At 46.3% G+C, this 70601-nt stretch overlaps 5 protein-coding genes across 11 annotated transcripts; 2 read left to right on the forward strand and 3 right to left on the reverse strand.

Moving 5' to 3' along the window:
- Window positions 1-13318: 13318 nt before the first annotated feature.
- Window positions 13319-15655, forward strand: LOC120685992 (UPF0481 protein At3g47200-like). The gene is made up of 2 exons (XM_039968143.1): window positions 13319-14178; window positions 14683-15655. Exons 1-2 carry the CDS (start codon window positions 13573-13575, stop codon window positions 15442-15444), a joined length of 1368 nt encoding a protein of 455 aa, XP_039824077.1. The 5' UTR covers window positions 13319-13572; the 3' UTR covers window positions 15445-15655.
- A 148-nt stretch (window positions 15656-15803) lies between these two features.
- On the reverse strand, window positions 15804-22464 carry LOC120685991 (heparan-alpha-glucosaminide N-acetyltransferase-like). Of its 2 annotated transcripts, XM_039968142.1 has the most exons (13): window positions 22196-22464; window positions 19259-19396; window positions 19059-19140; window positions 18857-18933; window positions 18584-18696; window positions 18348-18459; window positions 18059-18202; window positions 17826-17917; window positions 17673-17739; window positions 17199-17277; window positions 16666-16757; window positions 16201-16344; window positions 15804-16094 (listed from the first exon to the last, which is right to left on the reverse strand). In XM_039968142.1, the coding sequence occupies exons 1-13, from the start codon at window positions 22403-22405 to the stop codon at window positions 16068-16070; spliced, it is 1377 nt and encodes a 458-aa protein (XP_039824076.1). In that variant the 5' UTR covers window positions 22406-22464; the 3' UTR covers window positions 15804-16067. The 2 variants fall into 2 exon arrangements, with proteins under 2 accessions (XP_039824076.1, XP_039824075.1); XM_039968141.1 differs by having other exon boundaries at window positions 16077-16344; window positions 18086-18202.
- Window positions 22465-30260: 7796 nt separating this feature from the next.
- Window positions 30261-45228, reverse strand: LOC120686927 (importin-13-like). Of its 6 annotated transcripts, none has more exons than XM_039969130.1 (21): window positions 44475-45228; window positions 44310-44393; window positions 44131-44190; window positions 42615-42743; window positions 42203-42264; window positions 42014-42070; window positions 39024-39144; window positions 38342-38473; window positions 37738-37818; window positions 37104-37217; window positions 36912-36991; window positions 36692-36827; window positions 35016-35165; window positions 34833-34918; window positions 34307-34494; window positions 34128-34220; window positions 33547-33734; window positions 33315-33426; window positions 32202-32306; window positions 31484-31632; window positions 30261-31006 (listed from the first exon to the last, which is right to left on the reverse strand). In XM_039969130.1, the coding sequence occupies exons 1-21, from the start codon at window positions 45132-45134 to the stop codon at window positions 30779-30781; spliced, it is 3015 nt and encodes a 1004-aa protein (XP_039825064.1). In that variant the 5' UTR covers window positions 45135-45228; the 3' UTR covers window positions 30261-30778. The 6 variants fall into 6 exon arrangements, with proteins under 6 accessions (XP_039825064.1, XP_039825062.1, XP_039825063.1 ...); XM_039969128.1 differs by having other exon boundaries at window positions 31484-31600; window positions 32149-32306; XM_039969129.1 differs by having other exon boundaries at window positions 32202-32321.
- Window positions 45229-51099: 5871 nt separating this feature from the next.
- On the forward strand, window positions 51100-53858 carry LOC120685677 (uncharacterized protein At3g49140-like). Its single transcript, XM_039967731.1, has 11 exons — window positions 51100-51394; window positions 51460-51610; window positions 51691-51793; window positions 51894-51961; window positions 52134-52295; window positions 52387-52521; window positions 52598-52715; window positions 52817-52911; window positions 53040-53192; window positions 53307-53402; window positions 53598-53858. Exons 1-11 carry the CDS (start codon window positions 51159-51161, stop codon window positions 53697-53699), a joined length of 1419 nt encoding a protein of 472 aa, XP_039823665.1. The 5' UTR covers window positions 51100-51158; the 3' UTR covers window positions 53700-53858.
- A 168-nt stretch (window positions 53859-54026) lies between these two features.
- Window positions 54027-56343, reverse strand: LOC120685678 (protein AUXIN RESPONSE 4-like). Its single transcript, XM_039967732.1, has 2 exons — window positions 55120-56343; window positions 54027-54591 (listed from the first exon to the last, which is right to left on the reverse strand). Exons 1-2 carry the CDS (start codon window positions 56266-56268, stop codon window positions 54523-54525), a joined length of 1218 nt encoding a protein of 405 aa, XP_039823666.1. The 5' UTR covers window positions 56269-56343; the 3' UTR covers window positions 54027-54522.
- Between the last annotated feature and the right edge of the window lie 14258 nt (window positions 56344-70601).

The following is a 70601-nucleotide window of genomic DNA, read 5'->3' on the forward strand; positions in this document are numbered from 1 at the left end:
GAGCCACCAACACTGGCAGTGAGGTGAGGTGTTGCTTCAGTTCCTAGAAGGCTTGTTCAGCCTCTTCAGTCCAAGAGAATGGACCGGACCTCCTCAATAGCTTGAAGAAGGGGAGGGCCCTCTCAGCCAGCCTCGAAATGAAGCGGCTAAGAGCGGCCAGAGATCCAGTAAGCTTCTGGACATCCTTGATGCGGCCAAGAGGCCTCATCGCCTCGATCGCCTTGATCTTGGCTGGGTTTGCCTCGATGACTCGATGTGAGACCAGGAAACCCAGCAGCTTCCCTGCCGAGATGCCGAAAACACACTTCTCGGGATTCAGCTTCGTGCGCGTGGCGCGCAGTCGGTCGAAGACGAGGGACAGGTCCTCAACTAGTGTTGACCCTACCTTAGTCTTGACTACAATGTCATAGACATATACCTCAACTATATCTCTAATTAAATTACAGAAAGTTTTGTTCATAGCTCGCACAAACGTGGGTAAGGCATTCCGCAGACCATATGGCATGACAATATAGCAATAAAGTCCATCCACTGTTACAAAAGCAGTATGTTTCCTATCCTCTCTAGACATTTGAATCTGGTGGAAACCAGAGTATACATCTAGGAAAGACAAAAAGTCACACCCGGAGGTGGAGTCCACAATCTGATCGATACGTGAAAGAGGATAGGGGTCTCTAGGACATGCCTTGTTGAGGTTGGTGTAGTCCATGCACATCTGAAGCCTCCCGTTGGCCTTTGGGACAACGACCGGGTTGGCCAACCACTCGGGGTGGTGGACCTCCTCGATGAAGCCAGCGTGTAGCAGCTTGCGGACTTCTTCACGGATGAAATTCTGCCACTCCACGGACTGCTTTCGAGGTTTCTGGCGTACCGGTGTGGCATCGGGGTAGATCCTCAGATGGTGCTCGATCACTTCCCTGGGGATCTTGGGCATATGTGATGGTTCCCAGGCGAATACGTCCACATTTTCCCGGAGGAAAGTGATGAGCGCGTCTTCCTATTTCTCCTTCAGGTTTCCCGCGATGCGGGTGGTCCAGGAGGAGTCTGCTCCGATCTGCACGGTCTTCACGGGAACATTGTCCGGATCAGACGGCTGAATCTTAGGTGCCTTTGAGGGCACCCTGGCTCGCGAGGTGGATGGGTCCTCCTCGGAACGTGCAGCCTCTGCCGCCAATGCATGCAGTTTCTCAACTGCAGCGACGGCAGCGATGCGGTCACCCCGCACGGTGAGGACACCGGCAGGGGAAGGCATCTTCAGAACCAAATACCTGTAATGGGCAATGGCCATGAAGCGGTAGAGAGCCAGCCTGCCAATGATGGCATTGAACGGGAGATTCACCTCTGCAACATCGAACTCAACGCTCTCTATGCGGAAGTTCTCCTCAGTCCCAGAGGGAACACCGGATGTGGGCCCACTCCGGAGAATGGGCGAGAGGGAGTCAGCTTGGACTCCGGGATCTGCAGCTGTTTGAACGCTGCAAAGTTGATGACGTTGAGGCCAGCCCCACCGTCAATCAGCACGTGATAGAGCCTGATGTTGGCTATGACAGGGGCGGTGACTAGAGGTAGTACACTAGCCCCGGCCATGTTCTCCGGGCAGTCAGATGATCCGAAAGAGATGGTGGTGTTCCTCCACCTGTGGTGCGGTGCCGCCTTCGGGACCCCCGGCCTCGCCGAAAGGACCTCTCGGCGAAGGGTCTTCACATCTCGCCAGGAGACAAGCTCACAGCTTCCACCGTACATTACGTACAACTTGCGGCGCTCCTCGTTGTCAGAGTCGCAGTTGTCGTGGCTGTAAACGCCCTTCAGCTCCCGAGCGGGGGATTGGTACCCCAGCTCCTTCTCCCCGGCAGCGGTCTCACTGTCGGAGGCTTTCTCCTTACCAGACCGCTGGCGAGGAGGGGGTGAGCCGTCCTTGGAGGTCTGCACACGCCGCCCACTGACTCGCTTCATGAGTTTTTGGATCTCGCGGCAGTTAGCGGCGCTGTGGCGGTGGGATGAACTGGGCATGAACCTCCATTGCCACCTTGCGGGCGCGGACGATTGCCATGCGCATTCTGGCCCCCAGCCGCTGCCGCAGCAGCTGGTGCCGCTACTGCAGCGACCCCGGTTCTTGTTCTTCTTTTTCTTGCCACCGCCCTGGACGGTAACTCCGGAGCTACCAGCCTTGGCGTCTCTGTCTTGGGGGGATGAGTGCCATGCGCGGCCCTCAGCGGCCCTGGCACACTTGTCAGCCAGAGAGAAAAGCGTGGTAACGCTTTCCACCTCGTGCGTCGCCAGTTTCTCGAGCATCTTCTCATCACGTACCCCTTGACGGAAAGCAGTAATGATAGATGCGTCAGAGATACGAGGAATGGTACCCCGTACCTTGGTGAAGCGCGAGATGAATGCCCGGAGCGTCTCTCCAGGTTTCTGCCTCACGGCGTGGAGGTGAGCCTCCACACCATGCTGCCGGTACGCACTGGCGAAGTTCATAGTGAACCTCGCACAGAGCTCCTCCCAGGACTGAATCATCCTAGGAGTGAGGTTCATGAGCCAAGTCCGGGCTGGCCCAGTCAAGGCTACATGAAAGTAGCTCGCCATGACGGCGTCATTGCCACCAGCTACTGTGATGGCGGAAACGTACACCTGCAGGAATTCCGACGGATTAGTGGTACCGTCGTACTTCTCCGGCAGGTGCGGGCGGAACTTGGACGGCCATGCCACCACGCGGAGGTGATCCGCCAGCGCAGTGCAACCCACCCCAGCCACCGGGGTGCCCGCCTATATCCGGGCGTTTCCCGGAGGCTTAGGTGCCGCTGCATCCAAGTAGGCATTGAGGTTGCGGCCCTCGATGTTGAGGCGGCGTTCTCGCGCCCTTTCCACGGAGATGCGGGTGTCCTCACCCGCGCGCCTGCGGTTGAGCTCCGCCCGCAGGTCTTCTGTTCGTGCACCCCTCACCGTGGGGGAGCGCACGGATGCCGACACACCGCTCTGGCGCTGGTGGTAGGGTACCACCGCATTGTCAGGCGGAGGTCGTTGCCCAGTCCTTGCAGAACTAGGGGAGGCCTGAGCCAGATGGACGAGACGGTCAACGTCGTCCCGCCACTGCCTCAGGGCGTCTGGCGAGGCTGCAGCAGCCGGAGGGTTGCCAAGCAACTCCCTAGCTGCTGCCAGCGCTCCGCCGCTCGCAGCTTGCGAGGGGGCCCTTGACGGGCGCCCTGATTCTTGCCGACGTGCAGCACGCACCGCTGCCGACGGTGGTTGCTCCACGGGCACGGTTGCCCCTGGCGCAGGAAGGCGAGAGGCGTGTGGCGTGGATGACGCCACACCCTCCGTCATCTCCACGTCGTCGTCATGGTGGGAGTGCTCAACCACCCGAACAATGGAGATGGGCAAGAGATGAGCTAAAACTAGCTAAATCAGCCCCTACCTGGCGCGCCAAATGTCGTGGTGTGCAAACCCACAGCCGAGTGGCGTAGTGTACCCGCCTAAACCCAGAGGGTGAGTACTCGGGGGTAGCTAGGATTAGTCCAATCTAGATGCAAGAACACGATGAACACAACTGCTTTAGAGTGGTTCAAGCCGCTGGAGCGTAATACTCTATGTCCACTGTGTGTTGTATTGCTTGCGCTCTCAAGAGGTTGAGAACGGGGTTGTTCGGAGTGAATCCGAGCTTGTGTATTGAGAGTGTAGAGAGAGTCTCTAGAGAGTCCAGCCTAGAGAGTCCTCCTCCGTGTGCGGCGAGCGCCTACCCTTTATATCTCAACGGAGGCGCGTACATGGCCGTTGAGTCCCCGACAGGTGGGCCCAATGATGTAGTACAAAATAACATACTGTACAGACATTATAGCATTGCAGGCGAAGGAGATCTTATTCCTGGATTTCCTTCCTTTGCCCGTGGGAATCTTCCGTCCGGCATAGCCATGCCCTGTCTTGCCAAAACGGAGCCAGGGCGTAGCTTGCGGCATAGCTTGTCGTAGCCTGCTGCGTAGCTGAACGGGCCATGTAGCTTGCGGCGTAGGCGGTATGATGAAAAGGTGTCATGCCGTAATATCCATTTAATGCGCAGACGGGCTCTGCGCGGATGCGGCGCATGCGGCTTCACTGTGTACCTCGGTAATATGCGGTCTACAGTGAGGCCTGACAAAAGCTGTCCCGCGTGCCATGGCAGCAGAGCACGCCTCAACCACCCGCATTGAATGCGGTGGGTGGGCTAGTCTTCTTGCAGAATACTCGCGCCCGCGCCTGCGCCTGCGGGACACGTGGCTCCCCCGGACCCCACCCCGGCGGTATATTGGTTCTACACACGTGGGAGGTCTGGATGAACGCGGGGAGGTCTCGGACCCCTATGGGGGGTCCGAGCCCACGGCTGTTGGCGCGGAGCTTCCCCTCCTCAGGGACACGTGGCGTCACCGGACCCGTTCCCAGCGCAGGGAACGGGTCCGGGGCCGTTGGCCCGGTGAGGCGAGAGCCTGACCCCCTGGGGCCCGGCTGCTCCGCCCCTTAGGGCGTAGTTATGGATGACTACGCGAGTCCTGCCTTACTGAAGTTGGAGTGGGTATCCCTGCTACAGGGTACCGACACCTAGCATAATCGCTATCACTGAATCCTGATTGATGCGCCTCCTTCTCCTTCTTCCTACTGAATCAGAGTTCCCAATTCTTGGTTCCCTCCACATAGCACAGGATATGCTTCACTGCCACTAGATGATCCTCACGTGGCTCTTCCAGGAAGCGACTCACATACCCAACAACAAACGCAAGATCAGGGCGAGTGTTGACCAAGTACCTCAGGCTCCCGACGATGCTCCGGTATGCTGTTGCATCCACCAGCAGCTCTGAACTGAACTTGCTCAGCTTCAGACGCATCTCCATGGGCACCTGACAGGGGTTACACCCTGCCATGCCGCTTCTCTCCAGGATCTTCACAGCATAAGCACCTTGGCTGAGCAAGATGCTACTCGCGCCCTGCTTCACTTCAATACCGAGGTAGTAGTGAAGTAGACCAAGGTCACTCATCTTGAACGCAGCTGCCATCTCCTTCTTAAACCGCTTCATGTCGTCGCTGCTGCTGCCGGTGATAACCAGGTCGTCGACGTACACCCCGACCACCAGCTGTGCATCCTGGTTCGGCCTTATGTAGACGGCATGCTCCGAGGTGCTCCTCCTGAAGCCGAGCGACACCAGCGTGCTGTCCAGCTTCGTGTTCCAGGCACGCAGCACTTGGTGTAGCCCGTACAAAGCCTTCTGCAGCCGGAACACCGTGTGTTCCTTGTCGATGATGATGGAACCAGTAGGCTGCTCCACGTACGCCTCCTCCTGCAGGTCTCCATTCAGGAACGCCGACTTGATGTCCATGTGGTGCACCTCCCAACCCTCATGCGCAGCAAGGGCGATGAGTAGGCGCACCGAATCCAGCCGAGCCACCGGGGCGAACACATCATCATAGTCGATGACGTGCCGCTGCACGTATCCCTTCACCACGAGACGCGCCTTGTGCTTGGACACCGCCCCGTGTTCATCCTTCTTGACCTTGAAGACCCATTTCAGCCCAATCGCCCGCCGCCCAGGTGGGAGATCAGCAAGGCTCCAGGTCTGGTTGTCCTCAATCGACTCCATCTCCTCCATCATCGCCTTCCTCCAGCTTGGGCAGCGCTCTACCTCGGTGAACGAGGCTGGCTCATCAGAGCTCACGGCATGCAGCTCCTCCGTCAGCAGTGCTCGCGGCGTGAACCCGAGCAGTGACGAGGGCCCAAGGATGTTGTTGAGCTTGCGGAACCGGAGTGGAGCATCCTCATCGTGGTCGGTGTCCAGGTTGTCGTCACCGCCAGCGGGTGGAGAGGCAAATTCCACTGCCTGCGCCCCATTGGATCCTCCTGATGCCTCTCCCGCAGCGGCGTGTGGCGATGGTGGCGGTGTTGTGTCGCCGTCCGCAGGAGCCTCCCAAGGTGCCTCGACAGCACCCTCAGCAGCCATCGGAGGTCCCTGGCCCACGATGGAGTACTCCACTGTGAACACGTTGTCGTCGCCGTCCGCCACACCAAAGCTGCTGCTAGCTGCCCAGTCCCACTGGGCTTGCTCGTCGAAGACGACGTCCCGTGTCACATGGACACTCTTGGTGATGGGATCGTAGGTGCGGTACGCCTTTGTCCCACGCTCGTAGACGATGAAGATCATCTTGCGGCCACGATCCTCCAGCATCGACAGGTGAGGTTGAGTGTTGCGGATGTAGACGATGCAGCCGAACGTCTTGAGGTGGTGCACAGCCGGCTTCTTCCCGTGCCACGCCTCGAATGGCATCATGCCGTCCACACTCTTCGTTGGGCACCTGTTCAGCACATACACCGCCACGCTTACCACCTCGCCCCAAAACCAGCCAGGCAGCCCCTTCGCTTTGAGCATGCTCCTGGCCGTGGCCACCACAGTCCCATTCCGGCGTTCGACCACGCCGTTCGGTTGCAGACTGTAGGGCGCGGTGTGCTGCCGGTGAACGCCGTCCGCCATGCAGTACTCCGCGAACTCGATCGAGGTGAATTCACCCCCTCGATCAGTTCGGAGTGCCTTCAGCTTGACTCCAGACTCGCCTTCTGCCCACGCATGGATCTCCATGATGGCAGCCGTAGCATGATCCTTTGAAGGAATCGCGGCTACCCACATGTATCTGCTCAGGTCATCAACCAGCAGCAAGAAGTACCTATTGCCCCTTGGTGTCGCCGGCGTGATGGGACCGCACAGGTCCCCGTGCACCAGCTCCAGGCGCTCCCGTGCATGGTACTCTGCTTGCGCTGGGAAGGAGGTCCGCCTTTGCTTGCTCGCCTGGCAAGCCTCACACACCCGCTCCACCTGGCCAAGCTCCGGCAGCCCGCGAACCAGCTCCTCCCGAGCCAGCTTCCGCGGTACTACCATGTTGATGTGGCCGAAACGCTCGTGCCAGCGCTACGCCACCTCGTCATCACGCCTGCGCATCGCCAGGCACACCGGCTGTGCCATCTTGAGGTGGAGCAGGTACAGCCAGTTTGCCGCCCGCGGCGCCCTTGCCAGCAGTTGGCCGCCGGGCTCCCAGATCCACATGACCCCGGAGCCTATCTCGATCTTGTACCCGACCTCTTCGAGCTGCCCAATGCTCACATTGTTCGTCATCAGCCAGGGAATGAAGTAGACCCCGTAGAACGAGCGAAGCTCACTGTTCTTGCAAAAGAACGTGACCGTTCCGTGGCCTTCGATCCACACCGCTGAGTCGTCGCCAAAACACACAGTGCCCAGCACCGCCGTGTCCAACTTGGTGAAGGCGGCCCTGGACCCGGACATGTGGTTGGTTGCCACGGTGTCCAGGACCCACATCTCTGCCTCGCGCTCCGACTCCTCTTCGAGCTGGCGAAAACCTTCTGCTCCCGGATCTCGATCTGAGACCTGGAGCCCGCCTCCGCCGCTTCATGGCCACCGCCACCATGTGCCTGCCTGCCCCTCTGTAGTGGCAGGACGGCGCACAGTAATGGAGCTGCCGTCGGGGAGGTGGCCGCCGGCGACCCAGTCGGCGCAGCGGTCGTGGATTGGGGCGGCGGCTGGTGGAAGACGGTCGGAGTAGCCCTGACCAGGAGGAGCGATGGCTCCTCATCCTCCTGGACCGCGTGGGCCTGCTCCTTCTTGGGCCGCGAGGGGAATTCGCGGGCCCAGTGGCCCATCTTGCCACATCTCCTACACTCATCACCAGTGGGCTTACCAGATGACGACCCACTTGATGACCGGCATCCACGCATGAATCCTATACATCTTCCATACGATATTTTCATATCCACCATCCAGTGTTTAAGATTCGTGCAAATAATTACAGCCTTTAGATCTAACCAAATTCTAACTTCCTCTCTCTCCCTCCCTCCTCCTTCCTTTCTCTCCCTATCTCCTCCCGCGCGCCGCCGGCACCCGTGCCGCACGCTGACTCGCCCCCCCCCCCCCCCCCCCGGCCGCCGTGGTCTGCCGCCACGTAGGCCCCGCGTGCTGTCGCGCGCCCCTGCTGGCCGCCGCGTGCTTCACGCACCCCCGCAGGCCGCCGGGTGTGCCACGCACCCCTGCAGGCCACGCTGCCGGCGGAGGCGCGCGCGCCGCCGTGGGCCACGCGCCCCCGCCCACCACGCGCGCCGCCACTGCCCCGCGCACCGCCCGCACCCCGCGCCGCTGCCAGCCGCCGGCACCGGAGAAGAAGAGGGAAGAAATAATATTTGTTCAACATTTTAAAAATTGGTTCAACATTTTTGAGATGCTAGTTCAACATTTTTGAGATGCTCGTTCAACATTTTTGAGATGTTGATTCAACATTTTTTTCAGTAACATGTTAAATGGGTCATCAGTTGGGTTTTAGTGGGCTTTATAGATAAGTTGTTTATCTATCTTCTGGAAGACATATAGGAGCCCCCGCCTACACGTCCACTGCCACAGCCGCGTCTTCATCCTCCACGACGCCCCGAACCGCCGCTGGTGCCGCCGCCGGAGTGGTTCTCCGCCTCCCGCTTCTTCCGCCGGGCGTCCCACTCCTCCTCCGTGAGGTAGAGGCACCCGTCGTGTTGCAGTGACCCCGGAGCCTCCACGAAGGCGTCCTCTGCCGCCTTCAGCCGCCCCACCAGATCGGAGACCATGAGGGTCGTCACGTCGAGGAGCGTGGTGATCGAGATCATGATCTGCTTGAAGCACGGTGGAACGCTCTGCATGATCTTATCAACGATCTTTCCTTCCTCGACTGGATCGCCGAGCATGGCGAGGGTCGATGCCATGCTGTTGGTGCACAGCGCGTAGTCCTCAATAGACTCGCTTCGCCGAACGTCGCCATGTCGAACTTCCGCCGGAGTTGCGCTGCGGACGCTTTCTTGACACGTTCACTGCCGACCCGCATCTCGGCGATGGTCTTCCAGTCCTCCTTTGCCGTGTTCTTGTCGACGATGGCGGGCACCATCTCCGGCGGCACCGCACTGCAGAGAGCTTCGAGCGCCATCATCTCGTCATGCTCGTCGACGCCCCCTTTCTCAATGATGTTCCAGAGCGACCTCGCCTTCAACTTCACCTTCATCAGTAGTGCCCAGTCGGAGTAATTGGTCTTGGTGAGGACGGGGTAGCTACTCCCGCCGCTCACCTCACGAATCACCCGCTGGATGACAACGACATCGCTGGCGGAGCTGGCGGCGAGCTTGTCGCTCGGCTTCTTCTCATCACCCATCAGCCCCCGGTCTGGAAACCGGCTCTGATGCCACTTGTCAGAAACACGCCAGCGAGCTCACGGCCAACACAAAAACTCATGCGAACACAGAGGACACGATCTCGTTTTGGTGCTGTCAAACTTGGCAGCCTTTTCCAGTGTCTATTCCATTACTTAAGTAAACGATTACAAGGAAAGAAATTAGGCTGTCACAATCAGGCCTCAATCATACAGATACTTGCTAGTTTAAGCTATCTACTAAACTAGGAAAACACAAATCAAGCACCACAAGGATTACTATCAACAAGCAGCAGGCTGAGAAAATTTGTATTTATAAATTCACAATTAGATGTTCTCTCTACTGATTACATGTACTACATCTCAATTCTATTGGAAAACAGCAACTTTATTATTTAATACATGCACACCCAAATTTGGCTAAATTAGCAGCATATTTATTTTACTTCCTAATTTACACTCACCATCATATTTATTTTACATCCTATTTAATTTGGTGTACAGTGCCTAGCATTAGAATCAAAGCTCAAATATCTTGATCCGTAATTCCAGCCAAGCCCGAACAAGGACCCAACCCTCTGATTATAGTTTTTTTTTTGTGAACAACCCTCTGAATACAGTACTGCTAGCCCAATTGCACAAAAACTTGGTACAAATTGTCAGCCATGAGGCATTACGACCGCAAATAAAAAAGATCTTAGACGACCTTACCTGCTGGTGGCCGTGCGTATGTGTGGCCGCCGGCGTGCAGGCGCAGCCTCCGCCCCCGGTCGCGATGACAAGTCGTCGATCTTGTTCAAGAGAAACAGGTAGCCGCCGGGAGACGACGAGTCCGATCTTGAGAAACCAGGCAGCCACCGGCGACGAGTCCAAGTCCAGTCCTGCCACCGGATGCTCAGACTCAATACTCAAACATCAACCTATTAATTAAGAATAAAAATTACTGAATTAGTGAATTAGATTTGGAATATTAGATGGGAACAAATCCATCTATTATCTATTGATAGGTCACGGTCACGGACTGATTGACAAGTAATCAAGTAAAATAACTGATGTTTGGCCCCAAAAAAAAGTCAAATAGCACATACATTCGTGAACTCATGATCCTGACAATGGACTCACCGATGCAGACATGGAGTTGCGCCGTTGCGGCAGCGGCTCCAGGACGGCTGGACAGCAGAACGAACTTGCGGCGGCGGCGGCGTGGCGCGTCGAGCCGTCGACCTCGGACCTTTTTTTTTTTTTGGATCGTCTGATCGACTTGAATGCGAACGAACAACAAAGCCCATGCACTAGCAGGCCGCCAGGCCATCTAATAATTAGCGTATACTATACTATGGGCTAATTGCTGATTTGAGTGGAGCCCCTCAAATTTGCAGGCCCAGTGCGTTTACGCCTTTACGGGCCTGACCGCCGCTTGCCCTGCTGTTGCTGCCGCGCCCTAGGTCTCGCTCGATCCAATCAGGCCCACATGTTGGTTATTTGGGTCCACCCATATTTCACCCAACGAAATCTATTTAGTTGCAATACACTGATCTATTGCAATAAAGGGAACCAACAGTGATGAATACACTGAGAATTAGTTGCAATATCAACGGTGGTGAAAGCATAATATTAATGCAGCTACTAAGTTTTTGTTGCAATATATTCATTCATATAATTGCAATGCACATGAGAATTTAATGCAATGCAATATATTTGCTACTCGCAACCACATCACTTTTTGTGGCAATAACCTTTACATATTGTATCAGAAAAAATTATAACAACCAAAATCAAATGTAGCAATAGTATAAGCTACTCACAACCATATTTCAAATGGTTGCGATTGCATCAAATATTAGCAACAGAATTTCAAAATGGTTGCAATAACACCTATCTAATTCAACATATTTTGTGTTGTTGCAATGCGATATGTGGCATTAGCTCTAAAATCTAGTAGTGTTCTCGTTCATTAGCACTGGATCATGGTATCAACCGGTGCCTATAGCCCGTGCAACTACTGGCACCGGGTTGTGTCATGGCCCGATGCTAATGTCGGCACCATTAGCACTGGATCTTGCCTATGCAGCCAAGGAAATTTGGTACCGGATCGTGCCATGACCCGGTTAGGGCTGGACGAAAAACTCGTAACTCGCTAGCTCGCTCGACTCGCTCGTTAATGACTCGGCTCGAGCTCGACTCGTTTTATAATGAGCCAGCTCATTTTAAAACGAGTCAGCTCGGTTTATATCGAGCCAGCTTGTTATGGCTCACGAGCTGCTCGCGAGCCATAACAAGTCAAGTTAAATCTCATGAGTATGAATATCGTGGACTTATGGTCATGGTTGTGTCATGGACTCATGGTTGTGGTGGGCTAGACAAAAACTTTGTGGAATTGTGGATCAATCGATGGATGAATTATATTCACCATTGTTAAAATTATAAGTACTTTGTGTTTGTTGCTCACTGTTTTTATAAAGTCTTCCTGTAATGTGTATTTGTGATTTGGCTCACGAGCCAAATGAGATGGCTCGAGCTTTTTAGCAAACCGAGCCGAGCTGGTCTGCTGGCTCGTTTGTATAACGAGCCGAGCCGAGCCGAGCCAGCTCACTAACGAGCCGAGTTGTAACGAGCCGAGCTAGCTCGATATCCAGCCCTAGACCCAGTACCAAATGCCCTCCCTCCCCTCCCTCGACCAAATGTACCAACTGCTGCCCTAGATCTTTGGCATGTTTCTAGTAGTGTATATCTTGTAACTTAGCAACCAGTACGAAGTTAGGTGAGGTGTCTGAAAAAATTGTAGTAGTGAAACTTTTCAATTGCAGAGGTTTGACCTCTTAATCTTGTGATTATGTACACTGTCTGTTCTTTCTTCTCCTCATATATTTCAAAACCAGCATATATTGTTTGGTACATGTTACTTCATTGTCATAGATGATGGAAATCTGGATAAACTAAAATTTTATGTCATGTACCTCCAATCATAGGGAGCAGTTCGTGTGATGCATCATGAACAAATGCAATTTTGATCTGTTTCATTGCAAAAGCAATCGAAATTGTATGAATTGAAACCTTTCGGAAAACACAAATTTTGAGATTATCGGAAATTTTGGCCAAAATTTCATGAACTTTGGCCAAAAAGGCAGACCAGATGCTGCTTGAGCCGTTTGAGTTTTCTACGGGGACCAACAACCAGCCAACCGGTTTTGCTTCGGAACATTTTCCGTGGACAGCAGACTATGTATCACGTGATTCACTAGCAACTGGAGCTTCCTTTCTTGATTCCTCCCTGTCGGGCATGATGGAAAAATGTAGAGAGCAATGAGCAAGATACCTCCCCTGGCCTGTAGTCTATCCCCTTACCACCAAACTTTCTCCTACAAGCATGCACCACTCCCAATGCAACAAACAGCCAGCGAGGCAGCCTTTTACATATTCCTCGCTTCCTCAATGTTGTTCCAGCCAGCTAACCACTCAGATTAATAACACATTACATTACGTCACACTGGCATCTTGATGAATAATATTCTTGATCTCTTAGTTACGCAAACCTATATCTATTGAATGTGATAATGTAATATGCCTCTTTGATCATCTCAACGCTGTAAAACATGCTGCTCGCAGTGACCAAGCATGCATGATATATATTGTACTTCCCTGACATTGACCACATTCACCCTTTTACTAGGTTATTGTGCAACCAGTAAACTTATATTTACTTAGGCTCTGTTTAACATAGATTGCTTTACATTGCAACTTAAAAAATCCCTGTTGACCTACATGCCCGATCGATTTCCAAATGGAGCTTTAGATTAAGTTCGGAGTATTGAGTTGCATGCACCAACCAAACATATATAAGCTGATAGAAAGATATAGGCAGCAGAATTCACTTATATATATTTCAACACTCCCCCTCACGAGTAGGCTTCTTCAAGTCTCAGACGTAGAAATTAGGAATCAGCTGCAATTATTTTATTTAATCGCGCTCGTCAAGATTCGAACTCGAGACCTCTGATATAATACCATATTAAATTGTGTGCACCAACCAATTTAACCCAAAAGCTTAAACTGATTGAAAGAGGTGGACAACTCACTTATACTTCAACACAGGGCTCAATGATCTGAGTTGCCGTGGATTCACATGACAGGCCTCTTTATCGTCCACATAGCACACGCAAGCGGTGGCATGCAACGCAAGCTACCCGATATGCCAATGTGGCTAGCTATTCGCCGTGCCGATATCTTGGACACATACATCTCTATATAAACTTTGAGGTTTCTATAGTCTAGATTAGTGTCTAACCTACCTTCGTGAAAGTCTAGATGAGTAGTAGCTACATATCTAGCTACAGCAGCCGAATCCCAAGTTAACAACTTAACATAGACAACAAATTCCTTGTCGGATCCATGGCTGCGGCCGGCGGCGGCAAGCGGGTATGGGTGGTGGACGTGGAGAAGAAGCTCGGCGAGGCCGACCCGTCGGTGGAGGTGTCGCGGTGGCAGCGCCACTGCATCTACCGCGTGCCGGCGTGCATCAAGGACCTCAAGCCCAAGGCGTACCGGCCGCAGGTGGTGTCGCTGGGCCCCTTCCACCACGGCGACCCCGAGCTGCTCCCCATGGAGGAGCACAAGCGCCGGGCGCTGCGGCACCTGCTGCGCCGGGCCAGGAAGCCGCTGGAGGAGTTCGTGGCCGCCGTCGAGGAGGTCGCCGAGCAGCTGGCGAGCGCGTACCTGGACCTCGGCGCCGAGTGGCGCGACAGCGGCGACGGGAGGGAGCGGTTCCTGGAGATGATGATCGTCGACGGGTGCTTCCTGCTGGAGGTGATGAGGGCCACCAACCTCGACGGGAGCAGGAAGAACGCAGGCGACTACGCGCCCAACGACCCCATCTTCAGCCACCATGGCGTCCTCTACATGGTGCCCTACATCCGCCGCGACATGCTCATGCTCGAGAACCAGCTGCCGCTGCTCCTGCTAGAGAGGCTCGTCGCCGTCGAGACTGCCAAGTCTCCGGTAAATTACAGAGTTTTCTACTCAACATTTTCGACACTGAATGATAGCAAACATTTTTTCAGTAGAGAATGAATGAAGCAAGCAGTTGAAATACGTAAATTTGTTTCATTTTCTAGTAGTGCTCTCTTTATGCTTCGCTTTATCAAGGCATCGAAGCCAAATAAAGCAAAAGCAAAGCTAGATGTAGCATCTTCGATCTTGACTTCTCTTCTTTTCACATGGTATCACACTTGCTTTTAGAGAGAGAGAGATGACTTCATTCTTTCCTGAACCGGAGAGAGAAATATCCTTATGAACCTTACAACAGTTTCACACATACATAGCAGTTCAATTTCTTCTGGGATTGGGAAAAATTTACATGTTTAAGAAGAATAACTTATTGAGTCACCTCTGCATTGGTTTCTTTTGTTGCAACTGAATTATGGTTATTCATCGGTAATTCAGTTACATCTGAATTATAACTAGAACTAACCATAGAAACCGGCCTTTTGCATGTGCACGTAGAATGGCGACGCCATCAACAGGATGGTGCTGAAGTTCCTGTCCCTGTCACCACCGCGGCTGCCGCCGTCCGGTGGCAGCAGCCTGGGTCTCCACGCGCTCGACGTGCACCGCCGGAACATGCTCTACGGTCCCTACCAGGCGCCCCACTGGACCTCGCGCGACGTGCCGGAGGCGGACATCATCCGGTCGGCGGTGGAGCTGTACGAGGCCGGTATCCGGTTCAAGAAGAGCCACTCGGAGAGCCTCCACGACATCCGCTTCCGGCACGGCGTGCTGAGCATGCCGGCGGTGACCGTGGACGACTCCACCGAGTACATGTTCCTGAACATGATGGCGTTCGAGCGGCTGCACGTCGGCGCCGGCAACGACGTGACGGCGTACGTCTTCTTCATGGACAACATCATCGACTCCGCCAAGGACGTGGCGCTGCTGAGCTCCAGGGCCATCATCCAGAACGCCGTCGGCAGCGACAAGGCGGTGGCGAAGCTGTTCAACAGCATCTCCAAGGACGTCGTGCTCGAGCCGGACAGCGCGCTCGACGCCGTGCACCGCGAGGTGAACGCCTACTGCCGGAAGCCCTGGAACATGTGGCGCGCCAACCTCATCCACACCTACTTCCGGAGCCCCTGGGCGTTCATGTCCCTGGCCGCCGCCATCTTCCTCCTCGTCATGACCATCATGCAGACCGTCTACACCGTGCTGCCATACTACCAACAGAACAACGGCAGTGACACCTCGTCTGTGGCGCCAGCTCCGATGTGAACATGGCAATGCTGCTGTTGCATTCGTCTGCTTGTTTGCTGGCACCACATGTACATTGATGCATGATCTGTTTGGGTTTGGTTTAATTTTGCTTTGATTTTCTTGAGGTATATGGTGTGTTGAATGTTGCGGATTTTATTTATTGAGTTTGTGTTGGGTATTTTTGTGTGCCCCTGTTGAGTTGTTTGAATGAAGGTTTGGGATTATGGAAACAATATTGGGGAAAGCGGACTGCAGACCCCCTCAAATAAAATATGAAATGAATAAAGCTACTAATATACTCCCTCAATCCAAAATTATTTGTCATTTTGTCTTTTTTAGATGTATACCTTTTGCTATGTATCTAGATATATATCATATTTAGATGCATATAACAAAATTAATATATCTAGAAAAGACAGAATGATTAATAATTTGGGACGGAGGAAGTACTGAACACGATTGCGTACTAGTTCATATTGCCAATTATAACATTTCCACTAGTATGGGCCCATTCTAATCTTAGCATCTAATCTTAGCATCTGTGTAGGGCTGACTGCTGTTCGAAACTAAAACCAGTGTTGTATGACGTGTTATTGTTATCCTAAAATCATAATAGTCGACAAGAAGGAACGTGGTCATGATCAGCCTCCTATTCCGAAAAATTTCAACTGTACAAAACAAGTGGCACCAATATTTCGTAAGTTAAAACATTATTAGTAGTTCATAATTTGGAATATGGAAGGGAAACGAAAAGGACATGGTCATATGTCTTACAAGGTTGTTCTGTGGTTCCCTCCAATAGAAGCCATGTAGCAGGATTGGGGCGATGTTGCATGCCACTAGAACAAAAATCATGAGGGCATGCTTTCCCACCCACTCCATAGGGAAAAAAGGCTTCTTGTAACCATAAACATCCACCTGAAAATACATATCATGCTGTTGATGGCATCATGAATCCATGTATCACACACTTTTCATCATATCTGGCATGAACTGCAGATTTTCTATTATGTTCATGGAATAGGGACAATCTATTCGAAATCTTTCAGGTTCGTCATACATACATGAACATAAGGGGGGAAATTGTATGTTGAAAAGTTGTTGATACACCATGTCTTCATGCTGATTTGGTTTAATTATTTGCTATCATTTGTTCGCATTCAGGTATCTCTCACAATACTTCATCAAATGGATGGCAGAGCTCAAGTACTTATTAATAAAAAGAAAATTTTCACCAACCAGCAAATAGATTCCTACGAAGAAGAGACCCGCGGTGCCCGTGGTGACGCAGGTGTAGCTCAGACTATACAATGACTTGTTCAAGCGCAGGCCTGCATGTTAATGCAAATGTAGCTGATAATCATATATACTACAAAATAAAATTGCTACTATTCTACGCCTAGGACATAAAATAACTACACAAAAATTTTAGTGGTCGTTATGTAGTACAATTATCCAGGTTCAGTAGTTTAATTTGCGGAACCTTTTCAGTATTACATATGCTAGGCGTAGATATCACACTGTTGTACCCTAGGGTGTATATATGTAGATGGCACTATCACTCAGGGGCTTAGTCAGGAATTTATTTTTTCCATTGTTAGAGGGGGAGGCAGCAGTGCTAATTTATCTATTAATTTGATCAAATTCAAAATTTTCACTGCAAGCCCCCCCCCCCCCCCCCCCCCCCCCCCCTCCGGCTACGCCCCTGACTAACATACAACACAATTGTTGTTATCGCCACAAAATGTTTAGTTAACATATCAATTCATTACCAAACAAGTCAAGCAAGAATCCAAGAATCAGCAAGCTTAGAGATGGAATTGAACACCGCACTATTCTCTCTCCATGCTCCTGTAGTAACAAAATTTAGAGAGGAAATCAGGGAACTGAAAGATAAGTTACATATACATAAAACTGACAACACAATTACAAACTTATCGAGGAATAGGACCATCTTTGCATTTATTGTGATTCTTTCTCAACTATTATTCGAATTGGAATAGTCTTATTACTTCAATGAAATCTTATTATCTTTTTCGACCGAATTAATTATCCTTATTGAGAAACTTAGACTACTAAGTAGAAAGATTTGAAAATCCCTCTACTATTCCAGTAATCTCCTTTCCTCCAATACGTCACTCAACACAATTACAAACTTATCGAGGAATAGCACTAACTCCAATTGAAACAACAAAATATGCAGAGAAATCAACTAAATAGAAAAAATGTAGCCTCTGAATTGGCACCTTGAAGTGCACAATGACATGCCCAATTTGAAGGCCGGTCAAGCAGGTCACAATCGCCATCAGGGAACTACACATCATAAAGAAATACATGAAGTTTATTAGAACCAAAGCAAGTCATTAGAAATTAAGCTACAGTAATAAGCCACTAATTACCTGAGGAGGCCTTCAGGATCAAAGGGAGCTTCACACCATGTGGGAGCGTTTGACGGAAGCGGCCCATTTCGTGGGGAGTTGATGCTGCATTGCTATATATAGTTATGCCCAAAAAATACACATAAGAATGTTAGCTCATCAATAGTATCCTTAATATTCTCAAAGAATAACTAACGCTAATATCTGAATCTGCTGTACTGAAATATGCATAAAAGTCATCGTCTAGGCCGCACTTCATCAACTGCATTTTTTTTGCATACCGCTGTCCTGAGGTAAACGGGGCGTGTGTAGAGACGTTGGATTCCAAGGACATGTCGATCAATCATGCTCATGGCATTGCATCCTGGTCCTGTATCACCCCGGACTCCACATTTCACCTGGATGCAGCAAAAGCTCACAAACAGATTAGGTAACAACACCTTGGAACGAACACAAATTTTCCACGTTTCATCAAAAAAAGAACACAAATTTTCCACAAATAAAAGGATGCAAAATATTTTTTTATATCTATTGGTTTATTACCATAAAGTGCTTCAAAGTGGTGTCTTGAGATGTGACCGCATATTCCCAGTCTGGCACATACATGCCATACAAAAGTGCCGTGTATGTGACCGTGAGAACCAAACCCACAAACCTGTGCAAAGTAAGGAAAAGAATACACAGTGATGCAATGCAAAAATAGTAATTACATGCATTATCTAACCGTCTAACTGACACTTTACTATTTGAATTGTCTGTTAAAGTTGTAGCATGCTTACAGCTGATGATGATATCTTCTAATCAACGTATAGCCACCGGCTCCAATGTCACTTGCACCACCTCTTAGCCATATTTCGCAAAGTGCTGCCGTTAAGTACGCTATTGCAATTCTCTACAGCAAGTGGATACTTTTAATCAGCAAATTTGGGCATTTGCTGGATGCAACTTTCCTTAATATGAGTTTATGACCAATTGGAAATAAAATATAAAAGATTGTATGCAAGGCCGATTCATAGAATGTGGATAGCGAATAGACAGAGCTGTCATGATACCTGAAGTATGCCCATTAACCGTATCTTGCGAATATCAACTCCATAAGTAAGATCATGGATGCTGTGAAAGAAGCCACCTTCAAGAGAAAATATCAAGTCATTCTTGCTTTCAGTGTTTCCTCTGAATGGAAGATGTACATATTGAGCCTCATCCGTACCAATAATCTAAGTAGAGAGATACCAACAACCACCAGTATCATACCTTGCAGTACTAGGCCTAGAAGGAAGAGCTTTGAAGCCCGGATCACAGCCTTCTTGGTTGCCAGCGCTCTGTCAGGCACTCTCTGCAAAATTCATTATAATCTTTTCAACATAGTAGAAAAATATACAGATTTTGTGGTAATAAATTGTTTTCTGTTAAGTACTACCATAATGTTTGCATTGGATCTTTTGTTCGACTACCTTGTATGCAAAGGCCAATGAGACTCCAACGATGAAGAGGAAGAAAGGGAACACAAAATCTGCAAGAGTCACGCCGTCCCAAGGTGAGTGCCTGATGGCAGGAACAAGGCCACCAACATCATCCACAACGACCATAAGCTGTCATTTTTGCACGGTGACCATATATTAAACGAGTTTTATTCAGCAATGAAATATATAAATTAAGGCAAAGATTCCTTCCTGAATTTTGGGTCATTTCATTTAAATGATGGCAATCAAATACGTTTTGGGGAAGATAAATGGATAGGCAGTCATACACTTAGACAGCAATACCCTTCTCTTTTTAATATTGTGCGGAAAAAACATGCAATGGTAGCATCAGTCTTTGATCGAGTACCGCTTAACGTGTCCTTTAGACGAATGTTGACAGGTCACAATCTGAATTTATGGCATGATTTGGTTACTCGCATTAGTCATGTTCAGTTAAATAATAATGTTGATGCCTTCTGTTGGAATTTGACTCAAACCGGTACGTTCACCGTTAGCTCAATGTACAGTGCAATTATTAGCAATGGTAATGTACAGTTTGACAAACATCTGTGGAAATTAAAGATGCCCCTGAAGATTAAAATTTTTATGTGGTACCTAAAAAGAGGTGTTATCCTTACTAAAGATAATTTAATAAGAAGGAACGGGAATGGTAACAAACTGTGCTTCTTTTGCTCTAGTGATGAAACTATTCAACACCTCTTTTTTACCTATCATGTGGCCAAATTCCTTTGGCGAGTTGTACACTATGCCTTTAATTTAAGTCCACCTCAAAGTATTACTTATTTATTTGGTAATTGGCTTAGAAGACTGGGAACCAAGTTAAGAAGAAAACTGCTAACAGGAGCATCTGCTTTATGTTGGGCTATCTGGCTTAGTAGGGATGATATAGTGTTTGACATATCACCATCTAAAATTTATATGCAGGTACTTTACCGGGGCACACACTGGCTCAAGCTATGGGCTCGGCTATAAAGGTGTGATGAAGACAAGGAGGAGCTACAGGAGGTGTGTCGAACCATGGAGGTTTTGGTCATGCATATTTTTGCCAACCATGGATGGAGGTTTAGTAATAGGATTAGCTCTTAATAAGTATCTTCAGCAAACTGTTGGCTGGCTGCAAATTTCCTACTTAGTCTTGTGTGAGTGATCGCAGTCGTATGGGCAGCAAATTTTGTTTTGGCTGTAGCCTCCTCTGGGGGTCAAAGCCGAGTTCTATTTCCATTATAAAAAAAATATAAATTAAGGCCGGTTCAAAAAACAAGTAACAATTCTGTCTGAATCTTGTCTCTACTAGGAAAACTTTTATTTTGATAAAACGAATATTGCAATAATTGTATATACAGATAAACTAATTTCCTACATAATTTTTATAAGATGCTATAATATAATATGTGCATACCAATACGATGAAATAATAAACCCTTTCATTACGCCCAATGTGTCTAATGCGCTTTAGCGCTTGGTAATGTTTGAAAGAACTATCTTTGAACAAAATTATTTGAATAATGATTTTCTAAAAAAAACGAGGGACGACGATGTTGAGACGCCAAGTAAGGCGCAAAGTTCCCATGTCAATTGGGAAATACTCCATAAATGAAAATTTCTGAATATATACTCCACTCCAGGTCAGCCGTGAAGGAACAACAGCTACGGCTTCTGAGGCGTACTCGACCCATCTTATTCTTTTTGTTTACGTGTGTGGATGCCTTAGCTTAGATGATCTCTTTACTGAAAGGATCCTTGTGTCACATCACGCCCGCGTTGCTGATCAGTCATCAGTCAACACGCATGCTACTTCGGCCGTGTTTAGATGCAAAATTCCAAATTCCAAAAATTTTTTCCGGTACCTGCATGGAGACTTAAATCTAGACGAAATAAAAAACGCATTGCGACTGCTGCCTGTAAATCGCGAGACGAATCTAATGAACCTAATTAGGCTGTAATTAGATGCTAAATTGCTACAGTAAACAACCTCTAATGACGGAATGATTAGTCTCATTAGATTCGTCTCGCGATTTACAGACGAGTTATATTTTTGTGATTAGTATATATTTAGTACTTTAAATGCAGAAAGATGACTTTTCAAAATTTTTACACCGCGCAACCAAACATAGCCTTCGTTTATTCAGGACAGGATGGAGCAGTAGTGGCCTGGGGTCGTTGAGGAGTCGCCCAACGCAACAGAAGACCAAAACAAACGACGACACGCGGCCATTGATTTCGTGGACACAATGATGACAACGACACGGCCCTAAAAAGACACAAGTCTCTCCTCGCCTCGGTTTCTAGCTAAGGTCGTTCACACATGCTCGATCAACAAGGACGAAAAAAATCCGGAAGGGGGTCGATCCGGCCGTCCGTTTTCTGATGGCGCACACGGAGCAATTTCTTCTGTTTGTGATGGAGAAGCCGTGGCAGCCGGCGGTCAGCCACCGCGGCAGATTCCTTATCGCTAGCGGTTTCGTTCCCTCTCGAGTCTCGGCAACACTACCAGCATATTCCTCTTAGTACTCTCCTAGTCTCCTTTTTTTTTTTTGATATAGGATCCTAGTCTCCTCTTGGACCCAAGTTAACACCCTATCCATGGCGACTAGCAAGCTACTGGTAGCCCACCAGCTAGTGTGAAAGCATCTAGCCGATAGATGCACATGGCAAATTTCGGTAATTAATGACTAATATGTGTTTTGCATAAAATATTATTTATTAGTAATGTCAAAAGAAGACCCCTTGTATATCATGCGGGCATCCGCATCGTCGTGTGCGGAGAGACCCCAGCCTTCTTGCTTCAGCTCTAACGAGCAGGTGCTTAACCATATCCATGGCGGCCGTCAAAGAACACACATGTGCGCGCGTGCTCGCATATCTTTGGACCAGTAGGAACGTGGAGGGGAGGCTGAGCTTACTGACCACGACGGTGATGCCTCTGAAGACGTCGAGCGAGGCCAGGCGCCCCCGCTGACACCTCGGCCTCAGCATCGTCGTCGCCGGTGCCGGTGCGATCGCCGTGCCACCAGCCTCGACGTCGTCGCGGTGGCCCTCGCCACCCTCATTTGGGCCCGGTGCCGAACAGCCGTCGTCGGCGCCAGCGGGGAAGTCGACACTCTTCGCCGGTGCCATGGACGCCTAGAGCTCTCTCTCGATTGCGGCAGGTTTCCGTGGCGAGAAGGAACTCGACCCTGTGGCCTGTGCCGTGTATTTATACTGTGCTGGCCGGCAGTGCCGCGGCCCTGGCTCACCTGTGCAGCCGCCTGCAGGGAAATGGAACGTACGCGGCCGGCGGCTTTGCTGTCGCCGTCGACGAATCCGTGACGCGCACGGGCACGGCCAATCGGCCATCACCACATTTAGCAAGGGCAGCTGAGTCGACCGACCCTGGTGGGGCCACACATGCTAAATCTGGTGAAGGATTTATAAATGGCTTTGCAAGTACGGCACAAAAAAAACAGAAAATCACACTATAATTATATGTAACTAGTCTATCAACCCGTGCTTCTGCACGGGCTAATTATAATTAATATCAAATTGAGATTAATAATTATAATTATCTATCTCACGCCTTTTTTATCTATAAATATTCTAACACATACTCTAAAGTATATATTTATCATTATCAGTTACGATAGATTTCATTTTGCATTGCACCTCCATATGTATTCAATAAATGCTTAGTTGAACTATTTGTTTGTGAATTGGTATTCTTATCTCTTCAATCATACATGAATATATGGTAACATATATTGTAGGTAGTATTTTATATAAATAATATATTAATAATAATAGAAATAGCAATTTATAATTTTATATTGGTGCATTTTAATATATTATTATAATTATATAATTTACATTCAGATTTACGAGTAATTTAACTTGTAATAACAATGACATAATTGGATAATATACAAATTTAGGGGTTATTTATATTATTTTTATAATGACATAAGTGGATAATTTACACAAAAATTAGGGGTTACTTTAGAATTTTTTATAATGGCAGAGGTGGGTAATTTAGATACATATTTAGGGGGTTACTTTAGTCTATTTTCATAATGACAGAGGTGGGTAATTTATTAGAAAAAAGATAATAGATCCGATGGTTATTATAATTAGAGTTGTTGGATTGATGGCCGGATGTTTCTGATTTTTGTGAGAATTTATAGGATTTCTCTATTTTTTTTAGAGTGTCCACCTAGGATCCTATGTGGCTTCATGTGGAGGCTCCAAAGGAGCCTCCAATTAGTAATAGTAAGATGTCTCACTTCACGTAGAAGCTTTATGACAAATCAATGCAAGAATAGAGCACTACATATAAAACATATGTGAATTAGCTAGCTTAGAGTCCATCTCAAACATAAGAAAAACAGAGAAAACACAATTAGATGACTCAAATTTATTTGGATCACAGGAAAAACTAAGAGAACATATCAGGTGCAAACCAACCTCCTCGTGCAAACCGTGCAAACTTCAATCTGGGCCGTTGGATTAACATCCAAGAGGCATGGGGGGATTGGGTAAGCTTACAATTAACCGCCCGTCTCTAATCACACTTTTGCAAATTCCCCCTCCCACTCCCCCTGTGCACCCTCTTGGATGTTGATCTGATGGTTTAGATTGAAGTTTGCACGATTTGCACGAAGGGGTTGATTTGCACTTGATATGTTACCAAAATCTAAATGTTTATGGATCCATAATATATTTTGTTTGTCTATGAAGGTTCAGGGACAATGGTATGGTCAAGGATGTTCTCGTGTTGGGCCGAAATAGCTATTGAAAGGCACCGAAAACATTATTAAAGCTTATAAGTCATAACTCTAATGGCCCAAAACTTAATATTCCACAATCAGTCATGTTTCTTCATGCTCATTGCATTAAAAGATTTTCAGCACCTATGCCAACGCACGGACAAAATCCTAGTTTAAAAAATTAAACAGTATGTTGAGATAAAAATTTATATTGGTTAAGACTTTCTACATTAATTGTACACACCCATATCTACAAAACCTATATAGTTGGTCCCCACTAGAGATTTCTCTCAATATGCAAGCCGTCAACCTCAGCAATGCACTATCACATGCAATTAAAACTATGTCACCATTCATCATATCACCATGCATTACTTGAACCAACACACAAAACTTCTTCCCACTAACATTATACACCACTACTCAGCAATCAAAAGTCTCATCTCCCACTCCCGTTAATATCCAGCAATCAAAAATCATCTCCCAGTCACGTTAATATCATTTTATCATGTCACCATGCATTACTCAAATCAACACACAAAATTGCTTCTCACTAACATTATATACCACTACTAAGCAATCAAAAGTCATCTTAATGGCGTTATTGTCCTTTCAATTCCTCTCCAGCATAGTATATATGCCACTCGCTCACCCCTACAAGCAACACATTGTTCACTGTCAGAAAAAATTAAGCAGTGCATCCAGCTTGCTCCGACAAGTATGAAGAGCTAGCTCCTCCAGATCGGCTATGACTTCGCGGAACTGGTGGCAGCGCACGACAGCTCCATGGAGCTGGTGCAGAGCTCAGCACCGACGGGCGACCCGTGAGTTGCCTCTCTCTCGGAAGCCGTCCAACAAGACGGCAGCGGCCAATTGCAGCAACTCGCCGTCGTTGTCCTTTATCGTGGCGCCCAAAGCCACTGAGAAGGCGTCGACACTGATCAGAAGAGGAGTGCGCGAACGGGCACGTGAGCCGTGCCGTGTACAAGCAGGATATGATGGAGGCGTGGGTGGTGGTGGGGTCTGGTGGTGGTGTCCACGGCGTGACAGTGCTCCCCTCTGGCGAGAGCGACAACTGGCTCACCAACGAGACCTCCGTGGAGAAACGCATATGCATATTGGTTTTTCTTCAGGTTGCCATCCCTTCGTAGATAACTAAGACTGTCTCTATGTGTTAAGCAACATATATCTATTTTCTATGTATACATTAATTATATTTTATTAATTTCATCCACACATTGATTAGCTTTACGACAAGTTTCATTTATTCGAAAGCTCGGCATTTCATATTTTTTAGCAAAGTCGATCTAAGTACTACATGTTAATGCTGCATACTCTCTATACTGTTTTTGTTTAAAAATCTTTTGCATCGTTTAGTCATAATTTATCAAAAATCTCTTTTAAATCCCGCAGCAATGTATGGGGAAATCACCTAGTTTTATAAACATCTCTCACCCATTCAACGGACCGGTCAGACCGGTTTGCATGGCCTGCATGGCACTGTGATCCCTTGATGTAGATTGACCGGTCAGACCGGTATCCCAGACCGTTCAAACCGGTCACTACCCAGAACTAAACTTTAGAGCTAAGTTGTGCACCAACCCCCTTAACTGAACCCCCAAATGCAAATTTGAAAACAATAGATGCCATGATGCATGATACGATGCATGACTCCAATAATCACCTCACATATGCAACTAGAGAAAATATAAATAGCATGATGCATGGACGTCCTGCGTTAATTCTCTCAACCCAAAACTAAACATCTAACTACTCCTCTAACATAACTATATAGGGCTTACTACGAAAAATCCCACCCATACTAGTAAACTACATTCATCCTATGTCAGAAATTCATTTTTACTGTGTAATATCTTAAAATTAGTCATGCTCGTACCACCCCTGATGCGTTTCGGCTTTGATACCAGCTGTGACGGAACCGCCAAATTAAAACTCCAAATTAAGCGTAATGGCCATCATTTAAACACATCGGGCGCATTAGCTTAATGGCTTAATTTGGCAATCCTTTCTCAACCCACGGCCTGATCGAAACAACACCGGTAGTCCCACGCGAAGGTGGGCGCAGATGGTACAAGCCCGACAAATACTTGAAATTATAGGACAAAACGACATAAGGCGATAAAACATAACTTTTACAACACGAGTTTAGATACAATAGTTTTACAAAGCGGATTCAAATACATACATAATTTACAAGTTTTGCAACCATAGAAATCCAAGATTGAATAAAAGGAAAACGGGTCGACACTTCACTACTTCTACACTTCTGCCCACGCACAACCGGTCAGACCGGTCCATACAACCGGTCAGACCGGCCTGCACCCCTGCATGAATACCGGTCAGACCGGTCCACAGACCGGTCAGACGGTCCAACAAAAACTGAGGGGCCGCACTCCCCTCACGCAAACGTGCAACCCGCCGACTCCCTGATCTAAGGGTCTCGATCCACCACTTCCCACCCCTCTGCATCTCGGCGGATAAATTTGACGTAGCAGGGGCAGAAATCGACGTCGGGGTGCCCTGAAACAAATTAATGGTGGCAACAACCCTGAGCAACTAATACTCAGTAAGACTTACCCGACCAGTGGGTATAACTTAGCCCACATAGCTAGACATACAAGGTTTTTGGATGGTGGTTAATTTGCAGAAAAGCAACTACAGTAATTCTTTACTTTCATTATTTTAACTCCAGGTTCTATACAAATTAACTCGAATCTAATGTTTGCAGGAATCAACTATAGCAAACATGTTGGTGCAACCCAATAACTCAATATATATATATATATATATATATATATATATATATATATATATATATATATATATATATATATATATATATATATACACACACACAAATAACTTACATTCTAATATTTTGCTACGATGCAGCAAAGAGATCAAGGCCCTCATAACCGTGAGATACGGTGAATCGATTCGATTTAACCTTGCGAGGTGGACCTAACCAACACGGCACGCAAAAGCCCCGTCGGACCCCACGCATCAACATTTCCCCTCCCCGCCTTGAACTACAGGAACCAGCCCAACGACATATGGTCAGCCGAGCTCAATGTGAGACCACCAAAAGTAAACATATGCATCCCCAATTCTCCGCGACTACTCGACTCGCCCCAGGAGTTGGGTGCGGGTTCCTGTACTTTCGAAGCAAAGCAGTACTCGGCTTACCGGTTTCGACTACCTCCTACTCCTGACATGCGGTTAGTACAGCTCAATCCCCAATCAGCACTGCCGACAACGACCGGTTCTTAATTGACACGAATGGGCTAAGACACCCAGGAACCCTGTCCTGCTATCATACCTATATATCATCATCATTCCCCGTCCGGTCTCAATTTTCCATTCATTCCATATCAAATTCAATACTCATGTACTGGAATATAAATATATCTTATATCTCATGAGTAACCGGAAATTACTCAACTTCTAAATATACTATATCTCGCGAGTGACAAGAAGTCACTCGACTTCTATCGAGATCTTATTAAGCATAGCATTTCTATCGTCCTATACATGCTAGTATAACTCAAGGAATCTAAGGATCATGCAACTAGGGTTCCAAATCAACTCCTGAAACGTAATACACAAATAATAGAAACGTATATAGATGGCATAATTTAAAATAATAGGACATGCACCGGGGCTTGCCTTGCGTCTGCTGCTCAGAACTGGGATGAACTTGGCCTTGGGCCGGGGCCTCATGCCTCTCCTCCTGATGGGCCTGCTCTAGCGGCTCCGGTGGCTCCGCAACCACCTCGTATACCACCTCCTCCGCGGCGGCTGCTACACGTGTGCATATGCATATGACATGAGAATGCATGTATGATTTATAAAAATTACAAGTAACCTATATCCAAAATTAGTTTTCATTTATTTGCACTAACTATCCCTTACTAACCCCTCTCAGCCACTGCCACACCGGTCAGACCGGTATACCAAACCGGTCAGACCGGTCTGGCCTGTGTGCGACTCAAGACCAAAAATCCGGAGTATCCGGACACCTACTCGAAGTATCCGGACTCCCAAGCCCGGAGTTTCCGGGTCTAAACCCGGAATGCCTAAACCACCACAAACCCGGAGTATCCGAACCAATGGCCGGACTGTCCGGACCCCTACCGGTCAGACTGGTCTCTCCGACCGGTCAGACCGGTCCAACCCAGACCAAAAGCTGGAATCCTTGGCGCAGCGAAAATCGCCCACAAGTCCTTAAACCCTTCTAGGCACTAGTTCAGGGATACATTTAGACGTGTTTGACCGGAGGAAATCGCCTAATATCATCTAAAATGAGAGATCAACCCACACAAGCCTTAATACCGTGAGTGAGCTCCTTATTGCACGAAGAACTCGAATCTCCTACTCCCCAAGGATGGAATCAAGGAGAAGATGATCCCCCACGCTGATTTGATCCTTCCCCGGCCTTGGAATCCAATGGAGAGGAAGGATTTGGGGATTAGGGTTTGAGTGAGGAAATGAGAGGGAGAGAGCACGAGCTCGAGCTTAGCACGGTGGGGAGGAGTGAGTTGGCGAGGGAGAGAGAGTGTGTGTGGTGTAAATGTTGTGGGCCCCTCAAAACGATTCAGCCTAGTTCAACCGGTCAGACCGGTCGCCCCTACCGATCAGACCAGTCTGGCCCAGGCTGAGAAGCAAAGTTTTTGTTTGATGATTTGTTGTGTGATTTCTAGAACTAATGGCCGTAATTAGTTTAATTACAGGTGATTAACATATGTGGTGTTACACCACTCCTCCGAGTACAAGTTCCACAACATCATGGCGATCGAGGCGCTGCACGTACGGCGCGACGAGCAACGACGTGACGGCGTTCGTGCTCTTCATGAGGGACATGGTCGACTCCCCGGGCGACGACGTGGTGCTGCTGGCTACCAGCGAAGGGATCCTCTGGCACGACCTCGCCGGCGGAGACGCGGCGGCGGCGAGCCTGTTCAACGGCCTGACCAGGGACGTGCCCAAGACCGGGGAGACGAGGCTGTTCGCCGTCCGCGACGAGATGCAGCGCTACTGCGACGTGAGCTGGCGAGTGTTGGTTTCGGTGTCTTGGACGAAGTTCAGGAGCACCTACTTGACCGTCGGGCTCACCGTCGCCATCATCCTCTTCATCACCGATATCATGCAGACGGCATACGCCGTCATGAGTTACGAGCTTACAAAGCATCGCCATAGCTAGATGCAGTAATTTGGTTTTTTTCTCTCTTACCAGTACAATGTACGTGCGTGCCATGCTATTAAACATATATTCTATATTTGAGTGAAAGAGAGCCACGAATCACAAGGGTCGAGATGTAAATGCTATGAATATTTTCCGACCGTATTCGAATTCGATCCAATTTGGAAGGGTTTTTATTTGTTCGTATCTGATTCCGGATATTCAATATCTGCAAACGATCCGTATCCGGATACTAAAAGTTGTATTTTTATGATTTTGATGTCCATTACAATTTTATCCGATAAAAACTAATACGATCCGTATCCGATTCATATTCGAATAAAAATATAAAAACAAATACGATATTAATAACATCCGTCCGTATTCGAACAGTTTACATCCCTACACACGGTTGAGATATAGCTTTTCCATAATCTTTTTTCAAAAAAAAAATCTTGCTCTACATTCCTAGAATTCTGCGTTAGACCTTTATAAGATGTAGATATTTGCATGATACTTTTCATAAGACTCCAAAAAAGCTATTGAAATTAGGCTATTGTTTGGCAACTTCTTTAATAAAGAAGGCGCCGACCATGCTTCTCGCCTTCTCCTCAATGATCTTTGCATGTGAAACCTAGCAGCGTGCAGTGACTTCCTAGCTAGGTTAAAGCCACAAGTCAGAGCATAATCTAGCCAAAGCTTCAAGCTGTGTGCTTGCCTTGTTGCCTAGGTTACATGTGTCCAAACTCCAAAAGTGCAAATTAAAAGTTCTACCGATAAATTTATAAACTGCACTTGATATGACCGATAATGTGCTTTACAGACATGACCAGGCCAGGTCGACGCCATTTAGGCTGCATCCTTTTTTTTTGAAGAAAAAAATTGTATGGTTTTGTCACCTGAGACTGCGACCCTTGTACCTTTCGTCCTGGAAGGACCGAGGAATAAATGACCCTCAAGGCAAGTGAGTGCAATTTAAATTGCAGGACCGTGGCTGATGAAGTAATAATACATACATACATACATACATACATACATACATTCAAAATTAACTTGGCATGATAACAATCGTATCAAATGCCACCAAAAATTGCCCATATAAGCTCAAAACTTGAGTATGAACAAAGAAGACTGTTTTGTACAACGCACTAATTGCGAAAGAATGATATATACAGCTAAGGCATTCACCTCTCCGCCTTCTCTCAGCATCCAGTATACCCAAATGTTCCGACATGCCCCTCAGGGACCATGGAGAAACAAAATGGACCGTGGTATGTAAATTCCAACCTTGAGAAGGGCCATTAACCATATCAGTCCATGGGTCTCCTGGTTCGTTCATAGTAGCCTGGTTTGACCACTTGCTCCACCTTTTGCCCTCTGGTGACTTGCTATACAAAGGAAGACAAAACTCCCAAATTCCAGCCAGGTCATTGGAACAAGCAAGTAGCCCCTTTCCCTGCTTAAAGATTTGTATATCGACGTCAAACCTGAAGATCAGCACAACCCACGTCCTCCACCATCAGGACTGATGAATTCAGTTCCATCCGCATATCATGAAGGACAGGGGGTTGGGGCATTTCGATGGCTTTCAGCAAAATCCCTGATTATGCGTTTAAGTGTTCTACCACCCTTCCCTTGCATGTATTCTTGATTTCTAATATTATTACTGGTCCTACTGTGAAGGTAGTCAGAGCCTGCATCCTCGAGCACCTTCAGCCACAATGGAATTATCATTTCAGCTTCCCCTTGCTTTAGATACTCTGAGGGCAATGATTTCACCTAAACAAGATCGGAAAGAAGTCAGACAATACAAGGCAGTAACTTTGGAAGATAGATGTTGGATAGGAGAATGAATAACTGCCAAATCTCTCTACATCTACGAATCCATATCTGGCATTGGATTTTCATGTAAGCAAATGAAGAGTATGTCTGAATGATTTTCAATATATGTTTTTAGTCCAGCTTCCATGTTTCAAGTTCAATAACAGAAGCAGTTATGCCAGACAGTCACTAAGAATATGACCATCAAAGCATTGCTAGTTTGCTACTCCATTAATCAATTTACTTATACATGATAACACATCTCATGCTTCTGAAAGTTAAATGGCGTTTTTAGACTACCACAGATCGATAATTGCAAACTGAAAACATAGTTGAGAACTTAAATAAAGACAAAAAAAAGAGAGAGAATATATTGGCCTTATTTGAGTGTCTAGGATGGAGCAATCAAAATTAAAGCAGTGGCAAAAAGAATACCGTTGATTGTAGCCACCCACAAAGAGAACTCCAATTAAGAATAGCCTTCCATGTCGTTCTCTCACAGAAACTGCACAAGGCCGCCAGTTGTTGCAATATTGTGGCAGATTTATGCACCTGCATGGAGTGGTGTGAATATTCTACGAGATCTGTTTAGTCAAATAATTTACCCTATGAGTAGAACAAATAAGTCAACAAGAACAAACTTGGTGCAACAGTATAAAATACTCCCTCCATTCTCTTCTAATAGCCCTACTTCACCTTGACACAATGGCCAAGGAAAACAACCTTACTTATCATATAATAGATGCAACACAGACTTTTTAGTTGGTCTTCCAATGTTTTAACTAGGAACTTCTCGTTACTAGTGCTATTTATTGCCATAGCCCATGCCAATAGCAAATAGAACTATCATTTGTGAAGATTTGAGTTTTTGAACTATGACTATCAAAAGAGAACAGAGGGAGTAGTATCATCACCAATTCACCATTAGTATGCTAGCAAAACTCAGATGAGATCAAGAGCTTACTAAAAGGCTTACATATAAAGGTACAATGCACTAGCTTAGTTCAGATGTCTCACGTAACAGTGTTGAGTATCCCGGAAAAACATATGTGAACCAATAGTAGCAAGTACTATGAAATTGTTCTTCAAATTATACTCACCCTTGACAAGGCTGATACACCAAGTAGAGCATAAAGTACATTAGACAACAAACCTTCACCACAGCGAGCCAAGATTTGAATTCGGGCCACACCAGGTGATCCATTAGGGATGCACTCTGGAGATTCAAGTACAGCAGCAAGAGCAACCTCAAGAAAACCTGCAGATGGCATGACTTTGGAATTATTTAGTTGGAAAATGATCGTGTGAGTGCAACAACAGGGGTTAAGTGCAATAGTTTGAGCTGATGAATGACACAGCAGTACATAGATCGGTTTGGGTTTTCTAGGTACATAGTATTTCCTATGTATCTAGACATAGCAAATATCTAAGCGCAAAAGCAAATGCCATGTATCTAGAAAAGCTAAAACAACCTATAATTTGGAACGGGGGGAGTAGCATTAGCATATAAGGTAATCTGTATGACAATGGTACAGCATAGACATAGATTTTTACCCCCCAACCCCCCTCCCAAAAAAAACAACTCCGAAACGAGAACAAGAAAAATCATGACACTTTGCTACCAACTTGCTCTGGTGCTATAGGAAGGCCTTTAGTAAACGGTTATAATTCCATACAGAACTCACCAAGCCTAATAAACTGATGCAAGGTTTTGCCACACAAACTGCCTTATGTGTCCAGAAAATTGCTGAAATTACACCCCTTCTATATTGTGTTCGTCTTTTAATGGTGCTTAAAGGTGCAAAATAAGAAATGGTTCTCCTTTGAATGGTGCTCGTTGATGGTAAAGCTGTGCAAGACTACAAGGCCTAATCTGTTTGTTCACTCGACTTCCAAGAAAATTGACTGTAATCTGTAGCAAGACTGAAAGAGAGAAATATCGTAGGGGTATATAATTATATTATATTCTCTATAACAAGCATGCACAAGTGAAAAATGCCATTCATAAAAGACCATGTAAGTATTTTGTTGTGTATAAAGATACATCCTATCAGGTACTGAGAAATATCATAGATGTAAAAACTAAAATGTCAAGCAGACCAATTGTTTTTTATGAGCTAACATTCTTCTGACATATGTTCACTTCAATTCCATCTTTTCCAGATACAAGTCAACCCATTGTATGACTATTCAAAGAATTAGAGGAATAGAAACACATGCAGTTCCAGCCAGAGAACAATACATAAAAGTGACAAATAGCACTCACATGATATATATGACATTGCTGCAAGTGCTGCTCCTCGGTGCATTGCTGTAGAGCATATAGCTGCCTTTTGAAACGATAGCTCAAGCAGCGAGCTAGATGCGACAATGGCTTCCTGATTATTTAAAAGCAAACAACGAAAATTACTAGTGTCAAATGCCAATCCATATCATGCCGAGGTACTGAGCTCAAATACGTTACAAATATAGATATTGAACATGAGAAAAATAAGAACCTTTGGACAGCAGCGGATAAACATAGATGTAAAGTAGGTATAGGCTTCAACTAGATCAGGTTCTTGATCACACGTATAAGAAGAATTAAGAGTCAATATTGATGACGCAGAGCTAAGTGTTTCAAAAGTCCTAACAAATAAAGCCCCAAATTCTTCCTTGTGACCAAATTCTTCAATAACGTTGGCAGCTGAAAAATGTGAATGCGGTCAAGTAGAGTCCACAATTTAATTGAAACAAGATGACGTATAGTATATAGAATTGTTCCATGGATATCAGAATATGTCTACCTATGATTATATGAGCTAGTTCAGAAAACAATATGTGGTACAGAAGTATAACAAGAGTGCATAGCTAAGGCAGTTAAGTGTTCTCAAATGCCCTAACTAAGATATATAAATTGACTTCAATTCAAGATAAGCTCGTATGTCCCATGTTTCACTTACCGACAGCAGCCAAAACCTCTTGATCACATCATGATCAAGTATTAACCATATTTATGACGAGGTATAGAGAACATTTTATTTTGAATTGAATTTCGGCAATCAAAATTTAGCTGTGCATAAGCGTATAGCTTTCTTACATGTTCTCAGGAAGCAGTCATGCCTTTGAAACCGCAAGAAATTGGTAGATAAGCATTCCAAAACTTTATGTAACAAGACGTCAAAGTGCTGTCCTGTAAAATACAGAAGCCAAATCAGATAGCTGACACATTTTCTATACAGCTTCAAATTTCTCAGTTTAGAAATCCATTTAACTTACCACAAGAATGTATAGCTGAAGAAAGAGAACGACATACAGCTGCAGATAAACTAACATTCTCCATATGAGAAGATCGGAAAAGCTTTTCAAGAAGTGGCCAAACTATTCCAAGAAGAACTAAAATTATATCATCGTCAACCAGGCCAGATGTAGTTTGTGTTGACAAATGACCAAACAGAGCACTCATCCTGTAAAAGATAAAAAAATTTATATTGTAGATAACATCAAACTTCCAGTATCTTGACCAACATGTGAATAGCCAAAATATTAATAGCAGACTATTTATTGATATGCCTTACGCACACAAAAGAAAAGGAAGAATAGAACAAACTAGTTGTAAGATTCTGGCACGACAGTGAGACATGAACAATCCCATCAATTGCTAATAGCATGTCAAGCAATCCTCGAAGACAAAGATACATCAAACATTTTCTCAAGTACACAGGAAAGCTGCCTATCATTGAATTAAGAAGAGATAAAATAAGTACAACAAACATAACCCACATGAAAGAATACAAAAACTTACCTGTAAAGACCACGGACAGCAAGGTCCAAGGATTGTGTATAAGTAGCTGGATTTTGCCTTAGTGAGTTATCTCTGTCTATGTCAATCTGAGCAATTGAAGAACAAAATTGCAGATGATGTCAGTCAATAACAGTTCACATATGGATTTTGAAAGAGCGGCTACACTAGGTAAAGAGAGCATACAATCTTTTCCACTGCTGAGTAGCTGGAACAAAGTAACCTGGCCAGCGAACTTTTCCTCAGCTCTTTATCATGAACAGAACTTAAAGCATGCGTAATTGCGCTAACTATCTCTTCCTCATCCTCTAGCCGCAGGTTCCCTTTGTCCATGCCCTATAAGAACACTATTTTTAAATATTACATTGCATACAATGCCAAAAAAGAAGATTTATCAAGGTATACTTAAAAGAGCATATAATTCTTACTTAATTAACTGATGCTATGCAATGCTAAAACATTTAAGTATTAGCACATATGAGTTATGAAAACAGCAGCCAAAGAAGTAACTAATGCAAATAGTTTATCATATAGCGAGCATAGCAAAATCAAAACCAGCTTCCTTTCTAGATAAACATGTGTTTTGACGATATTTATTTAGTTGAGCTCATACCATGTCCAGTCATGTACATAATATAGTATGTATCCTAAACCCAAACAGCCCCAAGAGAATTCTTCTGCAGTCTACTGGTTCATACCTACTCCTGCGAATGGATTGGGCTAAATCCAAATCCACTTGGACTTTGGCCCTTGGATTCTACTGGATTTGTATCTAATTGGATATATATATCCATTTGCTTTAGATCAATTAGGATTGAATTCTATTGGATAAAAAAAAGGGATAATCCAAATGCTGTTGGACTAGACGAGGGGAGCGTTACCAGGCACGCACGTCTTCTCCCCCGCTGCCGCGCCTCTTCTCGCCTGCCCTTGCCACGCGGAGCACTCCAGCTTGGCTCCACGCTGTGCCCGTCGCCGACCGGGGGGGGGGGGGGGGGGGGGGTTGCTGGTCGCTCGTCCCGACGCAGCAAGGCACTCGGCGACCCTCAGCATCCCTCTATTATTAGGGGTTATTCTTCACAAGTTTTTGGATTCATTCCAGTAAGTTCTATCTATTATTAGGGGTTATTCTTCACAAGTTAGATTTAGTTCAATCCATAGTTTATTCTGGTGGTTCACTTATTATTTTGGTTTACTTGTACTCATGTGAATTAATTTGGCCTCAAGGCATTCATGATGCTATGTATGCTGGAGAATATACCATCAGAGGGCATTTTTTTGGTGAATTGTTGCAAAAGATGTTTGTTTTTTAAATTATCAAAACACCTACGTAGTGTGATGTTTTGTGATATCAAGATGTATGAGTATGTGAAATCTGTGTGGAAATAGTAAAGCAGCTGCTAGTACAATGCATGCGTACAATCCACCCACATGCGTCAGCACTCAGCAACGTGTTGCCTATTGGATTGGTTGGATGGATAATATATACATGAGGCTGGATTGGACAGGATTGGATGGTGGGAACTACCTTTTAGGATTGAATTGGATGGTAATGTCACATCAACTGGATGTTAGTTGGATATGGTTAGTTGGATTTTGGATGATAATCCACTCCCAAGAGCCAAGCCCAAGTGTATTGATACCTAAGTAACACATGCTCCTTATGATCATGTCTTCGAGAAGGATACATGATGGTAGAGTCAATGAATATATTTTCAGCAATCTTTTTAATACTAAGTTGACATGTCAGAATATAATTTGATATAGAAAGTGCCATCATATATTCTATTTAGTTATGACCGCTACCATCTAGAATATCATGGTCGAATGAATTTGTTAAAGTAGAAGAGAGGGTGTGTAACCTCACTAATCCAGAAAAGAACTTCAAGATTCTGAGGTTCATGGATGAATGAAGAAGCATCCTCACAAAGTTTGCGCAAGGCTAAGGAGCAAGCATTTGATGATACAGATTTTGAAATTCCTGATGCGCAAAATAGGCTGAACACAATGATAAAAAACATATTAAACAGTCATAAAGAATAAATAGAATCTTTAAACTTCATAAACATTCAAAATACTTACAGTAAGGGTTTAATGTTACTTTGAGAAGACGATAGCCACTTTGAGTAAGAACCAATTACATCACCAAAAGATTTGTATACCTTGACATTTAGGGAAGTACAGAAAACAAAATTAGCTTCACAAATTAAAAATAAGGAAAAAATCTGAATAGATAATTAAGAAAACTCTTGAAGCATATTGAGGATGTCCTACCATGAACAGACTTCCATTCAGTTCAACTGGAGTTCTACTGGACAGAATGTTCACAAAACGCATTATCATTGAAAAATCGAATGGGCTTTCATCTTGTAAAATTGTGTCAGCAACCTGAAATTCAACAGTTTTTGTGCATATACATCAAACACGCTCTCCCTGGCATGCTTATTTCCAAACATACAAAGATATGCATATGTCTAAGCAACAGCAAAATGAGGGAGGGAAGGAGCTTGAACTTGCAGAACATGAATGTTGCAGAATTGTAGCATGCAAAACACACATAACGTCATTCACTCCAAAAGTAGGAAACATCCTCTTGATTGGTTCCAAAACAATTATAGGACGGATTTATCGAGACTTATGGCCCATTTAAATTGATATTACACTCTGAATGCAACAAGTTCCCATAAAAGTTTGAAGTGCCAACTTGATATTAAGTGATATAGGCTTATTTCAGAGATGAAAACAATATCAAACGATCTAAGAGAAGGTCTAGCAGGAAGTGATCAGATATAGAATTCTTGGATTAAGCACATTAACAGCAATAAACTTAATATCAGCCATGAGATTCAAATGTTATTTGCATCTTATGACAATAATTAGCAATTTTTACCAAGTGGTATAAACTTACCATGCTAAGTGCATACATCCTAACTTCTACCTCCTTCCAAGGAACTGATTGGCTTGAGAACTCCCATCCACGAGAAAAGAGCTGCATATCAGACAACATATCGGTAGAACACACAGTTTTAAGCACAATAGCCTCATTGTATGTGCAGAAGAAAAATGTCAAATTAATGTTAAAATGATATCAGTTATCAACAATAAGAGCTCTTCATGCCCATGACATAACAAAATCAAACATAAATGAAATACATATTGGGCATAAAAGTGTCGAAGTTTTTTTAGCAACTGACTTGCATAGATTATCTTTAGCAACCAAGTCTCTCTTCATTCTTAAACATATTAATTCATGCATTTTGTTTTCCTTTTTAGCTCACATTTGCTTTGTCAGTTATTCCTGAAATCTACCATGAAAAGGACTGCACTTTTTGTAAACAATGGCCATTTCTTGGATCCATACACAAAATTGTTATTAGTGTTCTACACCATGCTTATCCTAAAAGGAGTTCGAAGGGAAAGAAGCATGTTAGAACATTTCTTAAACCATAAACATGTAATCAGATGTGTACTAGCAATGGGTCATAGGCAATCTTTCAGCAAACACCACATACCTTGTTTATATATGCAGGGGTACCTAGAAGCAAACAAATATCAACTAGGAGCTCCTCCAAATTCATTCTGAACTGTGCTAGTTCATCAGGTATGCAAGGTGCTCCATCAGTGCCATGCTCATCAGTATCAATCTATAAATGAGCAGAATGTCAAGGCATAAAAAGACAACTGGGTTCAAAAATCCTCTGTTCATACAATTAGATATACAAGAAAAAGGACAATGTGCAATTGCTGATTTAGTAAATTGAAGAGAAATACAATACATGAAGTATAATATAAACCAAAGGGTGAATTTGCAAGATAATGAGCTTCAGTTGCCTACTTGATTATGAAAAATAAATTAAATATGCAACTTATGAGATCTCAGAAAAGGGCGGCCTGGTGCAAGTGGTAGTGCTTGCCGCCTGTGAACCGAGAGGCCACAGGTTCGAGCGGTGGCCTCTACACATTGCACGATGTGTGGGAAAGACCTCCCGCTAATAACCTCCCCCAGACCCCGCACAGTGCGGGAACCTACGGCACTTGGTACGTCCTTTTTTTAACTTATGAGAGATCAGATTACTATGAAATAATACTAGTATGATGTCTTAATCAAATATACAGGAGAGTCAGGTTATTTGGATGACAATAGCTACACACAAAAAATGAGCAAAACATAAAGTTAAAGTAAAACAGACAAACCTGAGCACGAAATAAAAGAGCGTCCAGCAGTGATGAAAACACAGGCAAAAACAACTCTTGTGATGCATTTCTTTTGGCTGTGTTTACATCAGTACCAAGAATAAAATGTGCCAGACTGCACCTGCAGAATTTCAACATAAAAGTACAATTAGTTATATCCCAAACATGCACATTAATACCATGAGAACTCAACTTCATTTCAGTAGAATAATATTGGGAAGATGTTCCAATTTACAAACTTACATGCACCATATATCAATAATAGTCATAGCAAATATTATACAGGTGTTAACCACAATGGAATTGAAATTAGTGAAATGTCACATCAGAAAAGTTGAAATGGTCAACAAAGCTGTCAGACACAGCTTTTAAGTAATATGGGCCACAAACTAGTAAGAAAACACAGCTTTCGAGAAGTTTGTCAGAATACTCCAGTTGAAGATCAAATCCCTGTGCCAAACCTAGGCCTACAAGACCCCAACAGCAACGTAGGAGATGCTAACCAGTCCCCAATCCACCCCATCTTACATTAGTACGCACAGACAAAAGACTAACAAAACTATACAACAACAACAACAACATAGCCTTTTTTCCCAAGCAAATTGGGGTAGGCTAGAGATGAAACCCGAAAGAAATAAGTTCAAGGTTCAGGCACATTGATAGCTAGTCTCCAAGCGCTCCTATCCAAAGCTATCTCTTTAGAGATGTTCCAATCCTTAAGGTCTCTCTTAACCGACTCATCCCACGTCAGTTTAGGTCTACCTCTACCCCTCTTTACATTATCGACTAGCTCAAGGATCCCATTACGCACCGGCGCCTCAGGAGGCCTTCGTTGGACATGTCCAAACCATCTCAGCCGATGCTGAGTAAGTTTCTCCTCAATTGGTGCCACCCCGACCCTATCCCGAATAACTTCGTTCCGGACTCTATCCCTCCTTGTGTGCCCGCAAAACCACCGCAACATCCGCATCTCTGCTACACTCAGTTGCTGCACATGTCGTCTTTTTGTAGGCCAACATTCAGCACCGTATAATATCGCCGGACGAATTGCTGTCCTATAGAATTTGCCTTTTAGTTTTTGTGGCACCCTCTTGTCACAAAGGATGCCAGAAGCTTGCCGCCATTTCAACCAGCCAGCTGAAATTCTATGCCTAACATCTTCATCAATGTCGCCATCCTTTTGTAACACCGATCCTAAATACCGAAACGTATCCTTCTGGACCACCACTTGCCCATCTAGACTAACGTCTCCCCCCTCATGCCTAGTCGCGCTGAAATCGCACATCATGTACTCGGTCTTGGTCCTACTAAGTCTGAACCCTTTCGACTCTAACGTGCGTCTCCACAGCTCTAACTTCCTATTAACCCCTGCCCTACTCTCGTCAACTAGCACCACATCATCAGCAAAGAGCATACACCAAGGGATCTCACCTTGTATATCCCTTGTGATCTCATCCATCACTAAAGCAAATAAATAAGGGCTCAATGCTAACCCCTGGTGTAGGCCTATGTTAATAGGAAAGTCAGTGGTGTTGCCATCACATGTCCGGACAAACGTCGTCGCATCTTTGTACATATCCTTAATGAGGGTAATGTACTTGGTTGGGACTTTGTGCTTCTCCAAAGCCCACCACATGACATTTCTCGGTACTTTGTCATATGCCTTCTCAAGGTCAATGAAGACCATGTGCAAGTCCTTCTTCTGCTCCCTATATCTCTCCATCAATTGTCGTATTAAGAAAATCGTCTCCATGGTTGACCTTCCAGGCATGAACCCAAATTGGTTTTGAGTCACACTTGTCCCTCTTCTTAGGCGATGCTCGATGACCCTCTCCCAAAGCTTCATCGTATGGCTCATCAGCTTAATCCCACGGTAGTTAGTACAACTTTGAACATCGCCCTTGTTTTTGAAGATAGGTACTAATATACTTCTCCATTCTTCCGGCATCTTGTTTGACCGAAAAATGAGATTAAAAAGCTTAGTTAACCAAACTATTGCTCTATCTCCTAGGCATCTCCACACCTCAATGGGAATACCATCAGGACCCAACGCTTTACCTCTCTTCATCCTCTTCAAAGCCTCCCCGATCTCTACCTCCTGAATTCTCCTCACAAAACGTCTGTTGGTATCGTCAAAAGAGTCATCTAACTCAAGGGTAGGGCTCTCACTCTCCCCATTAAACAACTTGTCGAAGTACTCTCTCCATCTATCCATGATCTCATCATCCTTCACTAGCAGTCGATCTGTCCCATCCTTAATGCATTTGATTTGGTTGATGTCCCTTGTCTTCCGCTCGCGGATCCTAGCCATCCTATAAATGTCCTTTTCCCCTTCTTTCGTGCCTAGCCGCTGATACAGGTCATCATACGCCTTACCTTTTGCTACACTCACAGCTCGCTTTGCAACCCTCTTCGCTAATTTATAACCCTCGATGTTGGCTGCACTCTTGTCAAGATGGAGACGCTTGAAACACTCCTTCTCCTTAATAGCCCTTTGCACCTCGTCGTTCCACCACCAGGTGTCTTTCCCCTCCTGTTTGCCTCCCTTACTCACGCCAAACACCTCTGAGACCACCTTCCGAACACATGTTGCCATATTTAGCCACATGTCATCTGCGTCTTCTCCTTCTTCCCAAGGCCCCACACCTAGCATTCTTTCCTTAAACGCTTGTGCCGCTTCCCCTCTAAGCTTCCACCACTTTGTTCTCGCAATCTTGGTACATTTGTCCCGGTGGACCCGTACCCGAAGACGAAAGTCCGCCACCACAAGCTTGTGTTGAGGGACAACACACTCCACAGGTATCACCTTACAATCTAAGCAATCACGTCTATCCTCCCTCCTAGTAAGGATAAAGTCGATCTGGCTCGAGACCAACAAAACTATACAAACCAAGAAAAGAAGAGCGCAATTTGCTCCCAGAGAGGATCCGCTAATCATGTAAGGTATTGTCATACATGAAAATGAAGGGGGGAAAGGAAAGCGTCATTACCAAAATTGCAAGGTTGAATCTGCAATTTCCCAATCTTCACTAGTAAAAGCAACACATCTGCAGAGGAGGAAGACCACTTAAGCAAAATAGTAAAATGAAATGAACTCCAGTATGACAATATTTGAAAGCCTTGAAAGTAAACATTAAAACTCAAGGAAAAGTACCACATAAACAATGCAATAAATTGACCTCAAAAGTGCATCGGCGAGAGCAAGTGCTTGGCTACCCCCTTCTGCAACCAAAGCAGGTGCCTAAGAAAGTTAAACAGTTATCAGGTTGTGTTCAACAGATCCAAGCTGATGAGGAAAAGAAAAATGTGTTAAATAGTAATACATCATTTCATATTAGAAGTTATCACTTTCAGCCCTTGAGCTAATTCTAGGAGCACTAGAGATAACAGAGCACTAGAACATTGCACTAGTGTGTTCTAGTTAGTCTTTTCCTCTACTACCTTGAAACAACCAATTATTACTTATTTCTACTAACTCTACGAAAAGAAAGTCAAATGTCCATCCCAACACACTATTGACGAATTTGGATTTTTTTATATAATTTAGATACTGAAAGACATCATACTAAAGCATAATGAAACAAATCTTACTGCCTGGCCAACTTCGCACATCAAACAAGCAAGACCAGCAATGATCTTCTCAGTTCTGTTGGCTAGAGCTGGTAGGAGAAGAACTTCCCTTATATAAGGCATCTTAATTAGAAAGGCCTCAGGTAACTCCTGCGACCAGACAGCAACATGAATCAAAAAACTTTATTATAAGTTGAAAACAGCTTGTAGTTGTTAGGATACCCAAAAAAATCAAAGGGAAAAAATGGAAACAGAAACTGCTGCCTGTTGTGTATTCTATTTAAGGTATCAATCACCGCATGATAAAGAAGACGACTCCTAAACAGGTCCATTCAATAAACATCATCAAACAGTGGAATAAGAAAGAGAAATGCATACTTCATATCATAGCACTGGAGTTTCTCATCCCACCAAATTGCATTAATTAATGAATGTGAAAGAAATAAAACTCATATATATTGCCATATGCCCATATCCAAGATCAGAGCTTTATATAGAGAAGAGTTATCACATATTGTCAAAGAATAATGAAATAGCAATATATTGTTAGGTTTCATGCATTTGGGTTCATCTGGTTGGTGCATGAAACCTAACATATATATGCAGATGATTTGGAGGAAAACCAGTCAGTCATACTTTGAAGTGATGCAGCTTGATGTGCCAAGACTCATTACCAGTAACAGTGAGGATGGATTTTTGTGTTGGACACCCAGAGCAGAAGATAAACGAAACACTGAAGTAATGGTAGTGCTTAAGATAAACGAAACACTGAAGTAATGGTGCTTAAAGAGACAATGACTGCCAGAGGAATTTGTGGGACAATTATACTGCCAAGATTTGACCAAGTTCATGGTCCATAGCTATGTGCTCCGTACTTTAGTTCTCACTGCAGTTTTCCTAGTTATTCAGTAGATGATTTATATGCATTTGAGCTGCACCAGCATGCACTTGTTCCTACATACACTCTGGAATGTACAATTCTGAGACCTGGACCTGTGACTGCTCTGGTTCCATTTTGTGAAATTTGAAACAGGGTATGCCCCCATCTACGTATAGAAAGAAGATAGACAGCAGGAATCTACTCATAGCAACACTTCCTGACTTCCTGTATTAATCTTCACGTCACATATATATCTAAGGCAAATAGACCTCACTGTCTAACTGAAGCTCTGAACATTGCAGAATGTAAGTTCCAATAAGTTCTAGGATTAAACCATTTTGGGTAACAAAATACAGTTCAACTCAGGGTTTTAAAAAACGCTAGACGCTAGGCGAACGCTTGCCTATGGTTTAGAGTTTTTTGTGATTAAACGTAGATTGAACATGATTAAACGTGTGTTGTGATTAAACGCAACGCTTGGCCACCGTTCAGCATTTAATCAAGATTAAACGATGTTTAAAAACGTTTTTTAAAACACTGGTTCAACTGCTACTTCATACAAAAATCTGAACAGTAGTTGTTACTAGATGATTTGATTGGACCACTGCAGTAAGCAACAAAGTAGCACGAATCAGAATGCAGAAGAATTGAACTTACTTTTTGCTGACTAACAAGCTCAGTCATAACCTCGATGGCCACATCAAACGAGAAGGGCACCTTCATTAGCCACAAAGCAACAAAACAGCGTGTGAGCAGGTGAGTGCACAAGTAGTTCCTCAAAGTACATTTTTCAGTGCTCATAAGTCATAAGGAAGCGGAGGCTGCATTGTGGGCACCTGCAGCGAGTTGAACGAGAACGTGAGAAGTGGGTGCGTGGCAAGCGTGGTGGCTGGCGTCTCCGAGAAGCATCCCACGCGGACCTATGCCATTGTCGTTTTATGTCAGCGAGCAGAACGCAGCTGATCAGGGAGCGAAGGAGAGGGCAGTGCGCGTATACGTACCCAGCTCAGTAGGCACCGAAGGATTCTGCGGTTGCGCTCGTGGAGGGGCACCCCGTCGTCGTCGGCGGGCACCTTCTCTGACTGAGAGTGGAGGAACTCGAGCACCGCGGGCGCGTGGGCGAGCAGCTCGCGCGTGAACCGGCACCGCGTGGCGGCGTCGACCCCCGTGTCGCCGGCTTGGTCCTGCGCGGCCTCCTCGGGGAGCACGGTGAGCAGCTCCAGCACCGCGGGCGCCGGCAGGTGCGGCATCCGCGCGAAGAGGCCGTCGACGCCGCCCTCGGCGCGGAGCGCGAGCGCGGAGAGGGCCAGGCAGATCTGCGTGAGCAGCTGGCGCGGGGCCGGGGCGGCGCAGAACCGCCGCGCGGCGAGGAGCAGCGCGTCGAGCAGCTGCGGCGCCAGGCCGGCCCCGGGGAGCGCCGGGCCGGGGGACTGGATCTTCCGGCGGAGCATCTGCGCGGCGAAGAAGAGGAGGTCGGCGGGCGGGGGCGGGTCCGGGGCGGCCAGGAGCCCGGTGGCCACCGCCCACCCCTGCGGCGAGCCCTGCAGCGCGAGGAGCCACTGATTGGCGGCGAGGCGCACCGAGGGGTTCGCGTCGTGGTTGAGCGCGTGCACGGCCGCGGCCAGCCGCGCCTGGAGCTCCGACGCCTCGCCGGCGTCCATCGCGGCGGCGGCGGCGGTGGGTGGATTCGTGTGTGCTGTGTGGGAGGGGGAAGGCGAGGAGGGGAACGGATGGGATTGGACCGGGTGGCACGCACTCACGCACGGACGAGTGGGGGACGCGGGTTTTTTTTTCGTTTTTATTTTATTTAGTAGATAATTATTACCTTACATTTCTACAAACAAAGTTGATATAAATAACTGATACGTATTAATTTGTATGGATCTATATAATCGAGTTATAGATGAGAGGAAACATATCGGGGAAAACCATAATTTTTGTGAAAACTCGTGCAAATTACTGCAAAAAAGTCGTCTAAATTCATAAAAAAATCACACATGTAAATCTGATGATACACAGTTTTGTAAAATATCTTATTCAAACTCAACTTCATTTGTGAGATATAAAAATAACAAATTTCTAACAAATCATCTGGGCAGTTTTCTGTCCTAAAATGTTACTTTTATATCTCACAAACGAAGTCGAGTTTGAATAAGATATTTTACAAGATTGTGTATCATCATATTATCTACATGTGTGATTTTTTGAAGAATTTAGACAATTTTTTTATCATGATTTGCATGGGTTTTCACGAATGTGTGGTTTCCACCAGATATGTTCTCTAGACGAGAGGATTGGTCCGACTCATATACGGAATGGACTAAGAGCCATCGAATTAGAAATGTTGTAATATACTCCTTCCCGAAACTTCTCATACCAGACCAACCCACTGAAATGCAAATAGGGATCAGAAATGTTGTTAATATTACGAAGAATAATGAAAGACCGTCTACCCTTCTTTATGGGTGTTTTACGTAGAAATACTATTTTTGCTTATTTTCACTATCCACGATATAAAAAAGATAAAAGAGGTTCAGGAATTGTTAAATTTACATATAGGACCTAGAGGAAGAATATCGGACCTAAGAGGAAGAGTATAGGACTCAAGAGGAAGAGTATAGGACCACCTATCAATAATACGAGACGAACCAAACCAAACCAAACGATCAAACCAAAATTTAAGGTGGAATTCTTACTTGCTTTAGAAATAAATATATATATTCTAAAATCTGCAAGTATACCGAAATCTAGCTGCTCCTTTAATTTGGGTTTTACTACTTGAAGATAAATTCAGGATTTGAAGTCAAGTTTGAATTCTGGAATCAGAACAAGATTTACCGTTGGAGCACATTAGAGCAACCACAATGTTAGCAAAATCAGTCCATAAGGAATTAAATATTCACTATCAGGTAGCTGGTACACTGCGGAGATGGTCCATAAGCAGTCCATAGCTAAAAACCACTCATAGTGCTACAGGCAGCCCACAAGATAATAAAAAATAGTATTTATATTGTAGCTCTATCAGATAACAATAAACAACAAAGAGCCGTCGCCCTTCAGAAGGTAGCCGTTGGGTGTTTGGGCGTTGGCCTCCTGTACATGCCTGCCTTGTCTTTGTTGAACCTTTTCCCTGCCTACAAAACTGAAACTTAATTTGAGCTCCATTCTCCACGCATCTACTTGAGATTTTCAACCCTAGAACTCAGCAATGGAGCCCTCACCCAGAAACTTTTCAAACCTTCTCAATCAAGGCTCTCCAACCCAATACTCAGAGGATAGTGGCCAAATCTCACCACCTACACCCCAATCCCAGTTTCCCTTTGGACCATCAAATTTCCTACAGAACTTCAATCCTCTTGGACCCCCATATGGCCATTCTCCTCCTAGATTTCAAGGTGTGCAACAGCAAGTGAGTTGGATACAAGTCCCTCCACCTAGCTTTCAAGGATTTCATCTCCAGGAAAGTGTTGTTCCTTTGGGAGCACCTACAGCCCATAGGTTTCCACCAGTTCTTCAATTTGGCCATTTGGGAGGAGCTGCAGCCAATACTTCTTCCCATGGATTCGAATCTAGTCCTCCAAGCTCTACACAACAAGAGAAGCAATCAATCAACATTGAAGATTTAAGTGATAGCAGTGAAGAAAAAGAACCAAAGAGGCTCAACGCATCAATTGGAGTGAAGAAGAAAATGAGCGGCTTTTCAATTCTTGGACACATCACTCCACTGATCCTGTAATCGGCATCGACAGAAAATGTGAGTACTATTGGAAAGTTGTAGCTGCTGAGTTCAATGACAACGCGCCAAAAATAGCCACAAGAGGTCAGTCAAACAATTGAAGACACATTGGGGTGATGTCAAGAGGGATATCACAAAGTTCAATGGGGCTTATGCTCGAGCTATGAGTGCACGCAGCAGTGAGCAATCTGATGACATGGTTCTGAAAGCAGCCCATGAGATGTTCAAGGGAGGCAACAAGGGCAAGTCTTTCATATATGAGTACCTGTGGAAAGTGGCCAAAGAGATGCCCAAATGGTGCAGAATCATCCAACAGGAGAGCACAACAAAAAGAACCAAGCTATCTAGCTCAGGAGCGTACACTTTTTCATCTAACCAAGACACGGAGGGGGAAACCATGAGTAGAGAGGTACGTCCGGAGGGGCAGAAGAAAGCGAAGACAAGGCTGAAAGGGACAAGAAAATCTGCTGCACCATCCCCTTTGAGCAACCAACCAAGTCAGACTATGGTTATGTATCTTGAAGCTATGTCAATGAAAGCAAAAACTGCAAGAGATAAAAAGTACAAGACCTATTTGAAACTGTTGGCAATAGATACCTCAAACTTCAATGAAAAGGAAAAAAGCTGACATGACACCATACTTGACCAGATAACAAAAGACTTGGCTGAGGAGTAGAAAAGCAGGAGGACATGCATGTATCCCTAATATTTAGTGTAACTGTAAGCCTATGTATGTGTCGTCGGATTTTTAGGGTGCTCACAGCCGGGTGGCGGAACGCACCCGCCTATTCCCTAGTGAGGGAGAACTCGGGGAAGTATTAGGCGGTGAGGCTAATCTAGCACTGAGGCAAGCACGCAAGAACACAAGATCTAGAGTGGTTCGGGCCGCCGGAGCGTAATACCCTACGTCCACTGGGAGAAGTATTGTTCTTGGTTGTGTATGAATCTATCCTCTGCCAGGCCTTGGACTTTTTTCAGCCTGAGTTTTCTTCCAGCGGGCGCCCCCCTTTTATAGACCAAGGGGTGCGGATACATTGGCCGTTGAGGCCCCGACAAGTGGGCCCAACGTGACTGTGTAGCATACTGCGCAGAGTACTTAAATGGCTACAGTAGTTGTGAATCTTTTCTCCGATATGCTTCCATGCCCTGCTGCCCCTCTGACTCAGGGAGGTCTTCTCTCGTCCCGTCAGCAAGGCGCCCGTTGGGGAAACGTAGCTTGCGGCGTGGCCTGTTGAGGCTATTATGTAGGCGTCATAATGGGTGAAGCCGAGCCGTCGTGTCCATCTGTCATGGCAGACTGACAGGCGCGGCGTGGGCGGCGCCAGCGGCTCCACTACACGTCTTGGTAATACGCGATCAATAGTGTCCCCTGGTCAAAGAATCGCCTCGGCTTCTGCTATATCAATGCGGACGTCCACCTACCGCAACGAATGCAGTGGTAGGTGAACCTTAGCATGGAGACCAAGCGGCCTTATACACATGTCTGTGCTTGCAGACACGTGGCAGCTCCGGACCACCCCGGGGCGAGGTGTCAATTCCTTCCCTTAGTGAGGGGTCCGGTTACTATACAGGGGGTCCGGGACCCCATGGGGGTCCGGACCTCCACGGGAGGTCCGGAGCCCCCGGCTGTTCGGGCTGAGCGCCTGCTTCTTTTGGAACACGTAGTGCTCCCAGACCTTTCCCAGCCGGGGGACGGGTTCGGGACCGTTGTCGGGTGAACAGGGGTCCGGCTGTTCGGACGTAGTCAAGGATAACCACAAGGCTCTTGCCTAGACACAGCAAGAGGGGGTACCCCAGTCCTGGGGCTTATGCTCGAGCTATAAGTGCACGCAGCAGTGAGCAATCTGATGACATGGTTCTGAAAGCAGCCCATGAGATGTTCAAGGGAGGCAACAAGGGCAAGTCTTTCATATATGAGTACCTGTGGAAAGTGGCCAAAGAGATGCCCAAATGGTGCAGAATCATCCAACAGGAGAGCACAACAAAAAGAACCAAGCTATCTAGCTCAGGAGCGTACACTTTTTCATCTAACCAAGACACGGAGGGGGAAACCATGAGTAGAGAGGTACGTCCGGAGGGGCAGAAGAAAGCGAAGACAAGGCTGAAAGGGACAAGAAAATCTGCTGCACCATCCCCTTTGAGCAACCAACCAAGTCAGACTATGGTTATGTATCATGAAGCTATGTCAATGAAAGCAAAAACTGCAAGAGATAAAAAGTACAAGACCTATTTGAAACTGTTGGCAATAGATACCTCAAACTTCAATGAAAAGGAAAAAAGCTGACATGACACCATACTTGACCATATAACAAAAGACTTGGCTGAGGAGTAGAAAAGCAGGAGGACATGCATGTATCCCTAATATTTAGTGTAACTGTAAGCCTATGTATGTAAGCCTTAAGTTAGTTCATGTATTAGGTTGGCAGTGTATTTGTTAACTTCAGGTAGCTCGCAAGGAGGGAGATCGGGGATGGAGACGACGGAGGCGGCGGCGGAAGGGAGATGGAGTTTCCGGCCACTAGCGCGAAAGGGACACTGGAGGTTGAGGATTGAGATTTTTTATTTCATCACAGGACCCACTGCTATAGATGGGTTGATCCAGATACATTGTGGCCTGAAATTTAACTACTACCACCTACTGTGGGACCCACTCTTATGGACTGGTTCACCCATATACATTACCCTTGCTCTTAAGTTTTGGCCCTGTTTGTTTTCGCTTAGCTTATAATCTAAGCATATTCCAGAGAAGCGAAGATTTTCTCGCTTCTCGATTTTTGTTTCTCGTAGTTAAAATCTATGAAGCGGATTACCACAGAGATGTTTGGTGGGATTATCATTTATTTCCATCGATAAGACGATTATAATCGAAAACAAACAGACCTTTTTGGTACGCATGTGTTCTTTCCGGGCTGCTGCTACGATAATTATTTGCTTCACCTTGATACTTCCTTTTTTGCTATATTTCAAAATTAGGGAAATAAGAAAACTAAGCATTTGTTACTTAGGTATGCAATTCAGTATGGGTCCAAATATTAATATATTTTTTGAAAGATAGAAACAATATATAATAATAACAGAACAAGAATAATAAAACAATAATCTCAGCTTCCATCCCAGCTAAGATAACTCATCAAAACCTAATATAGACGAGAGAGTATTAAATAACGGGTGACTAAACTTTTCGTCACATCAAATCGAATGTTTCAACATCAATTAGGAGTATTAAATATAGAAAAAGTACAAACCAATTGCATAAATGAAGGCTAATTCACTAGATGAATCCATTAAATCTAACTAATCTATCATTAGTATATATTTACTGTAGAACAACATAGTCAAATCATATACTAACTAGGTTTAATAGATTCATTTCGCGAATTAAGGACAACGGAGAATAGGGGAGAAGACGGGTTGCTTGTTAGTCCATCCAGGTAGTGATACATTGTTGTATGGGACATGGGACATTTACAAGGCTAGTTTGGATATGTTCGGGTTTGGTTACAAGATAAATTTTCTCTAACTAGTTAATAGTAGTGGTATATCCAATTGTATGTTCTGTATGATCTCTAAAAATTTTATTTCGTGGAATATATGAGCACATATTTATCTGTATAGGTAGTGCGAGGTTGATGTGCATCATCGGTTGAAATACATTGATGCTCAGAGTCAATGCACTCCATAATAAAAGTCTCTATTTTTCCCATTTTCGAATCGAAAGACTAGTAGTAAAAACAAAGGAGCGCTCTTTTTTGCGAGGAAAAAACATATTTGTTTTACGCAATGGACTGGTCTGCAGCCCATCGAAGGAAGAAGAAGCCCGTCGTCATCCTCGAGCATTATTCGCGTCAGCTTCCGGTTTTCGGGATAGGGAGCGAGAGGCCCGCGCCCGCGCCACCCAAAACTATCTAAACAAACTATCTCCGCCGCGCCTCCCTTCCCATGGTATACCATGCTGCCGGCGGCTGCCACCGCTGCAGCGCCGGACCCCTCGTGCTCCCCCTTCCCCTCCGCCCGCCGCGCCCCTAGCTCCGCCCTCGCGAGGAGCAGGCGAGCCACCGCCAGCCCGGGTCCCTCGCTCCGGTGCCAGAGCCTCCTCCCCTCCCGCTGCCGCCGCCACGCCTGGTGCTGGTGGGGCAATGGGCGCGCGCGCCGGGGCGGCGGCGCCGGCCGCGTCCGCCATTGCCGGTACGTGTGTCCTGGTCGCGCGCGGGCAGAGCCGCCAGGTGACTGATGGGTGTTTGACGCCGCAGGGCCGTCGCGTCGGCGCCGGACCACATGGACGACGAGCTGCCGGCGAGGGGCCGGTACCACCCGTTCGAGGATATCCCCGAGGCGGCGAGGCTGGACGACGGGGAGCCGGCCCACCTCACCGACGCCGAGTCCGCCCGCACCATCGTCGAGGTCCGCCACCTGATGCTCTGTTTTCGCTAGCTCACTCGCCGACCGAGAAATGCTAAGGGAATCAGCACGTGCCCGTGCAGGTGAACAACAAGGCGACGGTGATGATCTCCACGCTCGTCGGCGACGGCGTGCACGAGCGGATCATCCTGCCGGAGTTCCCCTACCTCACCGACGAGAACGGAGGTACGCCGTCGCCAGCCGAGCTCCACGGCTGACGCAATGCTGCTGGCAGCTCCTGTAACTTGTTCTTACTGAAGCTTCTGTGTGGTGGATATCTTCTCAGATATCTACTTCGAGGTCGACAATGAGGACGCGCTGCTGGAGAGCATCATGGGCGAGGACAAGATCGCGGTGACGGCTCTGTTCATCCCGTTTCCTCCCCTGCCTCATCACTTTATGAATTTGTCAGCAGGGAAAATTGGTTCCGTAGCATCGAAAGATCACGGAACCAAATTTCCCTTATCATCTTGTCAGTATAACACTGATGATGATCTGGTTCCATGTTGCTGATTCATGGATGCAGCATGTCATCATTGGGTTGGATAACACACAGGTCTTTGCCGACCTGGATCTTGCGGCGGCCTCCAACACAGATTTTGCGCAAGAAGATGACGACGAAGATGAGGATGATGATGGCTCGGATGACGATGAGGAAAGTGACTTTGATGATGACTTCAACAGCGTGGTGAAAATAATTCTCAAGCTGCTGAGTCTACCTGTGTCCAGGCTCTAGAGAGATTGCTGATAAACCTACATGCCTGAAAAATGATGTGCAGGAGGGTGTGTTTGCTCTTGATGATGAGGATGACGACGACGGTGAGGACGATGAAGATGATGATCTACCGAGCTGGTCCAACCTCGAGACCGTGAATTCGTGCCATCCATTGTACTTCGCAAAGATGATTGTAGAGGTACATGATTTAGGTTTGGTGTATGTAATTCGTATATGTTTTGTTAACAACAATTCTCTTAACTATTCCATTCCAGACTGCAACCAAGTCTAATATAGACTGGCTAGACCGGCCACCTGCTAGCCTTGTTGTTGAGGGTCAGCTGAGGCCTGCCTTTGCTGAAGAGAGCACCATGGTTGCCAAGCATTTATCAAGTAGCGACCGCGATAAACCTGGAAATCAACATTATATTCAGCAGATATCCACATTTTACAGGACTATGGGGATTCTTTACAGGTTTCTGAATTTGGTGCAGGTGATGAGCCACAGAAAGATAAAAAGGAGAGCGGTGCCACTTTCTTCAAGGTTGAGGTCCTCAGCATTGAGTTGATCACTGCATATGGAACTGAGGCATGTTTCTTTCATTTGACATGTCCTTCTAGCACTCCATAATTCTAACTTCACGATATGAGTTGTTACCAAACTTTAGTACTGGTATTATGCATTTGCTGATCATAGTTTAAAGTCTCGACCTGTAGCCAAAGGTAAAGATCGAAGAATACCGCAAAGCTAGGCCAGACATCATTGCGCATTCCGCACCAAACATAATATCGCGCCTGAGAGCTGGTGGAGACAAGATCACACAGGCTCTGAAATCGCTATGCTGGAGGTGCAAAGCCATTCAAGTAGAGGTACAGTTTCTTCAGACTGATTGCAAGCACCCTTTCAAGACTGAACATTAGGGAATTGAAGCACATTCTCTCTGAAGGTTGATACTGAAAATACTGCCCGGTTATACTATGCAGGAAGCAGCGGTGATTGGAGTGGACTGCCTTGGATTTGACTTGAGAGTGTGTTCAGGAACTCAAGTGCAGACATTGAGATTTGCTTTTCCAACAAAGGTCTGTGCTGCTTCTCACATCTATGAATCCACTTACATCGGCATCAGTAAATACACATTGACACATAGCATTTCTAAGGCAAGCAGAAGTATTTGGATTCTTGAAACAACCACTTGAAAAAAATGTTGACTGAAAAGAGGGTACTTGCATTGTGTTTTCATGTGGTTCTGATTTCTGAACCTTCTGAAACTGCAGGCTACTTCAGAATTCAGCGCAGAGAAACAAATACATGAGCTTCTGTTTCCTAGGAATACACATCAAGAAGGGCAATCACCACAGGCTCGACATAAATATTGATGTAATTCCATGTGATAATTCATTTGGTAGTAAATCAATTTAGTGAAATAAATTCTTAGCCATGCTCATGGAGGTTATCGTATAACTTTCGAGCTCAGCATTGTGATTTCATGGGGGAATGCACACGATAAAATGAAAAGCAGAACCAACCATTTTCAAGGCGCCTGGGAAGTGGGAATTTAAATCCCAGAAGGGGCACAGCTCAAGACCTCAAAATTGTAGATCAGACTTATTAGGTCTTGTTTGAGCACAAGAATATGGCTGGAATTTCATAGGAAACAAACATTGCATGAATGAATGCACCTCAGGAAACAATTGCACAGAATATAATGCCTTCAAAGTACTGCTTAAATGAATACATCAATAGAATAGGACATGTTTGATAAAAAAAATTCGAACACTAGCATGAGTCTGCACCATACCATTTTACAATTCAAGCAAGACAGCAAGGATCAATACCAATTCAACAACAACAAGTACACCAGTGCAAGTCAGAACTCAGTACAGATGCCACAAGCAGAAACTCTTCCGACAAAAAGGCTTAACAATACTCATCACTGCATCAACTTCAAGATCAACACAAGAGTTCTATGGCTGCATCTGTTAAACTATCCCTTAAGATATAGTACAAGAACATGATGTCTGCACTTAGGTAGTGCTTCATGCTAGCAGCAGGAGCTACCAAGTTGTCCGAGGCAGAGCCATCTTCTTGTTTGAATGAACCATATGTATGCACATAAGGCATTTTCAAATCCAAGATCTTGACCCTTGACCATAGCCGTGAACTCATAGGATGTCATATAACAAGCTACTCAATTCGACCCTAAGATGTTTCTTCAGAAGAGGTCACAAACTCTGCTATCAGCCCTGATATTTCCTCAGAGGCATCCTCCTGAGAAAAGCAATGAAAATAACAAAATCAGCATCTCACATAGGCATTTTATGCTATACTGAGATCACAAATATCAAATTAGCAATGACTGCTTGAAAATGTAGCAGTGCCTAAGGGCTAAGGTGAGGTATCTTTGGTGACTGTAGTTTTAAAATAGTATTGCTAAGATGAAAATCGGACAGCAAGGAGCTCTGTAAAAGAAAAAATGGGAAGAAGAACATGGACAGTCAATTCCGTGCAAAAGGGAATGACTTGGCTATGATGAACCCAAAATTAAGTGATGAGATTCACTACTGGCAAGTGCCACCTATTCTTGAATGATTGGCATCTTTCACCGATTGTCACATCACAAGTGTTTAGAACTGTCTTAAAGAAATTTCACAGAAAATTCATAACAAGCTGGGGAAGGTCAGTATAGGCTTCTAGGGGCAGATCAAACAGATGCAGAGTCTGGACTATGGAGTGCCCAATGTTGATCATCTCCAAAAAAAAACTCAATGCAAACTAAGCTTAAGTCATCACACTGACCTGAGGCCACCGGCCGCCAGAATGGTAGACAAATTTGGCATCCGGCAATGCAGCAGCCACCTTCTTCCCCTCATCAATCCACATATCTGACCAAGAACCTGACCACAGCACCATCATCGGCAGCCGCCTCACCTCGTCTGAAGAACCCCTCCATTCCCCCAGCTGAAAGCTGTGATTCATCGCCTTCCAAGCCTCAATCACCCCATGTGTCCTCCCCTCCCCCCGCATCGCCGCCCGGTGGGCCTCGGCCTCCTCGGCCCCTAGCCCGCGCGCGCAGCACAGCAGCACCAGCCCACGGAACAGCGCCGGCACCCGCACCACCAGCCTCCCCAGCACTGGCACGTCGAACACCGCGGCCGGGAACGCCGGCAATGACGCGGTGGCGTCGACCAGCGTCACGCTCCGCACGGCTCCCGGGTTGGCCAACGCGAACGCGGCCCCGGCTGCGAGCGCGGAGTCGTGGAGCACGAGGTGAACGGGGGCCACGCCGAGCGCCTCCACGGCGCGGGCGACGGCCGCGGCCGCCTCGGCGGGCGCGTGCGGGGACGGCCCCGGCGGGGCAGCCGGCTCCTCCTGGTACGGGACCTCGCCGGTCTGGACGAGGTGCTCGAAGGCGTGGAAGACGCCGCGGTCCATGATCTCCCGGAGAACGCTGGTCCGCGCGGGCGCGGGCGCGGCGGGCGGCGCCGGGGAGAGGCCCTGGCCGGGGAGGTCGAGCGCCGCGGCGAGGACGCCGCGGGAGGAGAGCGAGGAGAGGACGCGGCGGAAGGAGAAGGTTCCTGCGGCGAGGCCCGGGAGGATGAGGACGCGGGGCGCGGGGGAGCCGCCGCCGCCGCCGCCGCCGCCGGGGCGGGAGGTCACGGCGAAGAGGCCGGGGGCTGGGTCGAGCTTGAGGACGCTGCCGGAGGCGAGGTGCCCGCGGAGGAGGGGCGGGAGAGGCGCGGGAGAGGAGGAGGCGGGGGAGATGCGGGGGAGGAGGAGCGCGACGAGGGAGACGGCGGCGGCGAGGTAGAACCAGAAGGGGAGGGCGGAGGCGAGCGAGAGGGGGCGGGGCGGTGGCGGCGGCCGCGGCCGCGACGGGGGTGCGTGGGCAGGCGCGCCTTCATCGAACGCAGCGTCCGCGGCGGCGGGGGGATCGGCCGCCGGCATTGCTGGATTGGTTTGCTCGCCGGCGCGGTGTGGCGTGGGGATGGGAGTGCGGAGTGGGCAGCGGGCAGCGGGCAGCGGGGAAAGCGAGTATTTGCGCGTGCCGAGGTTGCGGACCCCACTTCGGGACTTCTTTTCTCGCTCGAGTTAGCATGGGACCAGACCATCTGCAGTGAGATGGGCCTGTTTGTTTCGTGCTACCTAAACTTGCGCTACTAGAGAATCTTATGTGCATGCATGGAACGCATGTATGGAACACTAAACGAAATTTATTTGTAAATTTTTTTTTATGGATGAGTGTAACATTTCGTGATGAATTTAATAATGATCATTAATTGATGATTGGCTATAGTGATGCTACAGTGGCAATGGAGCTGCTCTCTTTCTTCATTTCCTACTAGAAAATTCCAGACTTCCAGCTCTACTAAAATTTTCTCAGTCATCCCCGCTCTAGAAATACTCTCTCCATTCGATTAGGCCCTATTTAGTTTTTTTTTAAAAATCACAGTATTTGTCACGTCAAATTTTCGGACACATATATAGACTATTAAATACAGTTAAAAAAATAATCAATTACACAGTCTAACTGATTAGCATGAGCTGAACTTTTTAAACCTAATTAATTTATAATTAGATATTATTTGTCAAATAACAACGAAATGTATTACAGTACCAAAATCTAAACTTTTCACCAACTAAACACACCCTTTGATAGCTATATTTTACCTTAACAAAATAACTAAAAGATAACAGATAACAGTACTTATATATCATACAATAAATACAACACACACTTTTCGTTGATTCTTCAATATTTTAACTGGAATTTCTCGTTACTAGTGTTATTTATTGACATAGCTCATACCAATAGTTAATGTAGTTATCATATATGAAGATTTGAGTTTCTGAAATATAGCCATCAAAATTGAATGGAGGGAGTATATCGATGTGCTTGGTTGTGCTTATTCTGGGATGTAGTTGCAACTGCCACATGCAATAGCTACAGTATATTTTGCTTGGGGTGTGTTTAGATCCGTAAAATAGGGGTAAAAAGGGTCACATCGGACACTGTGACACACTGTATCACTTTTCGTTTGTTTATGGTAATTGTTGTCCTACTATGACCTAACTAGGCTCAAAAGATTCGTCTCGTCGTGTACATCAAAACTATGCAATTAATTTTTTTATTTATCTACATTTAATACTCCATGCATAAGATAAAAGATTTGATGTGATAGGTAAATAGTGAAATTTAGAGAGAGAAATTTTGAAAGTGAACACAGTTAGCTGCTGCAACCGCAGTCAGCTGAAGCAAGCAGGTCCTATATGAGCTGGGTGGCGACCATGGCCGCGACAAGTCACTCAGCATTGCACAAGCAAGCAGGTCCTATATGAGCTGGGTGGCGACCATGGCGGCGACAAGTCACGCAGCATTGCACGTGACGCGAGCTAGCGCCTCTGTGTAGCCCGGTGCCCGCGGGAGTTGCAGGGGCTCCTATGGCCTTGTTTGATTCACGCGCCACTATTTCATTCTGCAAGAGAATTTTCTATGTATAAAATAGTAAATAAAATCAATTTGCAAAATCTTTTTAGAAATATGTGTAACTTTTCGCGACGAATCTAATGACAGTAATTAATCGATAATTTACTACAGTGATGCTATAATAATCATTCTCTAATCGCGTTGTCAAAGGCCTCATTAGATTCTTCAGGGTCACTAACGCGGGGTTCTAAAGTTGGTTTTGTAAACTTGCTTTGTTTGACACCGTAATTAACGGTCAAAATGTCACTATTCACTAGCACGCTACCAACTAAACAGGGCCATATATCGTGAAAGATGGTTAACCAACTCACCTATAAAGCCTATCAGGACACGGTTGATGATTCATGTAACATTTTATTAAAAAATATTGAACCATATTTCAAAAATGTTGAACCTTGACATTTTCTCCCACATCCTTCTCCGCACCCGCGACGAGCCGCAGGCGGCCGCACCAGAGGTCCGGCGGCGCAGGGGCGCGTGCCGCGGTGGCTGGCCGCGGGTAACAGCAGTTGCGGTGTCCTGGGGTAGAAAGTTGGAGGCGCGCAGGGTAGTAGGGCTAGGGTTCAGGAAAGGAATGGATGAGGATCCAACAGATGAGATTGGTTGCATAAATCTCAAACACTATAAGATAGAGAAGAAAAAATCTTCCGAAAAATAAAAGTATATACGAGTCTCGAATTTGGTTGAGACCTGAGGACACTCTTCCAACTCGCACCCGAATCATCACAGAAGGTCCATTCTCATCTCCGCCCCTGCCTAGCAAATGAAGTATGGCCACCATCCTCATCTCCGGCGGCTCTCTGAAAACATCTAGGCCCCTAATTCGAGTTTTGGTAATTAATGACAACGGTTTGTGGATTAATGATTTCATTTGAGATAATGAGTATAGGTTGATCCACGGATGAAAGAGATTTGGTTGTGAACGTATGGAGTTTTGGAGATGATGAGCAAAGCTCGGGCTCAAGGCAAATGTATAAAATAGGGCTTTTGCATTTTACCGGTCACAAGGCGATTAGTGGATGAAAAGTGACCGGATTTGTTGGATAGATAGCCGTACTATCAAGAGGGGTTGTGTACTCATGCTTGACGGGTCTTTAGTGCCATTTTGCTCAAAATGGCTAGTTGCATGCAGGAGGGCTAACGGCGTTTTGAAAAGATTTGAAAAAGACTAAGTTTGAGAGCTGACTGAGTAACGGCGGACAGTCCGCACCAGAGGGGCGGACAGTCCGTGCCCGTTCCAGAGAGCTTGCAGAGGCTCTGGTGGGCTGGCGGACAGTCCGGCCCAGGTGGGCGGACGGTCCGCCACTGTATTTCAATTTAGTACCAGAAAGGGTGTCTCTCTGGTGTGGGCTTCAAAGTTGAACGGCGGACAGTCCGGCCATGGGGCGCGGACGGTCCGCCGGCTAATCTCAGTTTTGTACCAAAGAGTTTGTTTCTCTGGTTTGGGCTGAAAAGTGAACTGCGGACGGTCCGCTCCTGAGGCGCGGACGGTCCGCAGGCTAATCTCAAAGTTGTTCCAGAGACGATGTTAGTCTCTGGTGGTGTGGAACTCTTAACTGCGGACGGTCCGCCCCTGGGGCGCGGACGGTCCGCCCCTGGGGCGCGGACGGTCTGCCAGGGCTTAACGGCTAGTTCTGACACGCATTAAATGCACTCTGACTCACTGGTTTATAACGGCGGACAGTCCAGTTTTTGAAACGCGGACGGTCCGCGACTTCGCAGAAAAGAGTGTAACGGCTAGTTTTTGAAGGGGTGTCTATATATACCCAATGCCCGGCCATTGGGTGCTTCTCTTGGCCATTTGGACAGCATTCTTGACACATTAGAGCTAAGGCATCCCTCTCTCACACACACACTTGCTTAGAGATTGCATTCTTGAGAGTGTGAGAGCTTCCTAGTGCATTGCATCAAGAGTTTGAGCTTTGTGGCATTAGGGAAACTTCAAGCAAGCGTCATCAACTTGTTACTCTTGGGAGTTGCCGCTCCCTAGACGGCTTGGAGAAGAGGATTTCGTGGAGCTCCTCATTGGAGATTGTTGCGGAGCCCCGATTTCGGTTGTGAGAGGTCTTGTGCTCACCTCACCGGAGTGGTGAAGAGCAACTCTAGTGGAATCGAGGTGTGGAGCGGTTCCTTGATTCAAGCCGGCTCAAGATCAAGAGGTTCTTGATAGAGGAGTGGTTGATTCTTGAAATCCACCTCAACGTGGATTAGGGGTGACCGGCAAGTCATCGACACCACGGGATAAATTCTTGTGTCAAGCTTGGTTACTTCTCTTGCTCTCGTTAATTCTTGTTTTACTTTGAGCAATTTACTTTACTAGAGCTTGTTTTGCATCTTGTCACCCTAGGTTGCAAACCCATCTAGAGATAGTAATAGCTTGACATAGGGCTTTCCTTTGGTACTAATTAAATTTCTCTAGTGTTGTTGACTTTAGATTTTAAACCGCCTATTCACCCCCCCTCTAGTTGGTGTTCTTGATCCTACAAGTGGTACCAGAGCTAAGTACTCCATTAATTGCGGATTTAACCATCTTGGAGTAGAACAATGACTAATGATCATGGGATTCATGTTGGGAAGCCACCATTCTTTGATGGAAACAATTATGATTATTGGAAGACTAGGATGTCGGCTCATCTCAAAGCCATGAGTAGAAAGCTATGGAGAGTAGTAAATGATGCATATGTCATTTTGGACCCAAAGAGTTTGACACCCCTAGATGAGGAAAATGAGACACTAAATGATCAAGGGGTTAATGTGCTCTTTAGTGCTCTTGATGTGAATGAATTTAATAGAGTCAAGAGCCTCACAAATGCAAATGACATATGGAAGAAGCTCATGGAAATTCATGAGGGCACATCAACTGTGAAGGAGGCCAAATTATATTTGCTAAAAGGGAATTTTAGTGAATTCACCATGAAGAAGGATGAGAGTATAGCCGAGATGTTCAACCGGCTAAATGACATTGTGAATGACCTCAAGGGACTTGGATTTGAGGTACCGGATGGGGATTTCAACCACAAGTTTCTTAGATGTCTTCCGGAAAGATATGACACAATTGTGACCTTACTTGTAAGGTCAAATGTGAAGACCGCAACTCCCACACAAATATTGGGAGAAATTCTCACCCATGACATGTTCAAGAAATCTCAAGATGAAGCTCATGGTGGAGAAATTGATATGAAAAAGAAAAGTGTGGCATTCAAAGCTCAAGATAGCAAAAATGAAGAAGAAGGTGGATGCCAAGAAGAAGAATCGGATGAGGAGATGGCTCTCTTTGTCAAAAGATAAAATAGAATGATGAGCAAGAAGAACTTTGGCAAGAGAGGTCAATCATCAAGAAAGAATCCTTTTGTGGACAAGACTTGCTTCAATTGTGGTGAAGTAGGTCATATCATTATCAATTGTCCAAACAAGAAAAAGGACAAGAAAAATGATGAAAAGAAGAAGAAGAAGTTCATCAAGAAGAAGAAGAATGGCCTAGCTTATTTTGTTGAATGGGATTCTGATGCAAGCTCCGATGATGATGATGATGATGATGACAAGTGTAAGGATCGATGGAGCAAGAGGGGGGGTGAATTGGGCTTTTTTTCAAATTTCTAAGATAGATAAAACAACCTTAACCTATGCAATGCTAGTAAGGCTCAATTCACCAACCAGCTAAACAAAGCAAACTACACAAGCTAACAAAGATATGAAACTAAGCAAGGTAGAGCTAAGCTATGATCTCTAAGGTCAAGCACATGAAAGAATGCATGAAAGTAAGTGCTTGAAATGAAAGAGAGTGCAAGAGACAACCGGATTTTTTCCCGTGGTGTCGATGTGTTGGCACACACCCCTAATCCACGTTGTGACACTCACTAAGAGTCTTGTCACCTCCCATGTCACCGAGACTTGGGCGCTCACTAAGAGTCTCCGTTCACCATCCCGGCGTGGTGGAGCTCAAACCACATACAATCTTCTTCTCCGGGCTCCCACAATCCTTGGCAAGCTCCGCGAGAAACACTTCTATCACCAAGATCGTCTAGGTGCTGCCAAACACCAAGAGTAACAAGCTCCTAAGCCTTCACTTGACCTACACTCAGTTGGCCCTAGCTCAAGCACACTTGCTACACTTGCAAAGGATGAAATCTTCAAGGTTGAAGCACAAACAAAGCACTAGATCTTCTCTCTTTTGCTCAAAGCTCTTTCTCTTCTTCTCAAGGGTGGCCTCAGGTTTTCAAGGTGTCAAAGGCAACTGAAATGAGCCAGGGGGTACCCTTATATAGAGTGGAGGAGGTCACATAGCCGTTGGAAGTTTTCTGCAGAAAAACCGTGACCACCGGAAGAACCGACGGTATAGAAAGTATAGTCATCGGTTCAACCGGTCTCTCTGTGTCAAAGAAGTAGCCGTTGGAGTTCTGACACAGTATCCACGCTTGCGTCATTGCACCGGTGCATGCTCCGTAGGGGCATCGGTTCAACCGGTGCTGAAGAGGTTCACTGATCAACTCAAACAAGCGTTCTGGAATAAAGTACATCCAATACACCGGTGCTTTGATTCTGAAGGGTCGGTTCAACCGGTGCTGAAGAGAAGTTGAAGTCCACCAAAACATGCTCTCTGGAACAAAGAACTTCCATTGCACCGGTGCTTATCTTTTGACCATCGGTTCAACCGGTGCTATACTTGATTTCTGCCTTCATCCAGAGAAAATAGACCGACAGGGCATCGGTCCTTCCTCCATGCATCGGATGCTCCGATGCTAGGGCACCGGTTCAACCGGTGCTGCTGATTTTCTTTGTTTTCAGCTGTTTTGACTCGGATTTGAATGTGACTTTGATTGTTTCTTCTTCCAAGAGTTGTGTTGACTTCTATTGACCATATTTTGCTGTTTTTGAGTGAGTGTGCAAGATTTCTAAGGCCAACTCAAGTTTGATCAAGCTACTAACTCATGAACCCCTCTTAATAGTACGATCAAGAACTAGAAACTATAAAACCTAACTAAATCAAGTGTCCTTCAACTCCTTGTGACACTTGAGACTAGAAAGGTCCTTAATCTTTCATATCGAGTCCTTGGTACGCATGATTGTTTCGAATTGAGGGGTCTCCTTTCATATTTCATATGAGACTAATCCAGTTAATGAGCTTTCTTTTAAAACACACGTTAGTCACATACGGTTGTCATAAATCACCGAAACTTACCATTAGCATCTATCGGCCTAGATGCGCTACAATCTCCCCCTTTTTGGTGATTGATGACAACACAAAGTAGAGATACATACTATAAGAAAATGAAAGCGATAAACAAGCATGCAATACTTGAAAAAAAAGCACATGTAGGGACATGTCAACACAGAGCATACACAAAATCCAAATAACATGTCCATACACAAAATCCATGAAGATCCAATCACGCCACAAACCACCAAGCTCCCCCTATCTCTACTCCCCCTATCTATCTCCCCCTTTGGCAACAAAGCACCAAAAAGGAAGGCAAACTAATCCTGAGCTGGAGAAGGCGGAGTCTTCCGGCTGGGTCCGGTGGAGAACTGAGCGGCGGAGTCGTCGGCGTCATCGGCGTCGTCGTCCGTCCAGTCGTCGTCGACCGAAGAGGACTTCTGCTCGACCGGAGTCGTCGGAGCAGCAGAAGTAGCTGGTGTAGCGGTAGAAGCTGGCGCGGCGACGACCGTGGAGTCCGTCGGAGGAGCAGACGTGACGGGAGTCAGGTCTGGCTGAGTGGAGCGTACGACGGACGGACGGAGCACCTCAGGCTGTGAAGGTGACTCGAACGTGAGTGACTGAGCCGAGGGGTGCTGGAGCTGTTGTAGGATCTGCTGCTGTTTATGAAACTCTGCACGCTGCTCGGCAGTCCAAACACTAGGCTGAGGAGCAAGAGCCGGAGCAGCAGTAGGAACAGGACTGGCAAACAACCCGGTCTGAAGAAGTGGTGACATCGCGAAAGATGACAAGGGTGTCTACACAAATCCGCCAACAGGTGGAGGGGGAGCAGTGGGGTCGAACTGGAGCTGCTGGGGTGTAGGAAGCTGAGGCTCAGGCAGTCCAGTGTGATGATACAGCTGACCGAAGCATCCCGAGAAGAATGTGAACATCTGCTGCTGAATCTGGGACTGCTGCTGTAGCTGTAGTCTCATGGCCTCCTGCTGCTGCCGAATGCCCTCAAGAACAAGTGTCTGGGCCTCCTGCTGGCGAGCCTGCTCGGCTTGCATGCTCAGCTGAGCTGCAGCAAACCGGTCCTGCTGATCTGATAGCCGAGTAAGAATGACAGCAAGTGCATCGGGCTGAGTGACCTGAGCAGTGGTGACTGGAGGAGCAGAAGCTCGTGCTGCACCTGAGGATCCTGCCTCATCATCATGAGCTCCTCGAGGGACTGTAACAGTGGGAATAAAGTCCTCGTCATCCTCCGAGTCCTCTGAGTCAGTGATCAGGTAGTGTGGGAGCTGGGCCTCTGCTGCTGCTAGTGAAGCGTCCTCGGCTGCTGTCGGATCATCTGCAATTCTGCCCTCAGCCAAGATACGCTCATCCAGAACCCGCTGTGCTCGACGCTGGCCTCTCGAGCCACGACGACCATCTCGAGGAGTAGCAGGTGAGTAAAAACTGAAGTGTGTCTTCGAGTGCTCCAGCTCATCCATATGCTCATTCTGACTTAGCTGAGCCAGAATCCAGCAGATCCAATGAGCAAACGGATGACGACGGTGAACAGTCATCCCATCCAGAATCACATCCTCTAGCTCGCAGATAAAGAAGTCGACTAGGTCAAAGTCACGACCTGTCATGATATAAAGTAGAAGCCACTGCTGCAGAGCTGTGATCCCCTCATTGTATCCAATCCGAAACAACAGACTCTTCCTCAAAGCTAGATGTACTGAGTGAGCTACGTGAGTAAGTCTGTCCGGGGTCCTCGGTGTGCCAGGCAGGAAAGGCTGCTCAAAGAGAACGCTGATCTCCTCGTCAGATGGGACGTGAGACTCATGAGGACGACGAGGAGGCACTGTGCTGCCATAAGCCTGATAGTGCACGAAGTGTGGCTCCTCGGCAATCTGAACTCCAAGCAGTGTAGCTAGACGTGCTCGAGTCAATCTGTAATGCCTCTGCTGGAACATAAAATCTATGAACTGTCGGTCCTCCTCAACAAATAGGGTGGCGTAGAAAACGCGAACCCACTCTCTGATGTACCGAGACCTCTCATTCAGTAGAGCTGGCAAACCCTCATATCTCTCAAACAAGGGGAGGATAGGAGTGCCTCCTGCTGCCACGCGCATAGCCACCCAGTGGAGCATTTTGTGCTCACTGATCTTGATATCCATCTGGGTATAAGCGTGGTAGAAAGACTCCTGGAGCACAGTGTGAAAGCGACGGTCAACTCCAATATCCCTCTGCTCGGGAAACCACTGCTCCGGGGTCACGTATCTCAGTCTCTTGACCCTAGGTCCTGGAATACCCCTGAGATCAAATAGCTCAACCTCGGGCAGCTCCTCACCACTGTCCTGACCTCCTACCTGAGTGTTACTGCCGGTGTGCTGCTGCTGTGCATGGCCTGCTCCCCTCCGAGTACCACCACCTCGAGTCCGTGGACGAGAGCGGGACTCAGGTGTGGTCTGTGCCGTCTCTGGCTGACGAGTACGTCCTGAACGACGTAACTGCTACTGTGGCTCCCCCTGAGTCTGAGGATCCATGATCCAAAGTGATCCCTGCCTGTCTGCAGCATCAGCAACTGCCTCAGCCTGCTCTCTCTCGCGGTCCTCACGGGTGCGCTTCTTCTTCTTTTGCACAACCATCTTGCCCTTGCCCTTCTTGTCACCAGCCATCTATCAAAGAGGCATAAAACGGAATGATATGAGCCTAACAAGGTAAGATCTAGTGGATAACGACTTCACTAACACTCTAAAAGGACTACTGAAGTGACGAGATTAGATGTGAGTGATCCTTAGGGTTTAGGGTGATATGTGCATGTGTGCAAAAGATGATGAACCAAAAGAACTTCACATGCTAATGAGTGTGTAGGTCATACCCTTGCAAAATAGGGAAGAAATCGAAGAAACAGCCTAAGAGGGAATTCCTCGAACACCTTGAGTGCACCCAAAACAAGGGTGGAGAGAGCTCAGAACAGGGCTCTAAACCTCGCGTGTGGAGTGGAGCAAGAGGGGCTACTCGCGTGAGATCCAAGAGGACACGTCGGCGGCAGTGCAGGCAAGCGGCGGCGTAGGCTTGCAGGCGGCGCAGGCACGGGGCGGCGCAGGCACGGGGTGGCGCAGGCGCTGGCCTGGCGCGGGCGAGGCGCGGCACCGGCGCACGTGAGGTGGCAGAGCGGTGCACAGGTGGCGGCGCAGGGGACTAGCAGCGGCGGCGGTTAGGAGAGGCGAGCACTGGCGCGGCGGCGGCGGCGAACGGGTGGTGGAGAGAGAGACCGGGCGCGGCGGTTTGCGTGGAGAAGAGGAGGAAAAGAGGCTGACACGCGGGGGCCCGCGGGCGGGATAAGGGTAACAGAACACGCAGGCCCGCCAACCCTAAAGCACCGGAAGTTCCGATGGTTCAGAGAAAAGAGCATCGGTGTAATTACCAGTGTAACTTTGACCAGATCTGATTGAGAAGAAAACATGGTCAACAGGGGCACCGGAAGAACTGTTACTTAGGCATCGGAACATCCGATGGGCGTCGGTGCAACGGCAGGAGTAAGGTCCAGAGACACTGCAAGGGCCATTTCTCCACGCAGTAGCACCGGTTGAACCGATGCTTAGGCGTCGGTTCATCCGCAAACCATCGGAAGCACCGGTGGCCGTCGGTGTAATGGTCGGAGGTTGTTCCAGAGACGATGCAGAAACCGAACCACTAGGACTTAAGCACCGGTTGACCCGATGAAGAATAAACACAGGGCGTCGGTTTAACCGGTGGTTAAGGAAAATTTCTACTGAACTACAAACTCTACTTCTGATCCAAAATTTCAACACCAAAGCCATAAACACTCAATTTTGGACCATTTTCGAGAGACAACCTCACCCCTCAAACACTCATACTATGTGCTCGCAAGCTTTTATATTAACTTAGGCAAATAAAGATCCAAGCGAGGTTTAAACACAAAAACCAAATGTATGAGCCACTTTGCCTATGAACTTAGAGATTAAACCTTTAAGTTCGATAGGACGTGACTCAATAGGCATGAAAGCGCAACATTGATCTTATCACCCTTGTAGAGATGATATTTCATATTCAGCATGAATATCTTTCTCGAAGTGTGATTTGCTCCCTTGTGATACTACTAACGTGATGCAATGCCAATGCAAAGCAAGAAATAGACATGGATGCATTCTATATGACAAGCACATGCATTGCACAAAATTAAATCTATCTTGTCAAGTTTGAACCCTTGGCAAGCTTCTTCATGATGAACCATTCTTCATGCCATGAGCGAAACAAAGACCACCGGCTCATGCAAGACCCACGTTCATCACTATCTTGACAAGGTTAGACAAGTGTCCTATATGTATGCATCTTTCTATATGACAAGGCAACTTACATGACGTTTGCCGCATCTAATACATTAAGCTCATTCCTTAGCCTAACAAAAGTACTATCGTCTAAAGGTTTTGTGAAAATATCCGCCAATTGCTCCTCGGATCTCACACCTTGAAGAGATATGTCTCCTTTAGCTTCGTGATCACGCAAGAAGTGATGGCGAATATCAATGTGCTTTGTGCGAGAGTGTTGAACAGGATTTTTGGCAATTTTTACGGCACTTTCATTGTCACAAAGGAGTGGGATCCTATCTAGTTTCACACCAAAGTCCAAAAGGGTTTGCTTCATATATAGGATTTGGGCACAACATGCACCGGCCGCTATATATTCCGCTTCCGCGGTGGACAAAGCCACGGAATTTTGCTTCTTACTCGACCAAGAAACTAGAGAACGCCCAAGCAAGTGGCAACCCCCGGAGGTACTCTTGCGATCCACACGGCTTCCGGCAAAATCCGAATCCGAGTATCCCAAAAGATCTAAGCTAGCGCCTTTGGGGTACCACAAGCCTATGCTTGGGGTGTGCTTGAGATACCGAAGGATCCTATTCACAGCCGAGAGGTGTGATTCCTTTGGGTTTGCTTGAAAGCGGGCACACAAGCACACACTAAACATTATATCGGGCCTAGATGCGGTAAGGTAAAGCAAAGACCCTATCATAGAACGATAGAGGGATTGATCAACCGATTTACCGTCCACATCCAAGTCGAGATGCCCATTGGTTGCCATGGGTGTCTTGATTGGCTTGCACTCATCCATCTTGAACTTCTTCAAGATATCTTTAGTATATTTTTCTTGATGGCTGAATGTCCCTTCCTTCATTTGTTTGACTTGAAAACCGAGGAAGAAGGTCAATTCGCCAATCATGGACATCTTGAATTCCCTAGACATCATGGTAGCAAACTCATGGCTTAGTAAATCATTAGTTGAGCCAAAGATAATATCGTCAACATAAATTTGACAAATGAAAAGATCCCCGTTGACGTCTTTTGTGAACAACGTGGTGTCCACCCTCCCGATCTTGAAGCCTTGCATGATTAGGAAGTCACGAAGCCTCTCATACCAAGCCCTTGGAGCTTGTTTGAGCCCATAGAGTGCCTTGTGCAACCTATAAACATGATTAGGATTCCTCGGATCTTCAAACCCGGGAGGTTGCTCAACATAAACAAGTTCGTTAATAACGCCATTTAAGAATGCACTTTTCACATCCATTTGATATAACTTAATGTTATGATGTGAAGAGTAAGCAAGAAGGATGCGGATAGCTTCAAGTCTTGCGACCGGAGCAAAGGTTTCACCAAAATCCAAACCTTCGACTTGAGAAAACCCTTTTGCCACAAGTCTTGCTTTGTTGCGTATCACCACCCCATGTTCATCTTGCTTGTTTCGAAAGACCCACTTTGTGCCAATGATGTTCTTGTCTTTCGGAGGAGCTTCGAGGACCCAAACTTCATTGCGGGTGAAGTTGTTCAATTCTTCTTGCATGGCCATCACCCAATCCGAGTCCTCAAGCGCTTCCTCTATGCTAGTGGGTTCAATACAAGAAACAAATGAGTAATATTCGCAAAATGAAGCATGCTTGGAGCGAGTTCTTACTCCCTTGGAAGGACTACCAATGATTTGACCAATTGGATGATCCTTGGAGATGCGACCATGCTTCACTAGCGGTGCTTGAGTGGATGCTAGTTGGGGTGGATCATGGGTGACTTGTGCTTGTGGTGGAACACTTTGCTCTTCTTGTTCTTGGACTTGGGGTGTTGGTGTTGGCACATCTTCTTGAGGTTGTGTATCATCTTTGTCTTGATCTTCATCCACTTGGGGTGCCATGGAGGTGCTTGGTGTAGATGAGGAAGGTCCTCCCCCTTGATCATTGCCTTCATGCACCTCTTCCGGCTTGATATCCCCAATTGACATATTCTTCAAAGCTTCATCAATCTCGTCATCACCTACAATGTCATAGCCAACAACCTCCTCTTGGGAGCCATTAGATTCATCAAACTCCACATCACATGTTTCTTCAACTAACCCGGAGGTTTGATTGAAGTTTGATGCATAACCAAGAAAGAATCCTTCATCACATCTACTTTCAAACTTACCGAACATTTTCTTCTTATAAATGAAGCATTTGCAACCAAAGACTCGAAAGTAGGAGATGTTTGGCTTCTTCCCGGTGAGGAGTTCATATGGCGTCTTCTGGAGGAGTCGGTGGAGATACACCCGGTTGGACGCATGGCACGCCGTGTTGATTGCTTCCGCCCAAAATTTCCCGGACGTGCCATTGTCATCCAATATTGCTCTTGCCAGAGTGATCAATGTCTTGTTCTTTCTCTCCACCACTCCATTTTGTTGAGGCGTGTAGGTGGCGGAGAACTCATGCTTGACACCCTCTTCATCGCACCATTCTTCAATTCTCATATTCCTAAACTCGGTGCCGTTGTCACTCCGGATCTTCACAATTGGGGAGTTGTATTCCCTTTGAGCCCTTCTTGCAAATGTCTTGAAGAGTTCCGGAGTTTCACCCTTATCGCCTAGAAACATAACCCAAGTGTAACGTGAAAAATCATCAACAATTACTAGGCAATAGAGGTTACCACCAATGCTCTTGTATGTAGTTGGTCCAAAGAGATCCATGTGAAGTAGCTCGAGCGGCTTGGAGGTAGACAACATCGTCTTGATGGGATGATGTGTTGCAACTTGCTTTCCGGCTTGACATGCACTACATAGCTTGTTCTTGTCAAAGGTGACATCCTTCAAGCCGGTGATCATCCCTTTCTTGTGGGCTTTCTTGAGGTTGCTCATGCCGATATGAGCAATTCTTCTATGCGAAAGCTACCCAAGAGACGACTTGGTGAAGAGGCATGTCATGGTGCTTGTTTGCTTTGAAGAGAAATCCACCAAATAGATGTTGCCATGCCTAAACCCCGTGAATACCATTGACTTGTCTTCTTCAAGAGTTACTACAACACCATTCTTGTCAAAGGTACACGTTAGTCCATGATCACACAATTGAGCAATTGAAATAAGATTAAAACTTAGTGCTTCTACAAACAAGACATTAGAAATAGATAAATCTTTAGAGATTGCTATTCTACCCAAACCTAAGACTTTCCCCCTTGAGTTATCACCATAGGTGACATGTTTATGATCGCCGGGGTCTTCAAGAGAGGTGAACATGCTATCATTGCCGGTCATGTGTTGAGAGCAACCGCTATCAAGTACCCAATGTTTTCCACCGGCTTTGTAGTTCACCTACACACATGAGAATTCACTTTTGAGTTTTAGGAACCC

The sequence above is a fragment of the Panicum virgatum genome, chromosome 8N (genome assembly GCF_016808335.1).
Source record: "Panicum virgatum strain AP13 chromosome 8N, P.virgatum_v5, whole genome shotgun sequence".
NCBI classification, from domain to species: domain Eukaryota; kingdom Viridiplantae; phylum Streptophyta; class Magnoliopsida; order Poales; family Poaceae; genus Panicum; species Panicum virgatum.

Bases quoted from the DNA above. Each gene is read 5' to 3' on its own strand.
- LOC120685992 (XM_039968143.1), top strand. From the start codon at position 13,573: ATGGCTGCGGCCGGCGGCGGCAAGCGGGTATGGGTGGTGGACGTGGAG. The intron at 14,179-14,682 runs GTAAATTACAGA...ATGTGCACGTAG, and splicing joins TCGAGACTGCCAAGTCTCCG to AATGGCGACGCCATCAACAG.
- LOC120685991 (XM_039968141.1), bottom strand. From the start codon at position 22,405: ATGGCACCGGCGAAGAGTGTCGACTTCCCCGCTGGCGCCGACGACGGC. The intron at 18,934-19,058 runs GTATGATACTGG...TTTCTCTTGAAG, and splicing joins TCTAGGCCTAGTACTGCAAG to GTGGCTTCTTTCACAGCATC. The intron at 17,740-17,825 runs GTAATTAGTGGC...TATGATGTGTAG, and splicing joins GATCCTGAAGGCCTCCTCAG to TTCCCTGATGGCGATTGTGA.
- LOC120686927 (XM_039969127.1), bottom strand. From the start codon at position 45,134: ATGGACGCCGGCGAGGCGTCGGAGCTCCAGGCGCGGCTGGCCGCGGCC. The intron at 42,265-42,614 runs GTAAGATTTGTT...TAACTTTCTTAG, and splicing joins TGTGCGAAGTTGGCCAGGCA to GCACCTGCTTTGGTTGCAGA. The intron at 33,735-34,127 runs GTAAGAAAGCTA...CACATTTTTCAG, and splicing joins TGACTGCTTCCTGAGAACAT to CTGCCAACGTTATTGAAGAA.
- LOC120685677 (XM_039967731.1), top strand. From the start codon at position 51,159: ATGCTGCCGGCGGCTGCCACCGCTGCAGCGCCGGACCCCTCGTGCTCC. The intron at 51,794-51,893 runs GTACGCCGTCGC...ATATCTTCTCAG, and splicing joins CCTCACCGACGAGAACGGAG to ATATCTACTTCGAGGTCGAC. The intron at 52,522-52,597 runs GTACATGATTTA...ATTCCATTCCAG, and splicing joins TCGCAAAGATGATTGTAGAG to ACTGCAACCAAGTCTAATAT.
- LOC120685678 (XM_039967732.1), bottom strand. From the start codon at position 56,268: ATGCCGGCGGCCGATCCCCCCGCCGCCGCGGACGCTGCGTTCGATGAA. The intron at 54,592-55,119 runs GTCAGTGTGATG...TGCTTTTCTCAG, and splicing joins CTGGCGGCCGGTGGCCTCAG to GAGGATGCCTCTGAGGAAAT.